The following is a 72089-nucleotide window of genomic DNA, read 5'->3' on the forward strand; positions in this document are numbered from 1 at the left end:
ATTAATCCATATGTTAATAAAGTCTTCCATACAGTGCATTTGGAAAATATTCAGACCCCTTGACTATTTCCACATTTTGTTACGTTACAGCCTTATTCTAAAATAGATTTTTTTCAAACCCTCAGCAATCTACATACAATACCCAATAATGACAAAGTGAAAACAGGATTTAGAATTTTTTGCAAATTTATTACAAATAAAAAAACAGATATCTTCTTTACACAAGTATTCAGACCCTTTGATATGAGACTCGAAATTGGGTTCGTGATTGGACATGATTTGGGCTCCTGAGTGGCACAGTGGTCTAAGGCACTGCATCTCAGTGCAAGAGGCGTCACTACAGTCCTTGGTGCAATTCCAGGCTGTATAACATCCGGCCGTGATTGAGAGTCCCATAGGGCGGTGCACAATTGGCCCAGCGTTGTCGTCGTCCGGGTTTGGTCGGGGTAGGCCGTCATTGTAAATGAGAATTTGTTCTTAACTGACTTGCCTTGATAAATAAAGGTTCAATTTTAAAAAATAAAACATTGGAAAGGCACACACATGTCCCACCTGTCCCATAAGGTCCCATAGTTGACAGTTCATGTCAGAGCAAAAACCAAGCCATGAGGTCGAAGGAATTGTCCGTAGAGCTCAGAGACAAGATTGTGTCGAGGCACATATCTGGGGAAGGGTACCAAAACATTTCTGCAGCGTTGAGGGTCCCCAAGAAAACAGTGGCCTCCGTCATTCTTAAATAGAATAAGTTTGGAACCACCAAGACTCTTCCTAGTGGTGGCCGACCAGCCAAACTGAGAAATCGGGGGATTAGGGCCTTGGTCAGGGAGGTGAACAAGAACCCGATGGCCACTCTGACAGAGCTCTGGAGTTTTTCTGTTCAGATGGGAGAACCTTCCAGAAGGACAACCATCCCTGCAGCACTCCACCAATCAGGCTTTTATGGTAGAGTAGCCTGATGGAAGCCATCCTCAATAAAAGGCATGACAGCCCGCTTGGAGTTTTCCAAAAGGCACCTAAAAGACTCTCAGACCACGAGAAACAAGATTCTCTGGTCTGATGAAACCAAGATTGAACTCTTTGGCCTAAATGGCAAGAGCCACGTCTGGAGGACACCTGGCACCATCCCTACTGAGAAGCATGGTGGCAGCATCATGCTGTTGGGATGTTTTTCAGTGGCAGGGACTAGGGGACTAGTCAGGATCGAGGGAAAGATGAACAAATCAAAGTACAGAGAGATCCTTGATGAAAACCTGCTCAGGACCTCAGACTGAGGCAAAGGTTCACCGTCCAACAAGACAACGACCCTAAACACAAGGTCAAGACAACGCAGGAGTGGCCCAGCCAGAGCCCGGTAGCAACGCTCCCCATCCAACCTGATAGAGTTTTAGAGGATCTGCGGAGGAGAATGGGAGAAACTCCCAAAATACAGGTGTGCCAAGCTTGTAGCTGTCACGTCACACCTGGACTCCATCACTTCACTGATAACCTCCCCTATATCTGTCACTTCCTTAGTTCCATTCCCCAGGCAATATTGACTATGTGTTTCATGTCTATACACTACTCGTGGTTCTTTTATTGGTCTATGTTCCATTTATTATTAAACTCACCACCTGAACTTGTTTTTCGACTCCCAGCGTATACGTTATAGTAACGTCATACCCAAGAAGACTCAAGGCTGTGCTTCAACAAAGTACAGAGTAAAGGGTCTGAATACTTATGGAAATGTGATATTTCAGTTTTTAATTTAAAAAAAATAGTTTTGACATTTCTAAAAGCCTGTTTTTTCTTTGTCATCATGGGGTGTTGTGTGTGTAGATAAAGACATGTTTTAAATCAATTTTAAAATAAGGCTGTAACCTAACAAAATGTGGAAAAAGTCAAGGTGTCTTAATAATTTCCAAAGGTACTGTATATGAAGAAATGCTGTATGCCTCATTAACAGTGTAGACAGGTAGATCTACACTGAGTGTACAAACATTAGGAACACCTCCATGACATAGACCGACCAAGTCAATCCTAGGTGGATCCTTCTTAAAAGGCTGGAAGACAAAAAGCAAAGTCAACCACAGAACATTTGAAATGGTTTTGTTATGTGTATCGAAAATGACATCTGAATCAATCGAAATGACAAGGTCTTTCACAACTCTGCGGCCATGCAGAGTAACTCCCGACAGCTCCGTATGGATTATCTTTCTTAGCCTAAAATCGAAAACTCTAACAAGGGTGTGGCCTGGGGTGATATTTCAAGATACAGAGGATAAATTGCTGTCTCAAAATGTATTCTAAGGTCAATGTCTTAGAAAAACATTTGTGAGGCTCTCCTATCTAATAGGCATTCAGCGAACAGAATCAGGACCCATGGTTAAACATTTCTCAAGGTCCCCTCCTGGATCTGAATCAATGTAAAAACATATATACTGTACATCAGCTGATATCTCAAAATGCTGTACAGAAACCCAGCCTATAATCCCAAACAGCAAGCAATGCAGGTGTTGAAGCACATAATCCAGTGCGTTTATCACAGTCAACACACCCATATTTTTTATTTTAATTAGCTTTAAAAATGAAATATTTTCTCTCAGCTTCATGGCAAAATGTGTAGAATAGAATAAGATTAGCTATAAAACTGCAAATGTTCCTCTTTGCCCCATGGCACAATGTGTAGAATTGCAGGAAGTTAGTTGTTTTCCCCCATCATAAAGAAATATAATTTGAAGGTAACAATGCACATTATTACTGGGTCATGTTGGGCCTTGGATCTTATTGTTTCTGCACCCAAGTCATCATGTAGGTCAAGTGATCATCTTATGATATTAGAGGGGTTCTGGTGTGGGATGGAGTGCTTTACTGTGGAGTGTCTGTAAGAACACTACCCTCCGAGCACACTATGTCATTTCAGCATGGATAATTGGGTAATAATATTTGGTTGTGACTTTGATTTGATTACAACCTATATTCATCCACTCAAAAAGACAGCCAAAAGTTAGTTGAATTTCCAATGTGTTATCACTATGCTTTCAATCATCTAAAAGCCCACCTGAATTCCAATGGAAAAACAAACATCTAAGTTAAAGAATAAGACTAAATAAATAAAACTTTAAATGCACTATCAATAAAGTGTTGATTTGATTTAGTCCTATTCTTTAACTTAGATTTTGGTTGAGATGGTGATGTGAATCCAACATATCAATGATTAATTTGTAGACATGCTAGAATTAAAGCCAGACTAAGTCAGTAGCACAGATGTAACTATCCAAGACATCCATACTGCTGGGTGTCAATCTGGCGTAGAAACATAGGTAAGATCCCAATCAGTGATAAAGCTCTCTTTGCTCAGAAGATTAGTGAGATGTCTTGGATTCAGGTAAGGGGACCTCTATAGCTTCTTTCCATTCGTCAGGAACAATGCCCTCTTGTAGAGATAAGTTAAGAACGCCAGCCAGTAGTCCACGCTCAATTAATTTGCAAACTCCTTTATTAGCAAACCCCGTTAAGCCTTTCAGGTTTTCACCTTCTGTAGTTTTTTGTAGACTTCCCAGGGTTGGACAGTTGGAGCAGGACATGCTGGTAAAAATGGGGGCAGCAGTGCTGGGTTGATGGGTGGTAGGGACTGTTTTACTTTTGATAGTGTTTTGTTTATTTAATTTTCTGTACCATGCCTATCGTCTGGTCTAAGACCCTCTTTTGTGGAAGGTTTCCTCAGTTTGGGAGAGGATGGCTAAGTCTTTGATGTTCTTATGCCACTTGGCATAATGAAACAACATTCACTGTTACTTAACTACTGTATTGTTTAGTCTATATTAGGCTTTATAAATTAATTCTAGAATATAATAATGCTTCTATAATTGCCTCTTTGAGTTGCACGAAATATATAGGCTGTTCTTTAAATGAGTCACATTATACAGTAACACTATGCACTTTAGTAGATCATTTCAATTACCCCCCATTCAACAACAGGCATGATTCACCAGTTGTATTTCTCGGAATGAGAAGGCAACATGGTTTTGATGCCTCCCAGTGGAGGATTAGAGCAAACATTTGTTGCACTTCCCATCTCTCACAAGGTGAAACTGCAATGTCCACTGGCAATGATACCTCATACCCAGATATTAGACTACCAGTAAAGTGTGATGGAGGGGCTTGAAAACACACATGGCTCTTATTTATCTCCAGTGTAGAAAACTCTCATTCCCATTTTATATCCAAATTATTACAAACACCCCCTGCAAATAGAGATAAAAATACAAAGCAATTATGTTAAAGGTGGGAATACTTCATATTTTGCTACAGCTTAACAATTGGCCAACTTGGCTCAGAGAAAGTATTGCATATATCCCATACGCAAACACATGTTTTTGTTTCAGATCCCTGAACAACGACGAGCCAATGCTCAGAATTACCTTCTATCTTTCAGGCTACATCAAGGTGTACCAAGGAGAACCCTAAAAAATAGAACAACCAACAAATTACAGAAAATGTGTGACAGAATTAAAGCCTCTGCAGCTTTAGAAGTAGGCAGCAATAGCCACTCTTTATATTTATTATGGCAATTAAGAATACTTCAATTATGGGATATTTATAATGGCATACTGTATGTTAAATATATTTAAAAAGACCTAAAACAACATATTGTGTAAAAGTGCTGAAGGCTGTGCCCAACAGAGTGATGATGATCTTGCATGGCATCAAAACATGTTCTAACATACACATACCAAGCCCACTTTTTTCAGTACTTGATAAAGAATTTAAGTAACCACTTATGTTACAAGAAACATGTGATATAACACATGACGTGTCATTCGTCCTCATTTACAAAGTCGCAATTTTTTAACCGGGGACAGTGGCTGTCTATGTGGCAAAGATAGTAGGAAACGTACAATAAATGCTTCAATATTACTACCTCCATCTTTGAAAAATCTATGTAGCAACTCAGTTTTCCCCACCCTGCAGCCTGGCCAGCGTGAGTTGACAGTGACAGCAGCACGCTTGCGCAGTATGTCCACTGGCTCAGAGTCGGTGCTGAAGTTGGGCGGATGGAAGAAAAACACCGCCGATGGAGATTATAAGGCAGGATGCATCTTTACTGTGCGATTTAACAAGCATCAACATAAAACACGTATAAATGAACCACTACAGAATACTGACAACCAGAATTAAAAGGGTAAGATTATGGATATTCTTCATTCTTCTGTTAAATGTCCCACGAGCTAGCACTAGCCATGCTAGTTTCATAGCTAGCTCTTCATAGCTCTTCTTCGCAGCACAGAAAAGGAGAGAACGGTCTAATGTTAGCTAGCTATACAGAAATTGGGTGTTATTCTTATTTTTGTTGATGCGACAATAAGGCGCTATCGTAGTTTTCTATTAGTTTTGCATTATCATGCGGTGTCTTGCCAAGCAGAATCAGATTGTCTTTGCAGCTAACGTTACATGCAATGTTTTAGCTAGCTAGTTAGTGCAGAATCACAGCTGCAGATGCTTCGAATCACAGAGAACCACGCACAACACCCCAGGAGCTGCAGGCAAGGACAGCTATGATGCGAATGTTTTAGCAAATTATGGCAAGCATGTGATATTCTTTTTAATGTATTTAGTTAGCTAGTTCTAAAATGTACGATTTTACCACTGCTCACTAGCTAAATATGTCATACATTCCAATTGGCAGCAAGTCAGTTTACTTGGTATGGCTGAACTAGGCTACCGCTCCAGCCTGCCGTTTCCAAATGGAATAAAAGGGGAGAATCTCAATTGGTTGTGAAGAGAGGGAACTTGGAAACATTAGAAGTCATTAGAAATGACTCCTCCACTAGCACATCATCAGGTAAATTACCTTTACAGAGGTGGAATGCCAAACTACATGTGTAAAGTGGTAGCATATACTTTTAAATGTGTATATGCTTTTCTCCTTAGAGGAAACAGCTTGGCTCTGTTTTTGCATGCTAACATTTAAGCATTTGTGGCACAAATCCAATTTAATTCATGGGACCAATATTAGCAGTTTTTTCATGTATTATGTCCAAATCATCCGAAAGTACACTACATGACCAAAAGTATGTAGAAACCTGCTCTTCGAACATCTCATTCCAAAATCATGTGCATTAATATGGAGTTGGTCCCCAAATTGCTGCTATAAAAGCTTCCACTTGTCTGGGAAGGCTTTCCACTAGATGTTGGAACATTGCGGCAGGGACTTGCTTCCATTCAGCCGCAAGAGCATTAGTGAGGTTGGGCACTGATGTTGGGCGATTAGGCCTGGCTTTCCAATTCATCCCAAATGTGTTTGATGGTCTTCCACACCGATCTCAACAAACCAATTATGTATGGACCTCACTTTGTCATGCTGAAACAAGAAAGGGCCTTCCCCAAACTTTTGTCACAATGTTGGAAGCACAGAATCGTCTAGAATGTCATTGTATGCTGTAGTGTTAATATTTCCCTTTCCCTAAGGGGCCTAGCCCGAACCATGAGAAACAGCCCCAGACCATTATTCCTCCTCCACCAAACTGTACAGTTGGCACTATGTTTTGGGTCAGGTAGTGTTCTCCAGGCATCCCCCAAACTGAGATTTGTCAAATGGACTGCCAGATGATTAAGCGTGATTCATCACTCCATAGAACACGTTTTCACTGCTCCAGAGACCAATGACAGCGAGCTTTACACCACACCAGTCGACGCTTGGCATTGTGCATGGTAATCTTAGGCTTGTGTGCGGCTGCTCAGCCATGGAAACCACACAGGCTTACAGAACGGGATGCAACCTCCCTCCGCACAAGAACTGTACTTCAGGAACTTAATGAAATGACATCGCAGCTGAGCTGTTGTTGCTCCTAGACAATTCACAATAACAGCACTTACAGTTGACCGGGGCAGCTCTAGCAGGGTAGAAATCTGACTGACTTGTTGCAAAGGTGGCATCCTATGACGGTGCCATGTTGAATTCACTGAGCTTTTCAGTAAGGCCATTCTACTGCCAAAGAGGTCCATACAGAAATGGTTTGTTGAGATTGTTTTGGTAAACCATCTAACACATTTGGGATGATATAATATGTGTATCTTACGTTGATTGTGAAGCTCCCGAGTGGTGCAGTGGACTAAGGAACTGCATCTCAGTGCTAGAGTAACACACCCTGCATCTCAGTGCTATAGACACCCTTGTTCGATTCCAGGCTGTATCACAACGGCCTTGATTGCGAGTCCCATGGGGCGGCGCACAATTGGCCCAGCGTCGTCAGGGTTTGGCCGGTGTAGGCAGTCATTGTAAATAGTAATTCGATCTTAACTGACTTGCCTAGTATAATTTAGGTGAAGTATCTCTAACAAATTGACAATTGAATTAGATAGAGCACTAGCCTAATCTTTGTATCGGAGCCATTATGGCGACTGTGACCGCATGGGCAGCGACATTGAGGCTACCTCCATTTTTTAAAAGTAGATTTGTGCGTTTGAAAAAAGCATAAAACTAATATTAGTGCTTTACCTCCACCTGCAGTGCTGGAAACCTGAAACAAATCTTCTGTATCAGTCATTTACTGTGGCCACTAGATGTCGGTAATATAGCTCAAAGCCATTTACTATCTAGGCAAACCAATTTAAAGAAGGCAATGCTATGATCATTGACTGATCAAACCAAACCACAAGAATTAGAGGTTGACCGATTTATGATTTTTCAATGCCGATGCCGACCAAAAAAGCTGATACCGATTAATTGGAGATTTTTTAAAATATTTTTTATTTGTAATAATGACAATTACAACAATACTGAATGAACACTTATTTTAACTAAATATAATACATCAATAAAATCTATTTAGCCTCAAGTAAATAATGAAACATATTCAATTTGGTTTAAATAATGCAAAAACAAAGTGTTGGAGAAGAAAGTAAAAGTGCAATATGTGCTATGTAAGAAAGCTAACGTTTCAGTTCCTTGCTCAGAACATGAGAACATATGAAAGCTGGTGGTTCCTTTTAACATGAGTCTTCAATATTCCCAGGTAAGAAGTTTTAGGTTGTAGTTATTATAGGAATTATAGGACTATTTCCCTCTATACCATTTGTATTTCATTAACCTTTGACTATTGACTATTGTTCTTATAGGCACTTTAGTATTGCCAGTGTAACAGTATAGCTTCTGTCCCTCTCCTCGCTCCTCCCTGGGCTCGAACCAGCAACACAACGACAACAGCCACCATCGAAGCAGCGTTAACCATGCAGAGCAAGGGGAACAACTACTAGAAGGCTCAGAGCGAGTGACGTTTGAAACGCTATTAGCGCGCACTAACTAGCTAGCCATTTCACTTCGGTTACACCAGCCTCATCTCGGGAGTTGATAGGCTTGAAGTCATAAACAGCGCAATGCTTGACGCACAGCGAAGAGCTGCTGGCAAAACGCACAAAAGTACTGTTTGAATGAATGTTTAAGCGCCTGCGTCTGCCTACCACCGCTCAGTCAGATACTTAGATACTTGTATGCTTGTATGCTCAGTCAGATGATAGGGACACGCTAGATAATATCTAGTAATATCATCAACCATGTGTAGTTAACTAGTGATTATGATTAATTGTTTTTTATAATATTAGTTTAATGCTAGCTAGCAACTTACCGTGGCTTACTGCATTCGCGTAACTCCGTAACTCCTTGTGGAGTGCAACGAGAGAGAGAGGCAGGCCGTTATTGCATTGGACTAGTTAACTGTAAGGTTGCAAGATTGGTTCCCCCGAACTGACAAGGTGAAAATCTGTCGTTCTGTCCCTGAACAAGGCAGTTAACCCACCGTTCCTAGGCCGTCATTGAAAATAAGAATGTGTTCTTGCCTAGTTAAATAAAGGTAAATAAAGGTTAAATAAAGGTATAAAAAAAATCGGCGCCCAAAAATACCGATTTCCGATTGTTTGAAAACTTGAAATCGGCCATTCCGATTAGTCGGTCGACCTCTAATGAGAATCCCAACACAGTTAACTACTTTAAAATGATGGCAATGTCCATGCTTAAATTAATTATATCCATCTAGAGTCCTATATATATCTCAATGGTATTGACACTCCTACAATATAGCAACTCCGTTTCTGCGCCACAGAGGATAGAAGGATGGAGGAGCCAAGGAGAGGACGGACTTATGCCCAATTGAGAAAAGACCATAGGCTATCACACAAACAGCCATGATGTAAAATGGCCATGCATTCATTCCAGTCTAGCTATTTAATTGACAGGTACTGTAGTGATGATGGACTATACCGTGTCAATTTCCTGGGAAAGTCAACCTGATCATAAAAAATAAAAACATTCTAAATTATCCTTAATGTCTAAATGTTGGAGTACAGACTTTATTTGACCAGTTAAAGTAGTAAAACTGCATGCATTATGGACATTACGAAGTAGGAGGCCAAGTCTCAAATAGGTTTTTTCAGTCAGTCATATTTCATAGCTTGCCTGAAAGGGCTCACAGAGCTTGTTTTTCCACTCACAGCTATCCACCAGTGTTTATGAAGTTGAGATGTTAATGAAGTAGATATCTTGTTTTTCCACTCACAGCTATCCACCAGTGTTTATGAAGTTGACATGTTAATGAAGTAGAGAGCTTGTTTTTCCACTCACAGCTATCCACCAGTGTTTATGAAGTTGAGATGTTAATGAAGTAGATATCTTGTTTTTCCACTCACAGCTATCCACCAGTGTTTATGAAGTTGACATGTTAATGAAGTAGAGATCTTGTTTTTCCACTCACAGCTATCCACCAGTGTTTATGAAGTTGACATGTTAATGAAGTAGAGAGCTTGTTTTTCCACTCACAGCTATCCACCAGTGTTTATGAAGTTGAGATGTTAATGAAGTAGATATCTTGTTTTTCCACTCACAGCTATCCACCAGTGTTTATGAAGTTGACATGTTAATGAAGTAGAGAGCTTGTTTTTCCACTCACAGCTATCCACCAGTGTTTATGAAGTTGACATGTTAATGAAGTAGAGAGCTTGTTTTTCCACTCACAGCTATCCACCAGTGTTTATGAAGTTGACATGTTAATGAAGTAGGGCTGACCCCATCTAGTCGATTGTTTTAGTTGATAGGCTGTTGGTCAACACACTAAAAAATAAATAAATTACATTCAATTGTAGAGTAGACACTTTTTTTTTCATGGCACATGAGACCCCATTATTCGTGCTTGGATGGCACAGTCCATCACTCTTAAGACTGGCATCTGACAAGTAAGACAGTATTTGCCTTGGCACGCCAAGCAATTTGATAAAGTTGATCAAATAAGTGAAATTGCATTTGTTTTCAAAGAATAGCTACTGCTTTGGACATGACACCTTTTGTAAGTGTATTCCTTAGGCCTACAGTATGTGTGAAGATAATGTGTCTTTGAAATGTCAGGTCAAGTAGAAGGGGATGCACAAGTTGTGTCTAATGTGCTCTCTCCCACCAATTCAAGCGCACCAATTCAATTTAATTGTGTGAATTGTATGCTCTTTGATTGTTAGTCTATCAATTCCTCATCACCAGTAGTACATTTACTGTTAATCCCCATTTCCAATCTACAATGTTTGTTTGGTTAGGGTCATTTCTGTTAATGCATTCATTATTTTATTATGCCAGTATTTTGCGGTTCTCATTGTCGGAGTAGACATGTTTTTTTGCAGAGCTCACAACCTATGCTACACTTGTGATGAACAAGTTTTAGTTTATTTCATTCCATTTACTCATTGTCTTTTGTTTGAGGGGGTCTTGTCAGTATTGAGCAAGGACACGCACCGGATTTATGCATAGAAGTAGGCATAGGCTACCTAGACTGCGCGCAAATGTATAATTGTGCCCATTTGTGGATCTACTTTTACATTTAGCAGATGCTCTTATTCAGAGCGGTCCTCTATTGGGACTGAGGAGAGGTCCTGGGGATGTGAGTCCTCTGTTGGGACTGAGGAGATGTCCTGGGGATGTGAGTCCTCTGTTGGGACTGAGGAGATGTCCTGGGGATGTGAGTCCTCTGTTGGGACTGAGGAGAGGTCCTGGGGATGTGAGTCCTCTGTTGGGACTGAGGAGAGGTCCTGGGAATGTGAGTCCTCTGTTGGGACTGAGGAGAGGTCCTGGGGATGTGAGTCCTCTGTTGGGACTGAGGAGAGGTCCTGGGGATGTGAGTCCTCTGTTGGGACTGAGGAGAGGTCCTGGGGATGTGAGTCCTCTGTTGGGACTGAGGAGAGGTCCTGGGGTTGTGCAACAGCATGTTATTGTTAGTGGAACATTTTCTTAGGCTACCGTTTGGGTAGTCCCACTCTTCACATACAGTACCAGTCAAAAGTTTGGACACACCTACTCATTCCAGGGTTTTTCTTTATTTGTACTATTTTCTACATTGTAGAATAATAGTGAAGACATTAAAACTATGAAATAACACTTATGGAATCATGTTGTAACCAAAAAAGTGTTAAACAAATTCAAATATATTTTCTATTTGAGATTCTTCAAAGTAGCCACCATGTGCCTTGATGACAGCTTTGCACACTCTTGGCATTCTCTCAACCAGCTTCATGAGGTAGTCGCCTGGAATGCATTTCAATTAACAGGTGTGCTTTGTGGAATTTCTTTCCTTCTTTATGCATTTGAGCCAATCAGTTGTATTGTGACAATGTAAGGCTGGTATACAGAAGATAGCCCTATTTGGTAAAATACCAATTCCATATTATGGCAAGAACAGCTCAAATAAGCAAAGTGAGATGACAGTCCATTGCTTTAAGACATGAAGGTCTGTCAATCCGGAAAATTTCAAGTGCAGTCGCAAAAACCATCATGTGCTATGATGAAACTGGCTCTCATGAGGACTGCCACTGGAAAGGAAGACCTAGAGCTACCTCTGCTGCAGAGGATAAGTTCAATAGAGTTACCAGCCTCAGAAATTGCAGCCCAAATAAATGCATTGCAGAGTTCAATTAACAGACACACCTCAACATCAACTGTTCAGAGGAGACTGCGTGAATCAGGCCTTCATGGTTGAATTGCTGCAAAGAAGCCACTACTAAAGGACACCGATAAGAAGAAGAGGCTTGCTTGGGCCAAGAAACATGAGTAATGAACATTAGACCAGTAAAAATGTGTCCTTTGGTCTGAGTCTAAATCTGAGATGTTTGGTTCCAACCGCTGTGTCTTTGTGAGATGCAGAGTAGGCGAACGGAGGATCTTCGTATGTGTGGTTCCCACCATGAAGCATGAAGGAAGAGGTGTGGGGTTGCTTTGCTGTTGACACTGTCTGTGATTTACTTAGAATTCAAGGCACACTTAACTAGCATGGCTACCACAGCATCCTGCAGCGATACACCATCCCATCTGGTTTGCACTTAGTCCCAATATCATTTGTTTTTCAACTGGACAATGACCCAAAACACACCTCCAGGCTGTGTAAAGGCTATTTTACCAAGGAGAGTGATGGAGTGCTGCATCAAATGACCTAGCCTCCACAATCACCTGACCTCAACCCAATTGAGATGGTTTGGGATCAGTTGGAGTGAAGGAAAAGCAGCCAAAAAATGCTCAGCATATGTGGGCACTCCTTCAAGAATGTTGGAAAAGCATTCCAGGTGACTACCTCATGAAGCTGGTTGAGAGAATGCCAAGAGTATGCAAAGCTGTCAAGGCAAACAATGGCTACTGTGAAGAATCTCAAATATAAAATATATTTAGATTTGTTTAACAATTTTTTTGGTAACTGTTATTTAATAGTTTTGATGTCTTCATTATTATTCTACAATGTAAAAAATAAAGAACAACCCTTGAATGAGTAGGTGTGTTCAAACTTTTGACTGGTACTGTATGTCTATTTTTTGTTTATTGGATAGGACCTGAAGTATAGAGGAGAGGGTGCTGAAATAGCCATGGGCCAGATTGGAGGAGAGGGTGCTGAAATAGCAGTGTGACAGATTGGAGGGTACTATACAGAGGATCTGAAATAGCAGTGGGACAGATTGGAGGAGAGGGTTCTGAAATAGCAGTTGGCCAGATTGGAGGAGAGGGTGCTGAATTGGCAGTGGGCCAGATTGGAGGGTACTATACAGAGGATCAGAAATAGCAGTGGGACAGATTGAAATTCCTAGGCCAGTAGACACTTTTTCCTGACAGAGTTAACTTTGACTTGTAAGTATATGGAATAAAGTGTTTATTGTGAACCTCCTGATCCTCTGTATAGTACCCTGCCTTGCTGAGGTCTGTCAGTGGCTCTCCCCAGGCCATGTTAGGAACCAGATGAGAAAGGATCTCTGTAGTTGTCATGGATATGACCATCTAGACCTCTGCAGTCATGTGTTTGCAGTAGTTCTGCAGTATAGGCCCAGGCTATAGCTAGCCTAAAACTGTGAAACACAACTCACATGTGAGAACAGTCACTTTTGAAAACTGTTAGACTATTGCCTCCATTATGCACAGTTTCATTTTTGGAGGTGTCGAATAAGAGACCGACCAGGATTTGTGGTGGAGTTCATCAACACAGAGTGAAAAGTAGGCCTAATGCAGGGGTGGCAAACTCAAATCCTGGAGGGCCATGTTTCCACTTATTTTATTTTTTATTTTTAACCAATTAAGACCTAGACTACTAGGTGAAGGGAGTTCCTAACTAATCAATTACCTTGACACAAGGTCCTCCAGGAATTGAGTTTGACACTCCTGGCCTAATGGTCAAAGGTTAATATAAACTTACTCTCTGTCTGTACAATATTACTATGCACTGTATTTCTGTTATTTTTCTCAGATGGTATATTTTTGCTCCCCTTGCACGCAACACTGCAAATGGTCCACCCACTGAGTCCCTGAGCTCTGCTGAGACCCAGGGCGGAGACTGCTGTCCTCCTCCTCCCTCCTCACCACCTGGCCCTCCATCAGTGATGGTGAGAACAACGATACTGCTCTGTAGACACACCCTAGTGCTTTACTTCTGAACCCACCCAAGTTCAACCAACCACTTACCTCAGCGCCATGACTCTCCTGCCGTGTCTGTCTGTGGAAACAACTGACTAATTATCATGGTAGGTTACTTAGGGCAGAGTTCCATGACCTTATAGTAGTGAATGTGAATGCTAAGTTTCATCCTACATATACTGGCCACCATTTAAGGAAATTCAGTATGCTCCTATTTGAATTCTCAAAATTCTATTCAGCTGTATGCATCTGACAGACTCCTATAAATTGCTCTGGAATAATGTTTGCAGTATGGGTAGAGACTGGAGAGTGGCAGGAGGGCCGGGACCCTTGGAGGCTGCTTTAAATCGGCCCTATTAATTAAGCCTACAGTACCCTATTAACCCTATTAAGCCTACATGACCCTGCTAAGCCTATTAACCCTATTAAGCCTACATTACCCTGCTAAGCCTATTAACCATATTAAGCCTACATTACCCTGCTAAGCCTATTAACCCTATTAAACCTACATTACCCTGCTAAGCCTATTGAGTCTACATTACCCTGCTAAGCCTATTGAGGCTACATTACCCTACTAAGCCTATTGAGACTACATTACCCTGCGAAGCCTATTGAGGCTACATTACCCTACTAAGCCTATTGAGTCTACATTACCCTGCTAAGCCTATTGAGGCTACATTACCCTACTAAGCCTATTGGGTCTACATTACCCTACTAAGCCTACTAAGCCTATTGAGTCTACATTAGCCTACTAAGCCTATTGAGTCTACATTACCCTACTAAGCCTATTGGGTCTACATTACCCTGCTAGCCCAATTACGCCTATAGTGCCCTACTAACCATATTAAGCCAACATTAACCTACTAGCCCCATTTTTAAGCCTTCACCTCAAATGTAAGATGCAGGCCTGGCTAGGATCACCAGCTGTTAATAATGAGTAAATTAGCTTTTAGATTTAAAAAGATAATCATATTTGCCATTGAACAAAATATTTTTTTCTGCTATGAGTGACCAGTACTGAGAGCACACTATTAAGGAATGGCAACTACAAAATACTTTCTGGATCTTCCCACTGAAACAACCAACCAAGGCCCATTGAGGAAAGTAAGTCCAATATCCCTCCTCTGCTGTATTTTGTACTTAGAGCTGGGCGATATGGACAACAAATGTACCCTTTTTTTGTTGTTGTGATAACTATAATTCAGCAATAATTTACAATACCATTTTTTGGGGGGGGTAAAGGTTACTATTTGGCTCGATAACAATGCAACGATAAAACAATCAGTATTTTAATGGACCGTTACCTTACATTAGCGGCAGGGCTCAAGACAAACGTTTTCAGTGCCAAGTAAGATAACAGATGGTAGCCTCAAAGTTAGCTATTTCATTTAACATATCCAGGGAAATCAGGATTTATGTTTCGATGTGCAACCTGTCAAAAATAGGATCCAGAATTAGAATATTTAATTTCTAGTTCTATAGAGAATTTGCCAACCTCTTTGTCGTTATTGGCCTAAAGGCTGTTTTATTCACCACCTGAAGAAGGGGGAACTCAACACTTCTCTAGACTGTTAACTCTGAATATGATATTGTTGCTGTATAGACATGTAGGCTAATTGATTAATCAATCAGTAAATGTAGGCTAATGTCCTACAAAAACGTTGTAGGACTGCATCTCTCCCTCCACTGTGTGCACAAGGGGAGGGGGAGTGAGAGTAGCTCTCACACAGCAGCCAACAGCGAAACAGGCACAAGCATATACTCTCATAGCAGGAATCAACATAATGCATAAGTTATTACTTTTGACCAAATAATGGTTTTCGAAAAATCTATAAGAATGTTGTGTACGAAAATCACTCAAACTTTTGCGACGTACGCAAAACGAGGAAGGCAATGTTAGTGTCGGTAATTTTCTCTTTATCGTCCTATAGCAAGATCAAAGACAGTACATTTCCCAAATGGCTAATGAAATATAAATTCTCCTCACTGTAGTTTGACAGTAGAAATACAGTAAAAAATTCATCCTGGCCAAAACGTGATGGAGTTGCAGAATGAAAAGGAGGTTCTTTGGCTAAGCCTATATTTGTGTTTCCACATGGAGAGTTTATTTGCATTTCTTTTCAGTGGCGTGGACGTGTCCCCAGCTAGAACAAAGGTGTTTGTCACTGTATTTTGCATCAATGTGCATGTTTTCCACCGGTAGAAGGTGAATAACCGATGGCTGCTCAAGTGGTCAACTCAGGATTTGCATATTTGGCCTATTGGTCCATGTATCATCATGGATGTTAAAGTTTAGGCTACTCAGAGAGACAGGAAACCTCCTCACTGGTCATTGATAGTGTCCATAAATAAGGGGCAAAAGTTGAATGATGACTTTGCAGGTAAGATGATCCTTTATTTAATAGTTTTTGGATTCAAATGAAAAGTATGTATTTTTAAAGGTTAGCCTAAATATATAATCTCTATTACTACTTGGGGCTCGTGCTCCACACCCAGATTATGATAATTATAATTATAATCTGTTCTTTGGGATTGATTTGAAACAAGCATTATTGTACCATTCAGCACCAGGATGTTAATAATTGTGGTGATTGTACCAGAATGTTTTCATTGTTGGCTCACATCTTTTTACGTTTGCTCGTCTTATTTACTAGGGATGTTCCCAATAGGCTCCTAATTTTTTGGGTTGATTGACCGAATGTGCTTGATAGGAAGTAAAACATTTGACTTTGTATCCTACTTTTGTTGGCTCTCACAATGGAGATATTCAAATCAAATTGTATTTGTCACATGCGCCGAATACAACAGGTGTAGGTAGACCTTATCGTGAAATGCTTACTTAAAATCCCTTAACCAACAATGCATTTCAAGAAATAGAGTATAAAAAAATATTTCCTAGATAAACTAATGTAAAATTTAAAAAATAAAAAATCAATCAAGAAGTAACACAATCAATGTACATAACAATTACAAGGCTATATACAGGGGGTACCGGTACCAAGTCAATGTGCGGGGGTACAGGGTTAGTGAAGGTAATTTGTAAAGTGACTATGCATAGATGATAAACAGCGAGTCGCAGCAATGTAAAAACAAATGGGGGGGGGGGGGGGGGGGGGGGTCAGTCAATGTAAATAGTCTGGGTGGATTCATATTTCAGCAGTCTTATGGCTTGGGGGTAGAAGCTGTTAAGAAGCCTTTTGGTCCTAGACTTAGTGCTCCGGTACCACTTGCCATGAGGTAGCCCATAGAACAGTCTATGACTTTGGGGACTGGAGTTGTTAACTTTTTGGGCTTCCTCTGACACCGCCTAGTATATATGTCCCTGATGTCAAGAAGCTTGCCCCCAGTGATGTACAGGGCCATACGCACTACCCTCTGTAGTGCCTTAGTCAGATGCCGAGCAGTTGCAATACTAGGCGGTGATGCAACCAGTCAGGATGCTCTCGATGGTGCAGCTGTAGACCTTTGGGACTCATGCCAAGTCTTTTTAGTTTCCTGAGGGGGAATAGGTTTTGTTGTGCCCTCTTCACAGCTGTCTTGGTTTGTTGGTGATGTGGACACCAAGGAACTTGAAACTCTTGACCTGCTCCACTACAACCCCGACAATGTTAATGTTTGGCCCTCCTTTTCCTGTAGTCCATGATCAGCTCCTTCGTCTTGCTCACATTGAGAGCGAGGTTGTTGTCCTGGCACCACACTGCCAGGTCTCATTGTTGTCGGTGATCAGGCCTACCACTGTTGTGTCGTCAGCAAATTGAATGATGGTGTTGGAGTCGTGCTTGGCCATGCAGTCGTGGGTGAACAGGGAGTACAGGAGGGGACTAAGCCCAAGTGTTAAGGACCAGCGTGGCAGATGTGTTGTTACCTACCCTTACCACCTGGGGGCGGCCCGTCAGGAAGTCCAGGATCAAGTTGCAGATGGAGGTGTTTAGTCCCAGGGTCCTTAGCTTAGTGATGAGCTTTGTGGGCACTGTGGTGTTGAACGCTGAGCTGTAGTCAATTTCACACAGCTATTGCGCTGCAACCTTTTAGGCAAGCTTGTTTTCTTCCCCATTACTCACATATAGGCCTAGTGAGCTATACACCCTTTACTCACATATAGACCTAGTAGGCTATACACCCTTTACTCACATATAGACCTAGTAGGCTATACACCCTTTACTCACATATAGACCTAGTAGGCTATACACCCTTTACTCACATATAGACCTAGTAGGCTATACACCCTTTACTCACATATAGACCTAGTAGGCTATACACCCTTTACTCACATATAGACCTAGTAGGCTATACACCCTTTACTCACATATAGACCTAGTAGGCTATACACCCTTTACTCACATATAGACCTAGTAGGCTATACACCCTTTACTCACATATAGACCTAGTAGGCTATACACCCTTTACTCACATATAGACCTAGTAGGCTATATAACCTTTACTCACACACAGACCTAGTAGGCTATATAACCTTTACTCACATATAGACCTAGTAGGCTATATAACCTTTACTCACACATAGACCTAGTAGGCTATATAACCTTTACTCACATATAGACCTAGTAGGCTATATAACCTTTACTCACACATAGACCTAGTAGGCTATATAACCTTTACTCACATACAGGCTTAGTAAACTCTAGACAGTACCTCCTTGTCATTGTGGAAGTACAGAACATTATTCTTTGCTCATGGTCACGTCTTTGCATGTGGAGGTAGTGACAATGATATACTTACATTCTTATACTTACTTGCCTAGTGTAATTTAGGTGAACAGCCTGGAAAGCCTGGATTTGAACCAGGGACTGTAGTGATGCCTCTTGCACTGAGATGCAGTGCCTTAGACCGTTGTGTCTGTGTGTGTGTCTATTTAACTGTACTGGAATGCTTAAAAGGCCGCTAAAATGTTCAACATCGGTTATCGGTATCGGGTTTTTTTTTGGGGCAAGGAAAATATCGGATATCGGTATCGGGCAAAAATGTGATATCAGTGCATCACTATCCCTAACCAATGTTGTGATATTCATCCATCTATGAGGAAGATAGGATTGTCCCTAACCAACTTGTTTGGGTTTCCTCCATAGCCCCGAAGTTTAAGCGGAGTTGACATGAGAAAACGGCAGCAGCCACACATTGAAGGACGTCCCCAGGCGCCTGGCCACCCACGACCCAACAACTGCTGCATGTGCTGGTGTGGTTGTTGTAAATGCCTCTGGTACGTCAAACCTCCCTTTCTGGTTTCTGTCCCCATGTCTCCTCCATTTTCAATATGTCATGGTTCTCCAAATAACCTGAAGTCCCTGCTATAGACTGAATGAGAATCATTACTTTCATGACCACATCCCTTTCAACCTCACTACTCTACCCCTGCTTATATCAAAAATGTTTTGATATAAGTGGGGGAAAAGTAGTGTAAACTAGAGGGAGTTGTCCCCCCTTTAAGTCAAAATGACCCATATTAATACATTATTGCCTTTATCCACCCAGTATTTAGGCCAATCACATTGTGTAGAGATCAAGGTAATGAATGCTGAAATACTGTAGGTATTTCTTCCCTCAGTGTTTTCAGTACTATGGGTGCATCAACAATGTTTCAGACCAATTATTTGCTGCATGGGGAAAGAATTTAATAAAAGACACTCCCATATACTACTGCTTACTAGGGCCGGGAATTGCCAGAGCCCTCACGATACGATATTATCGCTCTACTTAGGTGCCGATACGATACTGTATTTATTGCGACTCACGGTACTGTATGTATTGTTATTCATATGATTCTATATGTTGCGACTTTTACGATTCTAGTCAAAAGTTTAACTATTTTCTACATTGTAGTAAGAGTATGAAATAACACATAGTAACCAAAAAAGTGTTAAACAAATCAAAACATATATTTTAGATTCTTCTTCCACCCTTTGCCTTGATGACAGATTTGCACACACATTCTCTCAACCAGCTTCACCTGGAATGCTTTTCCAACCGCCTTGTTCCCACATATGCTGAGCTATTCCTTCATTCTGCGGTCCAACTCATCCCAAACCATCTTTTTGTTTTTTTGTTGTTGAATTTTACCCCTTTTTTCCCCAATTTCGTGGTATCCAATTGTTTTAGTAGCTACTATCTTGTCTCATCGCTACAACTCCCGTACGGGCTCGGGAGAGACGAAGGTTGAAAGTCATGCGTCCTCCGATACACAACCCAACCAAGCCGCACTGCTTCTTAACACAGCGCGCCTCCAACCCGGAAGCCAGCCAATGTGTCGGAGGATAGGACAATGACCTGGCAACCTTGGTTAGTGCGCTACTGCGCCCGGACTGCCACAGGAGTCGCTGGTGCGCGATGAGACAAGGACATCCCTACCGGCCAAGCCCTCCCTAACCCGGACGACGCTAGGCCAACCCGGACGCCGCACGGACCTCAGTCACGGCCGGTTACGACAGAGCCTGGGCGCGAACACAGAGTCTCTGATGGCACAGCTGGCGCTGCAGTACAGCACCCTTAACCACTGCGCCACCCGGGAGGCCATCCCAAACCATCTTAATTGGGTTCAGGTCTGTTGATTGTGGAAGCCAGGTCATCTGATGCAGCACTCCATCACTCTCCTTTGTCAAAAAGCCCTTACACAGCCTGGAGGTGTGTTGGGTCATTGTCCTGTTGAAAAACAAATGACAGTTCCCCTAAGCGCAAACCAGATGGGATGGCGTATTGCTGCAGAATGCTGTGGTAGTCATGCTCGTTAAGTGTGCCTTGAAGGCAAAGGGTGGCTACTTTGAAGAATCTCAAATATATATTTTGATTTGTTTAACACATGATTCGTTATGTGTTATTTCATAGTTTTCATGGGGTCACTATTATTCTACAATATAGTAAAAATAAATAAAAACCCTTGAATAAGTAGGTGTGTCAACTTTTGACTGGTACTCTATATTGTGATTCGATATTGGGATTTCTGTTCCAAACATATTGCTCACTGTGTGTCTGCTGCAGGGAGACGAGAGATATGTTGTCCACAAATAATATTGCAATATGTAACTCGTTTTTTTTTCACCATCACTAATGCTTAATACTCTTCCTCTTTCTGTGGAGCTAATGTGAATTGAACATTGTACATTTTACTGGACATCATTGGTTGTAGCACATCATCCCATTATTGTATTCATAAGCCGTCCTTTTCATTTACATAAAGTGGGTGAAGTTTACGATGACAAAATCAGCAAACAGTAATTTAATATATTTACAAACTGATCAAAGGTTATAAACAAAGCTCTTAGACTACAAATGATATAATATTTGAAATCATATTTTAGGGCTTAGAATAAGTCTGTTCTCATATTAGCCTGGAGTAATACATCCATCAACATCCATGATCTATTGTGAAGACTCTGGGGTTTTGAGAAACTCTTTGATGTCCTGGATGTAGAGGGAACATGTCATGTGTTTGGAGGCAACTGATGTTTGGAACACAACTTCTGAGAGTTCTGCCAGTCAGTTGCATTGCACATTATCCCTAGTGTGCATTACTGACCTGAGAAAGGCAAAGGCAGAACGACTTGAGAAACACTATCGTTTTGAAACTGTCATTCTACACATCAGGACAAGTTCCTCCTGTCCATATAATTATGATCCAAAAGGATCCTAGGTTTGCACACCTGCACTGAGACGCTTCAATGGGAAGCGGTACTCAATGCGGAGATGGGCTACAATATGGATGTGTTATTACTATAAGGATGTGTTATGCTATAAGGCTACTATAAGGATGTGTTATGCTATAAGGATGTGTTATGCTATAAGGATGTGTTATGCTATAAGGATGTGTTATGCTATAAGGATGTGTTATGCTATAAGGATGTGTTATCCTGTAAAAACAGTACTTCTATTGTGTAATAATGTTATTCTAAATTCTATATTCTAAAACTACCATGATGTAAGTAAAATATTTTAGCAGCACGTAATATCACGTAGGGCTGGCCGGTATACCGTATTTTACGATATACCAGTATTAATGCATGGACCAGTTTGGGTTTTTACTTTACCTTCTACAGAGGTATTTGAATGTTTGGTTTGTAAAATGTGATACGCTGTGTGGATGTGTTATGCTATAAGGATGTGTTATGCTATAAGGATGTGTTATGCTATAAGGATGTGTTATGCTATAAGGCTACTATATGGATGTGTTATGCTATATGGATGTGTTATGCTATATGGATGTGTTATGCTATAAGGATGTGTTATGCTATAAGGATGTGTTATGCTATAAGGATGTGTTATGCTATAAGGATGTGTTATGCTATAAGGATGTGTTATGCTATAAGGATGTGTTATGCTATAAGGATGTGTTATGCTATAAGGCTACCATAAGGATGTGTTATGCTACAAGGATGTGTTATGCTACAAGGATGTGTTATGCTATAAGGATGTGTTATGCTATAAGGATGTGTTATGCTATAAGGATGTGCTATGCTATAAGGCTACTATATGGATGTGTTATGCTATAAGGCTACTATAAGAATGTGTTATACTATAAGAATGTGTTATGCTATAAGGATGTGTTATGCTATAAGGATGTGTTATGCTATAAGGATGTGTTATGCTATAAGGCTACTATATGGATGTGTTATGCTATATGGATGTGTAATGCTATAAGGATGTGTTATGCTATAAGGCTACTATATGGATGTGTTATGCTATAAGGATGTGTTATGCTATAAGGATGTGTTATGCTATAAGGATGTGCTATGCTATAAGCCTACTATATGGATGTGTTATGCTATATGCTATATGGATGTGTTATGCTATATGCTATATGGATGTGTTATGCTATATGCTATATGGATGTGTTATGCTATATGCTATATGGATGTGTTATGCTATAAGGCTACTATATGGATGTTATGCTATAAGGATGTGTTATGCTATAAGGATGTGTTATGCTATAAGGCTACCATAAGGATGTGTTATGCTATAAGGATGTGTTATGCTATAAGGATGTGTTATGCTATAAGGATGTGTTATGCTATAAGGATGTGTTATGCTATAAGGCTACTATAAGAATGTGTTATACTATAAGAATGTGTTATGCTATAAGGATGTGTTATGCTATAAGGATGTGTTATGCTATAAGGATGTGTTATGCTATATGGATGTGTTATGCTATAAGGCTACTATAAGAATGTGTTATACTATAAGAATGTGTTATGCTATAAGGATGTGTTATGCTATAAGGATGTGTTATGCTATAAGGATGTGTTATCCTGTAAAAACAGTACTTCTATTGTGTAATAATGTTATTCTAAATTCTATATTCTAAAACTACCATGATGTAAGTAAAATATTTTAGCAGCACGTAATATCACGTAGGGCTGGCCGGTATACCGTATTTTACGATATACCAGTATTAATGCATGGACCAGTTTGGGTTTTTACTTTACCTTCTACAGAGGTATTTGAATGTTTGGTTTGTAAAATGTGATACGCTGTGTGTAACGTCCATTTTTATAGTTCTCTACTTGAGTCATCTCTCTCCGCTCTCTGTCTCCATGATGCTTTACACACAGACCGAGCCTGGCCCCCTGTCACTCAAGGAGTGCATTTGTTGTTCCTCGAGACACTTGCATTCAGTCTGCATTAGAGGTCGACCGATTAATCGGAATGGCCGATTAATTAAGGCCGATTTCAAGTTTTCATAACAATCGGAAATCGGTATTTTTGGGCGCCGATTTCTGATTTTTAAATATATATATTTTTTTAAAATACCTTTTTATTTAACTAGGTAAGTCAGTTAAGAACACGTTCTTATTTTTAATGACGGCCTAGGAATGGTGGGTTAACTGCCTTGTTCAGGGGCAGAACAACAGATTTTCACCTTGTCAGCTCAGGGGATCCAATCTTGCAACCTTACAGTTAACTAGTCCAATGCTCTAACAATTGCACTCCACGAGGAGCCTGCCTGTTGCGCGAATGCAGTAGAAGCCCAGGTAAATTGCTAGCTAGCATTAAACTTATCTTATAAAAACAATCAATCATAATCATTAGTCATAACTACTAATCCAGTTTAGCAGGCAATATTAACCAGGTGAAATTGTGTCATTTCTCTTGCGTTCATTGCACGTAGAGTCTGGGTATATGCAACAGGTTGGGCTGCCTGGCTCATTTTTGAACTAATTTACCAGAATTTGACGTAATTATGACATAACATTGAAGGTTGTGCAATGTAATAAGAATATTTAGACCTAGGGATGCCACCCGTTAGATAAAATACAGAACGGTTCCGTATTTCACTGAAATAATTAACGTTTTGTTTTCGAAATGATAGTTTCCAGATTCTACCATATTAATGACCAAAGGCTCGTATTTCTGTGTGTTATGTTATAATTAAGTCTGATTTGGTAGAGCAGTCTGACTGAGCAGCAGCAGGCCGTAATCATTCATTCAAACAGCACGTTCGTGCGTTTTGCCAGCAGCTCTTCACAAGCACAGCGCTGTTTATGACTTCAAGCCTATCAGCCTGATGGCTGGTGTAACCCATGTGAAATGGCTAGCTAGTTAGCTGGGTGTGCGCTAATACCGTTTCAAATGTCACTCGCTTTTAGATTTGGAGTAGTTATTCCCCTAGGGCTGCAAGGGCCGCGGCTTTTGTGGAGCACGATGCTTCGAGTGTGGCTGTTGTTGATGTGTTCCTGGTTCGAGCCCAGGTAGGGGCGAGGAGAGGGACAGAAGCTATACTGTTACACTGGCAATACTATAGTGCCTATCAGAACATCCAATAGTCAAAGGTATATGAAATACAAATGGTATAGAGAGAAATAGTCCTATAAATACTATAATAACTACAACCTAAAACATCTTACCTTGGAATATTGAAGTCTCATGTTAAAAGGAACCACCAACTTTCATATGTTCTCATGTTCTGAGCAAGGAACTTAAACGTTAGCTTTCTTGCATGGCACATATTTTACATGGCACATATTTTACATGGCACATATTTTTACATGGCACATATTGCATATTGGCAAATATTACTTTATTCTCCAACACTTTGTTTTTGCATTATTTAAACCAAATTGAACCTGTTTCATTATTTATTTGAGGCAAAATGGTTTTTATTGATGTATTATATTAAGTTAAAAAAAGTGTTCATTCAGTATTGTTGTAATTGTTATTATTACAAATAAAGAAAATCGGCCGATTTAATCGGTATCTGCTTTTTTGGTCCTCCAATAATCGGTACCGACGTTGAAAAATCATAATCGATCGACCTCTAGTCTGCATGGTCAGTGCAGCACATGCAACAATGTTCATGACAACGATGCTGTTTTCACTTCGCTTCTTAATTAATGAATTACACTATTAGTCTTTTTCTTACATCTGCAAATAGCTAGTTTGTCTTTTCTTAGCAAGTTGGGCCAAAATTGTGTTAGCCGCTAATGTACTGAGTCAGAGCAAACGTAATTAGCTAAACAGCCTGATTATACCAGTGATGGTATAGACCTAAATCAGCATTTCTGTGCAACAGTATCTTCAATATCATATAGGAATACAAAAAGCATGAATATGTTAATTACATGAAGTAGCATGAGAAAACATTACATTTAGCCAAAGATTATAGGGTCACCAAGGAAACACTTATGAACACTTTGGTTCCTACCATGTCACAGTAACTCCCTGGCATTTTCATTCGTTGTCATGTCAAACAACACTATTCAAAGTGCCCACTATTATATTCTAACTATAGAATTATTCCAACAGTTCACCCAAGTATTTTGATCTAAATCGCAAGTGGTTAAAAACAAGGCCTAGATTGTTTGCCCATATCGTGCCACCTCCAGATTATCTGAAATTAGTGCTGGAAATAAAGAAATTTATGAAAATGCAGAAAATTATTTTTGGTTGAAAATCACTCACTACTCATAAAGCAAGTTTACAACTTATTATTCAAAAGCATAAAATACCATCATGCTGTCAAATTTTGTTTTTAATACCTTGATATGATATTTTGGCCATATCGCCCAGCCCTAATATGAAGTGGGCCCAACTTATGAAGTAAACTTGTAGTGACTAGTTTGAATCTTTTGAACCTACTGTAAGCGGAAGATGGGGGCTGAACAAAGCAAGCTTGAGGACTCCACCGCAGCCAAGTCAGTCTTAGACAGTGAACCCACAATATAGGTCTACAGAACTATGGCCCTGTTTCTAACATGCAGCCCCCACAAATCTCCCCAATAATATGGAGGCCTCATCTAGTCTAGGAACAGCCAGCCTATCTTCACATCACATGCAAAACAGCTGTGACGAACATGTATATTTAGAGTCAGCTCAGCATGTGTAAGAGCCTGTGGCTGGTGAGCTCAATTATATCAGCACAAAGGATACTTTGATGAAGATGCTAATATTGACCACTGTGCGACTTGCAGTTAAAGGGGAGATAACAAATGTAGGAAGAGACATGCCATATATGGGTACAGATGAAGATTAAGAGGGGTTTTCTGAATGCTTAGTGCTCAACCTGGAACCTAGCTGCATGAAGGGCTCAATTCAATTGATTGGTGGGGGGGTTCCTGTAGTAATTTCCTGTCACTGGTAGATGCTTTCAGAATAACATACACTACCGTTCAAAAGTTTTGGGTCACTTAGAAATGTCCTTGGCAGCTTCATTAAATAGTTACCCGCAAAACACCAGTCTCAACGTCAACAGTGAAGAGGCGACTCCGGGATGCTGGTCTTCTAAGGCAGAGTTCCTCGGTCCATGGCTGTGCTCTTTTGCCCATCTTAATATTTTCTTTTTATTGGGCAATCTGAGATATGGGATTTGGTCCAAACTCTTAAAAGACACCCTGTCCCCTCAGCCCTCAAATGAAGTGGACACTTCTGATGACGTCTAACGAGTATACACTTGCAGGGCAAGGGGTGAGGGAGGAATGAATGATTTTTAAATGGACCGCCATTGGCTGGAAATTCGTCACTCGTTCATCCCGTGATGATTGTGTTTTCAGCCACCTGTAGCTTGTGGTTGCTTTAGATGCGCTACAGTCAATTGAGTGCATGTCTACTTGTATATTAATAAATATATATTTAATATGTCTTCTGTATGATAGCTAGCAAATTAATTGGCTAAAGTTAGCCTGCCTAGCAGAAACTTGACTTCTTACGAGACGTGTTTGTGCCGTCATGTGCATTAATAGCACAATTTCTAACTTATTTGCATAAATTTTTACTTACACTTGTAGGTTGACTTCTACATTCATGTTGTTTTAAGTTTTCGTGGACTTTTCTTAGCGGATGTACATTCTTCGCAAATTGAATTATGGGGAGTTTCAGGTCCCGGCGTGAACATAATTGTACACTTGCAAGCCGACTAAAAAGGAGTGCTGAGGGGCTTACGTTGCAAACGTCCCTTGTTTGACTAATAATTTGGACCACCCTCCAAGATGGAGACGGGGATTCCCCCAAGGGACGAGGGTGTGTCTTTTTAAGTGTTTGGACTGCATCCATAGCTTTTTCTTTGCAACTCTGCCTAGAAGGACCAGCATCCCGGAGTCACCTCTTCACTGTTGACGTTGAGACTGGTGTTTTGTGGGTACTATTTAATGAAGCTGCCAGTTGAGGACTTGTGAGGTGTCTGTTTCTCAAACTAGACACCAATGTACTTATCTCTATTATATTCTGGTTAGAGCCAGTTTGCAGTGTTCTGTGAAGGGAGTCGTACACAGAGTTGTACGAGATTTTCAGTTTCTTGGCAATGTCTCGAATGGAATATCCTTCATTTCTCAGAATAAGAATAGATAGAGTTTCAAAATAAAGTTGTTTTTTTCTGGCCATTTGGAGTCTTTACTCTAACTCACAAATAGTTTTATAATGATAAATTAGCCTTTTTTTATATGATAAACTTGGATTAACTAACACAATGTGCCATTGGAACACGGGAGTGATGGTTGCTCATAATGGGCCTCTGTACGCCTGTGTAGGTATTCCATAGAAAATCAGCCGTTTCCAGCTACAATCGTCATTTACAACGTTAACCATGTCTACACTGTATTTCTGATAAATTTGATGTTATTTGAATGGACCAAAAATGTGCTTTTCTTTAAAAAACAAGGACATTTCTAATTGACCACAAACTTTTGAACGGTAGTGTAGGTCCACAAAGTGCACAGGCTGTAGTTTGTAAACAAATATGATATAGTCTAGGTTTATTAGGTTTGACTGGACCATGGCTAGTTTAATTTATACAATTTTGATATAAAGAAGAGGAACTACTCATCACTTAGAGAAACGCTGCTGTTACAAGAGGCTGTCCATGAGTCGGAAGCACATAAGAAGAACTCGTCATCTGAAGCTCTTGGAAAGACGCTGCTGTGTCAAGAGACTATACCTGAAGCAGAAGCCCATGAGGATTATAGGAGCAGTTAGCTGCATGGCACTAGGAATCTGCTATTAGAGATGGAGAAGTCAATCCAATCTGACTATGGCTATGCCCTGTGTCTGTGTCAACCACTGTACTTCCCTGCAGCTATGCGATTTGGCACCTCCCTTAAGCCAGTGTCTGTTGGAATTCCCATATATTAGATGGGGATCCAAGATCATATTCTGCAGGCCCAGCTTCCTGTGATTGGAAGAGCCAGGCTAATAAGAGGAGACACTTTTTTTATTGGTTTAGGCCGTGGTCTCCCCAGCTAGTCAGTCAGTCAGTTCATTTGATGACATCATTTCCCCCCATTTGAAATAAAGATACAGTACAGCTTTGTTTGGGGAGGAGAGCTGAAAGCTCAGTTGGTATGAAACATGTATTGATCCACGCACCGGTGTGGATTTTTGCTGTAGCTTCTCTAAGGCTATTTTAATGTTTGATTTGTTACAGTAAATAATGCAGTAATGGCAGTCATCCGTTGTTATTGCCAGTAAGAAACTGCTAACAGCTGAGAACTGCTAGCTAACTTTCTAACACAATAACTTCTAGAAAGCAAGCTTTCCAAATGGAGACCCTCGGAAATTGCTGAGAAAAATACTGATTAAGGGACAAGTATCATTTTTGCAAGCAAAAACATTAAATATATATAGGCCTATTTTAACACTGAAAGGCTTCTTCTAAATGAAATAAAACGTTCCTTGTGAAATTGTTACATACAGTGCATTCGGAAAGTAATCTGGCTTCTTGACTTTTTCCACATTTTGTTACATTACAACCTTGTTCTAAAATTGATTAAATAAATGTTTTTCCTCACCAATCTACACACCCATCATGATGAAGTGAAAACAGGTTTTTAGACATTTGAAAATGTATAAAAAAATGTAACTGAAATATCATATTTACATATATGTATTCAGACGCTTTGCTATGAGACTCAAAGTAGAGCTCAGGTGCATCCTGTTTCCATTAATCATCCTTGAGATGTTTCTACAACTTGATTGGAGTCCACCTGTGGTAAATTCAATTGATTGGACATCATTTGGAAAGGTGCACACGCCTGTCTATATAAGGTCCCACAGTTGACAGTGCATGTCAGAGAAAAAACCAGGCCATGAGGTCGAAGGAATTATCCATAGAGCGCAGAGACAGGATTGTGTCGAGGCACATATCTAGGGAAGGGTACCAAAACATTTCTGCAGTAATGAAGGGCCCCAAGAATACAGTAGCCTCCATCGTTCTTAAATGGAAGAGGTTTGGAACCACCAAGACTCTTCCTAGAGCTCCGGAGTTCCTCTGTGGAGTTGGGAGAATCTTCCAGAAGGACAACCATCTCTGCAGCACTCCGCCAATCAGGCCTTTATGGTAGAGTGGGCAGTCGGGAAACCACTCCTCAGTAAATGCACGTGACAGCCCGCTTGGAGTTTGCCAAAATGCACTTAGACTCTCAGACCGAGCAAAGTACAGAGGTCCTTGATGAAAACCTGCTTCAGAGCGCTCAGGACCTCAGGCTGGGGCAAAGGTTCATCTTCCAACAGGACAACAATCCTAAGCACACAGCCAAGACAATGCAGGAGTGGGTGTTTTAATTGTCATACCCAAGAAGACTTGAGGCTGTAATTGCTGCCAAAGGTGCTTCAACAAAGTACTATGTAAAGGGTCTGAATAATTATGTAAATGTGATATGAGTCTTGTATTTAAAAAAACATTTGTTTAAAAAGCTCAAATTTCTAAACCTGTTTTTGCTTTGTCATTAAGGTGTGTTGTGTGTCGATTGAGAGGGGAAAACGATTTGCTCCATTTTAGAATAAGGCTGTAATGTAACAATGTGGTAAAAGTCAAGGGGTCTGAATGCTTTCTGAATGCACTGTACAAGGATATACCATGCCATTTTACATTTTATTTAATAAAACACCTTTCATTGTAGTTTTTATGACGTGCACTGTACGGTAACCCTTGTGTGTAGCTTGTTTATGTTAGCCAATCAAAGCGACAAATATGCTCTGTGGAGTGTTCACTAATGCAATGCAAGATGGAATGAAATTAGGAAATTAAAAGTTAGCGAAATTAGTGTAGGCTACACCGAGCAACCAACTGGTAGGCAGTTGTTTTATTGGAATGGGGTTGGGGAGAAAGCGCAGCATGTGGCCTCAATTAGCCTAGATAGCTATAGCTTCTCCAGTCAAGACAAGCACTGTTATTTGGGATGATAAATAACATTGTAGCTGCTACAAGTTAGCTAGTCTTGGCTGTAGCCAAGTTGCCTCGGCATCCCTCTCGTCTGTTTGCTCCCATCTCATCCCCTCCACAGTGGCAGCATTAGAGCGCCAGACTCCCTCATGCAGCAATATAAGTAAAACTAAAAACAACACAGCCAACAAAAATTCATGATACTATTAAGTGTTTTTTAAAATTTTATTATTTTTTTTTTTACATCCCTAACGTTGATATATTTTCGCGTTATTGCCCAGATCTCAATACTGTGAAGGCTAAACACCGGGAAATGTGTAGATTTATAGGCTACACATCCCATTTGGGTTTCACTTCTTTACTTGTTATTCATTTGTTAAATACTTGTAGTTAAATCAACTTGCTGACTTCATCGGGGATACTGAAGGTTTTTTGGGGGGAGGGAAATGGATGTCTGTCTATTTGTGTATCACAATTTTTGGGGTGTTTAGTGTTAAAGTAATGATCGTATGACACATGCTGAAACAATAGGCCTATACTAGGCTACATCCAAGCTCAAGTCAGTCAAATCTGCATAGCAGTATTTACACAGTGGCATATAAACAAGCTGTTTCTCCAATACATCCCTATCTGAAATTTGCTGTGCATACATACCGTTTGCATGGCATGTGAAATGACTTGATTACCTCTTTCCAATACATTTGTAAACTATTTAGGAACAGAAAGAATGCACCTCCAAACTAGCTTTTCAGGTTTTTGTGAAAGGAAAGACCGGCGGAATGCATTGTTAATGTGTTGCAATTAAATTTGTGTTACAATAGTTTGTTATTGTGTATCCAACATGTGTTTAACATGTACATTTCCTGCATAGGGATTTTGTAAAGGTTTTGTGCACTGTAAATAGCAGGGAGCCTCACTCCCCACACAGGTTGTTTTCATGTCAAACTTTCACTGGTTTTTAGAAGAATGCATACCTGCTCTTAGGCAGTAGTTTCAACAAAGATACAACATTTAGACTGCCATATGAATAAGTATGTTTGAATATGGAAACTGTTTGAAAGCAATAGTAATCTCTTTCTACTTCTCCTGTTCCAGGAATGAGGACCGCATGGAGGGTTCCGAACGGACATGCACTAAAATGGATAGTATTGAAGCCACGGAAGAGCAGTACGTTGCCAGCTATGCCTTTTTCCTTAGGATGTCTCTGAGAAAATACCAAATTGTTTTGATATCGTTTCACATTTTTGGTCATTTAGCAGACACTCTTATCCAGAGCAATTTACAGTCATTCAACCGAAAGTAGCTGGGTGAGACAACCATGTGACAGTCAAAACAGTCAGGAACATACAAGTTAAAGTGTTAGTGCCAGACAGGGAAAAGAGTTTTTGTTTTCGTGTTGTCACATAAGTTAATGGCTATTGGTCACTTCTGTTCTTCCTTGTTTTTGCAGGCATTGTACATAGACATTAGGACAGGTTACCTCAAGAAAGGATGGCAGAAATTATTTTATTATTGCATGCAAAAAAATTGCCAGAATCCATGCCAGTAATGTTGTAGTCTAATTATTTTGCCCAATTTACTGCTTTGGCCCATTTAATTTTCTCTCCTTACGTTGCTGCTGTGTCAATATCTATTCCTGTGTGTTGCTCACTCGTTTGCTGTGTTAGCCAATTAGAGCATGAGTTTTATTTTCTCTCCACCTCTCCCACGATTTCAGTTATTTGACTGAAACAGCTGTTAACTGAGGACATCATTTCCATCCACCCCAAAGGAGCAGGTCCATTATATAGAGTATAGGGTTCAGCTCTGCAGTGTTTTGTGTGCTTATTATTTGTGTGATATGTAGTATTGTTGGATTTCAGCATTCAACCGGATTTACACGATGTAGTCTGTCTGGTTCTTCAGACAACTGTGAGCCAAATACTGTTCTCACACGACTGGGGCCATGGCACGGGATTCAACCTTAGGCTCTACCTTGGAATGCTCATTCTTCATGTTGTTCTTCTAGCTAGATGGATTTCTGGCCCGATCACCTGGTCCTACTGTAATAATAGAAATAATGTTTTGTTGATTAAGACATGAACATAACAGAAAGGCCTGCACATAATTGCCATGACTCTCAGGTCAAACAAGTCCTGACAAAAATGCTCCCGTTCAAACTGGTAATTAGTAAGGCTAGGAACTGCCAGGGACCTCACGATATGAAATGATCACCATGCTCAGGTGCCGATACGATATGTATTGCAATTCAATACTGTGAGTTTTGATCAGTCATGGAAATGAAAGCGCTGAAAACTTGTTGACTCACTATTTAAAAAGAAGATGGAGAACAAGCTATAAGATAAAAATACATATGGGTACTTGGAGTCAAATATCGTCCAAAAATAATATTGCGAGATGTAACTATCAAATGTTTTACCCAATCACTAGTAATTAGGAGCATACTAAGGTGTTCTGTTAGTACATGGACAAGTCAGCCAAATGGAATGGTTAGTTGGTTGGTTACAGTGGCTAACCAAAGTATGTATTGCAGTCTCTTCATGTCTGCTTAGACCGATCTATATTTGCCAAGTGCTAGTCATTTCAAAATGTTCACGCTATAACAATGGATTTTTCCAAATCACTCCACCTGGCTATCAATCTTCAGGTGGAGACGACTTGCAGATGTGTCTTACAGTACAATATGTAACCCTGGAGTATAAACTGTCATGGTCAACTTATTGATGCAATGGTAGCTAAGCTGGGGAGAGGACTGTCCGTAATAAGCGCTGCTCTGCTTTCTTGATATTGCTATCTATAAAGCAAGTTTTGTCACAACTGGACTACTGCCCAGTTGTAAAATTAAGTGCCCCATAGAGGGACATACAATTGGCCCAGAAGAGGGCAGCACGGCTGGTCCTTAAATGTACACAGAGAGACAACATCAATGACATGCATGTCAATCTCTCCCGGCTCAAAGTGGAGGAGAGATCGACTTCATCTTTGTGGAAGGTATTGACATGTTGAATTCACTGTAATTGGGAAGAAGTTAGGTAATAAAATAAGTATGGGGAAACAGTTCTGACATTGTTGCTGACAAGCACACTAATCTGTTTGTTTTGCTGTGTATCGTGAGAGTCCAGACTGCTGACACTGGGTTCCTGGTATCGTTTGTTTAGGCAACCCACTCTAGACGAGGTGGTGGCCTGGGCCCGTAGCTTCGAGCTGGTGATGCGCTCCTCAGAAGGCAGGGAGATTTTCAGAGAATTTCTGCGCTCTGAGTACAGCGAAGAGAACCTGTTGTTCTGGCTGGCCTGTGAGGAGCTGAAGAAGGAGACGGACCCGACAGCGATCGATGAGAAAGCCAGAATCATCTATGAGGACTACGTCTCCATTCTATCACCGAAAGAGGTAGGAGGCATCAGGTTGGAAGCAGTTTGACTGGTACCTAGTATTACTCAGTATCACATTGTTTCTGGATTGAGCTTTAGGGTTACTTTAGAGTTGCACTTACGGGACTTCCTTTGGTTCCGTTGTGGAAAATGAAAGCAAGTACACCCAAGTATTTTGACTATATTTGACATGCATGTATTTGACCCAGGTCTGATTCCAAGACATATTGAAACCCCCATCTCAAAGTGGGTGAGGAGGAGGTGGGAGGTGAGCTTATCTCCATTGATAACATGACCGTGTAGCTCTTTGAGTGATTGCATTGTCACTGTTCTCTCCCCCTCCTCTGCCCCCAGGTGAGCCTAGATTCACGGGTGAGGGAAGGCATCAACCTGAGCCTGGCGGAGCCTAACAACGTGATGTACGAGGAAGCCCAGCTGCAGATCTACACCCTGATGCACAGAGACTCCTACCCCCGTTTCCTCAACTCCTCTGTTTACAGAGACCTTCTGGACAGCAAGAGAAGCTCCTGCCTAGACACCTAAAGTAACCCACCCCCCAACAAACAAAACAGAAAGACAATCAGGTGCCAGAACGGGGTTAGATATTTTCCTTTTTTGAAAACCAGAAAATAATGAATAGTTTAAGCAATTTCAATTGTCTGCTCGCAGGTGGCCCTGAGGGTTAGTTCCTGGTTTAACTGCAGATAAGAGCTCCTCAGGCTACTGTTACAAAGACAAACAAAAGGAAGGGTAGACCCATTGTTCCTGTACTGTACTTTTGAGAGTTCTCCTTTTGCTCGGTCTCTTTCATTCTCTCTCTTGGTCTCTATTTTTCTCTCTCAAATTCTGTCCCATGCCTCAGACTTTTTACAGTACAAAAACAATGCCCTTTTTAAGATAGCTGTAGAGTTGACTGTGGTGAGCAGGAAAATCACTGACTTTGCATGTGACACGGTAATGGAATTAACTCTACACTGGCTTGGTATGTTAGCAGTGGACAGCAAAGGTTCTTGAATATGAGATGTATTTTCTTCTGTCCTAGGGATTTCCCTGTCAAGCTCTTGATGTTTTATGTGAAGGGAATATCGATATTTGCCAATTAGCTTGCAGTTGTTGATTTTGAGAAGGTTGAAAGTTTTACAGCAGTGTTAGTTTCCAAGCACCTTCCTTCTTTACAACTCTAAAAGAGAAGGAGGCCTGGAATTGTGGTCGGGCAGCTAAATATCTAATGAACATGACTTTCCACGGGAAATCACAATGCCTTGACAAGAAAAAGGCGGCACAAGCGCTGCTTGTTATGGTAACAACCACAGTTTAGTAAACACAGTACAGTTCTACCTGTCTTTCCCTCACCATCTCAACCTAAGAGAAGCACAGGTTATGTCAGAGGTTGGAATCATTGCTGGAGAAAAAAAAAAAATCAAACATTCAATTAGTTTCAGACAATAAATCATGAATACTTTCAAGCTCTCAAATGAAAGAGAACTGTAAACTTTTTCATTTTTCTACTGCATATAATATAAATGGTAGTAATCAAGCCTTGGTTTGGAAGGTCAAGTATGAGATGGCGGTATGTCTGATGCATCCATGAGGTCTAAGAGGGGTCTGCATTGCAGAGACATGGAATTAGGAAGTATGCCTATGTGGCTTCTGGTTTTAAAGCTGTAGCTAGTTCTAGACTGAAGGGGGTCAGTGCCAGCTAAGGAACAGCCCAGCTGAGAGCAGAAGAGGCCTGGTGGAATCGTGTTTTCTATGGAGGTGGTTTGGAGGTTTACAGTCCTGTTCACCAGATGTGTGTGTGTCTGTCTTTAAAGGGGCAATCAGCAATTGCTACATTCATTTTTGGACTTAAATTAATAATAAATTAATGATCATTGATTCTTGAAGAATATAATTTATAAATGCCTCATAGCTTAGTTCAACTGTTGTCCACCATCAATACCCAAAATAGAAGCTTGTTTTACTCCAATGTTTGTAAACAATGTAAACAAACACTGTATAGCCTCCAAACATGGTTCATAGAGCCTCAAACATGGTTCAAACTGTCATGTTGGTATCATGCATGGTCAGTCCTTGCATCTATTGTTCTTGTTTATAAATTTGAGTGGTTAAATTTATCCAGCCCAATCCCTCAGCTTTTTACGAAACGGGTGAGGAGAACACTTTGCTATTTTGTTTCTACTGCTGATTGTCCATTTCAGCCTGGCTAGCGAGGTGCCAGTAAGATGCTTGGAACATCACTGAGCCCCATGCCTTTAACAGTCTCTCTGCTTCCCAGGGATGGCCAAGGGAGGTGAATAGAGACTTGAGACAATTTGTTATTTTTCCTAAAATTGCCGGCATGCATTAATGTGTGTACCTGCCGTCCAGATACACACGTATCAAACATTTTAAATATGGTAAAGGTAGACTCAGCGAAATGACATCGCCACCGTAGATATTGCAATGAGCGAGATGCAAGATGTTCTCCTACACAGTCACACACAGTATCTGTGCATGTGCATGGGTTCAGTTCCCGCTCTTATAGCGTGGTAGCCAGGGGACCAAAACAGTGGGGAAGTTGAGCCTCGCGCTTCAATGCTCTTAGTTGTTGTGGAAATTGACCCACTATGCTGTTTACTTTCTGTGTCGACATCATATCGCTGAGTCTACCTTTTAATGTCCCATGAACATATACTGTAGGTCTAAAATATATAGTACCAGTCAAAAGTTTGGCCACACCTACTCATTCAAGGGTTTTTATTTTTTAAATAATAGTGAAACATCAATACTATGAAATAACACATATGCAATCATGTAATGAAATCAAAATATATTTTATATTTGAGAATATTCAAAGTAGCCACCCTTTGCCTTGATGACAGCTTTGCACACTCTTGGCATTCTCTCAACCAGCTTCAAGAGGTAGTCAACTGGTTTGCATTTCAATTAACAGGTGTGCCTTGTTAAAAGTTAATTTGTGGAATTTCTTTCCTTAATGCGTTTGAGCCAATCAGTTGTGTTGTGACAAGGTAGGGGGGGTATAGAGAAGATATCCCTATTTGGTAAAAGACCAAGTCCATATTATGGCAAGAACAGCTCAAATAAGCAAAGTGAACTGACAGTCCATCATTACTTTAAGATATGAAGGTCAGTCAATCTGGAAAATTTCAATAACTGATTTCTTTCTTCAAGTGCTAAAACCATCAAGCGCTATGATGAAACTGGCTCTCATGAGGACCGCCACAGGGAAGGAAGACCCAGAGTTACCTCTGCTACAGAGGATAAGTTCATTAGAGTTAACTGCACCTCAGATTGCAGCCCAAATAAATGCGTCACAGAGTTCAAGTCAAACACATCTCAGCATCAACTGTTCAGTGGAGACTGCATGAGTCATTGTCGAATTGCTGCAAAGAAACCACTACTAAAGGACACCAATAATAAGAAGAGACTTGCTTGTGCCAAGAAACACAAGCAATGGACTTTAGACCGGTTGAAATCTGTCCTTTGGTCTGATGAGTCCAAATGTGAGATTTTTGGTTCCAACTGCTGTGTCTTTGTGAGACACAGAATAGGGAAACGGATGATCTTCTTATGTGTGGTTCCCACCGTGAAGCATGAAGGAAGAGGTGTGGGGGTGCTTTGCTGTTGACACTGTCTGTGATTTACTTAGAATTCAAGGCACACTTAACTAGCATGGCTACCACAGCATCCTGCAGCGATACACCATCCCATCTGGTTTGCGCTTAGTGTGACTGTCATTTGTTTTTCAACAGGACAATGACCCCAAACACACCTCCAGGCTGTGTAAGGGTATTTGACCAAGGAGAGTGATGGAGTGCTGCATCCAATGACCTGGTCTCCACAATCACCCAACATCAACCCAATTGAGATGGTTTGGGATGAGTTGACCGCAGAGTGAAGGAATAGCAGCCAACAAGTGCTCAGCATATGTGGAACTCCTTCAAGACTGTTGGAAAGCATTCCAGGTGAAGCTGGTTGAGAGAATGCCAAGAGTGTGCAAATCTGTCATCAAGGCAAAGGGTGGCTACTTTGAAGAATCTCATATTATATATATATATATATATATATATATATATATATATATATATTTCATTTGTTTAACTTTAAATTTAAAAAAAAATGTTTTTACCCTACATGATTCCATATGTGTTATTTCATAGTATTGATGTCTTCACTATTGTTATAAAAATAAAAACCCTTGAAGGTGTATCCAAACTTTTGACTGGTACCGTATTTTCAATTCAAATTTTGTGCATTCTTTTTTTTCTTTTTTAAAGATAGACAAATTATTGTAGGCCTTTGTCACCTGTTGATGTGCAGAGGTCTGTGAGTAAAGTATATTGTGAGAGTTGTGTGTATTATCACCACTGGTGGGTAATGATATTCAGGTGTCATGGAAACCACTGTTTTGTAAGAACATCATTCTGCCATCAGGTCTTACTACCTGAAGTTCATGTGCCAAGGCCAGTTTTAATAAAGCCCATATACTGTAGGTTATTGAAGTGCAATTGGATCAGATGTAGAGTATTTCCATTTTTGTAGTCATAAAAATGAACATATAGCATAGCCTAATGATATCAGCCATTTTGAACATCCAACTATATTCTAACATTCCCTATATTTAGTTCACATTCAGCTACCTTTATAGAAATATTTGAACAGTGTTTGCATACAGTGCAGAGAACATTGATGTTATATTTTGAGTGAATGACACAGTAAAAGTGATCCAGTATGCATGCACCACAGTGGTTAGAAGATACCTTTTTATGTCGCTCTATTAATGGCAACTCACATTTTACAAAATAATTACTTGCTCAGTTTAGATGTTATTTCAGCTGTAACTTCACAATGTTTGACCAACCAGACACTGAAATTATGGTGCAATCAAACCAAGTTTACATTTGTACGGTGAGCAATTGTTCCACAAGAGAAGCCAATAGCAGATTTTTTGGGGGTAGGAAAATGGTTCTGAATGATTTGAAAATGAACATTTTACGATGGGTGAAGAGTAGTATTGTGTTGTCTGGGTGTATTGTCTTGTCTTGACTCTTGAGTAGCTAATTATTTTCACTCCATGGAAGGAAATGGTTGTTAATTCTACTGGCATTTCAACAAGGATTTAACTAGTCATGACGAGGCGGTATCATAGCCATAGTGTCATATCTGTTCAAATGTTGACTTCAATGCAGAATGAATGGCTTTGAAAGGTGGCAGAGGTTTGTTGACAGGGAATGAATTTGATCTAAAGTGTCATATTTGATGTGATTTAGAGAAGCATTGGCCTTATTTGCTTTGTTTCTCCTTTAAGAGTGTCATTAGTGTTTTCACTACCTCTCATATTGGTTCCTTTATTTCACATCTAGTTGTCAATGTACACTTTGTTTTTAGATCTACTTGAAGCCTAAAACACTGTAAACAAAATGTGCACAGAAAATATGTATTGAGCGTTAGGATGAATAGCCTAGTTTACTTTTTTGTTTGTTTGATTGTTTAATTGTGTTCAACTGGAAAAAGATTTTTAGATATATAAAGAATTCAGGAAATACACTGTTAAAAGGGCTAATCTCATTTTGCCTATGCAAATATGTTACTGTTGAAATGTGGGAAAGGGTAGGTTAAGTTACCTTTTTAGCTAAGTTTGATGGAACATGGTTTACATTGCCCTTTGCTGGTATTCTTCAATCTTATTCAGCAAAAATGTACCGTTATTTTTGTTTCTATATAAATATATAACAAGTAATATACAGAGAAAATAGTATATGCCTTCGTGATGAAAAAAAACAACACTTGATAAATACAAATAAATATGTGTGTTGTCAGAACTGTGGCTGTGTTATGAGATGACAGTTCACTCTGTAAGATCGACTAGTCAGAGACTCCATCCATGGAGGCTTTATTATCCATTCAGTGTTTTCTTTCAGGCCCATGAGCATCTCTTTATCCAAGGAGCCCTTCAACGTCCTCATTGCTGTACGTATTATTTGCAGTACAACTGTTTCTACAATCAAGAGGCAGTTTCTGTCTGTTGTTTCCAAGGGTTCTTCATAGTCAAGTTCAAAGGTTGAAGGGCTATTTTAGGAACTTTAACAAATATGTAAAAATCACAAGAACAGAAACATCTACCTCTTGGTTGCTTTCCCAATGAACCCAATGTACAAGAGCCAGGTTGTCGTGGTCAAACATTAGATATAACGTAATGTGACTGCACACAACATTAACACCTTAATAACACATGAATAATGATATTTTGAGCTTAACTGATATTACAATTGACTGGCTGACTATAACATTCTCAATAATTATGTTCAGTAATAACAAGATGCCTGAAATATGATGTCAGTGTTCCCTTTTAAGATGAAATGTGGTACTACATCACTATGTCCAAGCAGGGCATGATGGTGACGTGTGCCATGACTGAGGGATAACCAGAAAACAGGTTGTCCACTGGGTATGCTTTATATTGAGATACTGAGAGAGCTTGGGTACTTGCTTTCAGAGGGCCATGCCTATAAACACTGTCTTTTTCATTTGCTCATTGCTCCATTTTCTTTCCCTCTAAGAGCTAAAACTGTTTAATAATTCTCTTTCCTCAAACTCCATCATAACCATTTGTTATGTTCACGGGGGGACATTAGTGGTGACTCACGGTCACCCTGCCACACAAACATTGATTGAAATAAATTATATTACTGAACATGCTTTGCTGGGTTTGTGCAGTAGTATAGAGTACTACTTCTACTGTCAAAATAAATTGTAGAATGATTTGGGGTATTGGCAATGACAGAGTTTTCTGTCACAGGTATATTATATGCGTCCAGATTTGACAATCAGGCAGTGTAGTTGTCCAAACGGATACAAACTCAATACTGTCTTTTCATTAAATTACATACAATTGACTTACTTCACCTTTGAGTTTATAAAGACTGTTTTAGAGCGTATGAAGCAAAGTGTCATCTACCATGTCTTCATAAAAAACTATTTAGAATTATTCTGTAAGATTGTCTCCAGACCAACACTCACAATAAGGCAAATGTTGATCACTTTCCCACATTAGTGTAATCATGTTGACAAAATGATATTGAAATAATGTGGTAACAGCATTAGATTCCACCAGTTTGTCTATTGACCACACAGATGTTGTATTCTATTGTGTCATCCATACCTCACTTCCATCTCATCTTTCAATTGATTTTCAATATCCATTCATCTACAAAGATACAGTACATTGATGAGGCTTTTCAGGGATTACCAAAGAAACAAAGGCTATTTTCAACCCAAAATATTATTTGTCAATATTACCACCACAGGTGTCTGTCAGTGATTCAGGCCCTGATCTCGACTGAGAGTCTTTGTTTTTTACCCACCAGAGCACTAACTGCTAGACTAGTTAATCAGGTATTGTACTATTTTGATGATTTAATGTCTGCTTAACTCAACACCATTAGTTTAACATGATCCTGTAGGCCTAAATCTTGTTCCCGGCCACAAAGGTCTATTATATAGTCTTTTTGGCTCCCATCAAAACTATTATTTTGCCCACGGGATGTGTAACCAGTCCTGATGCTCTGTCTAAATGGGGAAAGTAACCAGTCCTGATGCTTTGTCTAAATGGGGAAAGTAACCAGTCCTGATGCTCTGTCTAAATGGGGAATGTCACCAGTCCTGATGCTCTGTCTAAATGGGGAAAGTAACCAGTCCTGATGCTCTGTCTAAATGGGGAAAGTAACCAGTTCTGATGCTCTGTCTAAATGGGGAATGTCACCAGTCCTGATGCTCTGTCTAAATGGGGAAAGTAACCAGTCCTGATGCTCTGTCTAAATGGGGAAAGTAACCAGTCCTGATGCTCTGTCTAAATGGGGAAAGTAACCAGTCCTGATGCTCTGTCTAAATGGGGAAAGTAACCAGTCCTGATGCTCTGTCTAAATGGGGAAAGTAACCAGTCCTGATGCTCTGTCTAAATGGGGAAAGTAACCAGTCCTGATGCTCTGTCTAAATGGGGAATGTCACCAGTCCTGATGCTCTGTCTAAACATTAATTATCCCTGCTTGTGATGTGGTTTTGGAAACGTTTGGAACTTTACTTTCATATCATTGAGAAATTATTTTACAAATACCAAACATTACACTTACTGTACAGCATTTTAACACAGTTGCAGCCAACAGTATTTTTCAGGAAACTTTTCTTGCTTCCTCCTCCTGTTATAAACAGATGTTTGCAATGCTGGATAGTTAATTAAAACATATACAAGCCAGACAATTGCTGTAAGATGGATCCCACACTGCCATGTTAAAAATGGGTCTAGTAATTTTGCCTTATTTTTGTATGTTTATACAGAGTGTTGGGACTGGTTACCTATTCTCCGCAAGCAAAATAATAGTTTGGACAGGTTTTCTCCATCATTTAATGTTCTCCATAATGTTTTCTAAGTTTTTTTCCCTTTTTGTCCTTGCTCTTCTACATCTTCCATACATCCCTTACCTCACTTTATGGAACTGGCTGTGACCAGACAGAGAAACCGTCATTGATATAGAACGGCATAGATATAAACCGGTCTCTCACTACAGATAGTTAGCAAAAGAGTAGGAAGGAGGACCCTCACACACACATTTTACCTCAGAGGCATTCATGACAATTGTGTCTTGCTTTGGGGTGATAGGGATGACTTTGTACAGATATTTGTAGAATTTATTTTCAATGTATTGATTTAGAATGCGAGAGCCTTCTTTTGACTGCTTTTGTAGATACCATCAATGATCTAGAGTTAAAACAACTATTTTAAAGGTCACTCGAGGAATTAAAAGTAATATTTTATATTCAGCATAATTGTTATTTACCATTAACAATAATGTTTGAGTATATATTAAAGTATTACAATATGCAGACAATTAGTAATGCCAGAGGGATAAATTATTTTACTTCGAGTATATTTCACTAATATTGACAATCTAAATCTGTCTTTTCTTAGTGTATTCTCATTAATTGCCTGAATGACTGACTTAAAGTAACTGCCCAGTGTAAATCTATCTTTTATAAATTCATATACTATTAACTCATACCCAAATAATGTTGTTGACTTATCCACCCACGTTGTTGACTTATCCACCCACGTTGTTGACTTGTCCATCTACGTTGTTGACTCGTATTTGTGGCCAAAGCATACATTGGAACATTTTTATTGTATTTTTTTAAAAACACCTCAAACTTGTGTCTCAGACAGTTAAAAAAAAAAGCGTGTTATTTCCTCAGAGGATGAGCTGGTAAATCAGCGGTCTACTCATTCATATTTTTTTATGACCGGTATATGCCCACACCATTCTAACACAGAAAAGCTGTTTTTTTTACATACTTAATTACCAATCTTTTGGAAGGAAAATTATTTAAATCATATTGTAGTTAATTATAGGTCATATTTAATAGAAATCTGGAAACACTGGACAGTTACTTTAAATCCTCTCCATACAGTATTCATGAAATTAGGTTATGGTAGAGTTACGAAGCCAGCTAGCTAGCCAGTCTAGGGGTCCTAGGCCTAACTATATGGTCTGTAACCTGATTTAATGTGTTCATTTAAGACTTAGCGAGTGTAGCAATATCATTAGGCTAGCTAGCTGGTTTCGTAACACTAGTCAGAGTATGTGGACCATGTTGTATATGACATCAACCTTACCTGGGGTCCAGGGCCAGCTCCATCTTGACTTCTTGGTTGTTCAGCCCAGGCAGATTGTTGTTCAGTTTATGGTGCTAAAAATAAATATTTACGAAAAGGCCTGTCCAAAACTAAGGACACTAAACACTGGCCGGCCAAGAAGCTCCTGTCCCTGATTGCTCGCACTTGTGTGCTTATCAAGGCTTGGCACAGCACCTGGCCGAGTTGCTGCTGCCACATGGGGATAGGGAGTGGAAATGGTAGTGTGCTGTAACAATAAACTAGCTCCCATATCATAACATTAGGTCACTAACTAGCTCCCATATCATAACATTAGGTCACTAACTAGCCCCCATATCATAACATTAGGTCACTAACTAGCTCCCATATCATAACATTAGATCACTAACTAGCCCCCATATCATAACAGTAGATCACTAACTAGCCCCCATATCATAACAGTAGATCACTAACTAGCCCCCATATCATAACATTAGATCACTAACTAGCTCCCATATCATAACATTAGATCACTAACTAGCTCCCATATCATAACATTAGATCACTAACTAGCCCCCATATCATAACATTAGATCACTAACTAGCCCCCATATCATAACATTAGGTCACTAACTAGCTCCCATATCATAACATTAGATCACTAACTAGCCCCCATATCATAACATTAGGTCACTAACTAGCTCCCATATCATAACATTAGGTCACTAACTAGCTCCCATATCATAACATTAGATCACTAACTAGCTCCCATATCATAACATTAGATCACTAACTAGCTCCCATATCATAACATTAGATCACTAACTAGCTCCCATATCATAACATTAGGTCACTAACTAGCTCCCATATCATAACATTAGATCACTAACTAGCCCCCATATCATAACATTAGGTCACTAACTAGCTCCCATATCATAACATTAGGTCACTAACTAGCTCCCATATCATAACATTAGATCACTAACTAGCCCCCATATCATAACATTAGATCACTAACTAGCCCCCATATCATAACATTAGGTCACTAACTAGCTCCCATATCATAACATTAGGTCACTAACTAGCTCCCATTTCATAACATTAGATCACTAACTAGCCCCCATATCATAACATTAGATCACTTACTAGCCCCCATATCATAACATTAGATCACTAACTAGCTCCCATATCATAACATTAGATCACTAACTAGCTCCCATATCATAACATTAGATCACTAACTAGCTCCCATATCATAACATTAGATCACTAACTAGCTCCCATATCATAACATTAGGTCACTAACTAGCTCCCATATCATAACATTAGATCACTAACTAACTCCCATATCATAACATTAGATCACTAACTAGCTCCCATATCATAACATTAGGTCACTAACTAGCTCCCATATCATAACATTAGGTCACTAACTAGCTCCCATATCATAACATTAGGTCACTAACTAGCTCCCATATCATAACATTAGGTCACTAACTAGCTCCCATATCATAACATTAGGTCACTAACTAGCTCCCATATCATAACATTAGGTCACTAACTAGCCCCCATATCATAACATTAGGTCACTAACTAGCTCCCATATCATAACATTAGGTCACTAACTAGCTCCCATATCATAACATTAGATCACTAACTAGCCCCCATATCATAACATTAGATCACTAACTAGCCCCCATATCATAACATTAGGTCACTAACTAGCTCCCATATCATAACATTAGGTCACTAACTAGCTCCCATTTCATAACATTAGATCACTAACTAGCCCCCATATCATAACATTAGATCACTTACTAGCCCCCATATCATAACATTAGATCACTAACTAGCTCCCATATCATAACATTAGATCACTAACTAGCTCCCATATCATAACATTAGATCACTAACTAGCTCCCATATCATAACATTAGATCACTAACTAGCTCCCATATCATAACATTAGGTCACTAACTAGCTCCCATATCATAACATTAGATCACTAACTAACTCCCATATCATAACATTAGATCACTAACTAGCTCCCATATCATAACATTAGGTCACTAACTAGCTCCCATATCATAACATTAGGTCACTAACTAGCTCCCATATCATAACATTAGGTCACTAACTAGCTCCCATATCATAACATTAGGTCACTAACTAGCTCCCATATCATAACATTAGGTCACTAACTAGCTCCCATATCATAACATTAGGTCACTAACTAGCCCCCATATCATAACATTAGGTCACTAACTAGCTCCCATATCATAACATTAGGTCACTAACTAGCTCCCATATCATAACATTAGGTCACTAACTAGCTCCCATATCATAACATTAGGTCACTAACTAGCTCCCATATCATAACATTAGATCACTAACTAGCCCCCATATCATAACATTAGGTCACTAACTAGCTCCCATATCATAACATTAGGTCACTAACTAGCTCCCATATCATAACATTAGGTCACTAACTAGCTCCCATATCATAACATTAGGTCACTAACTAGCTCCCATATCATAACATTAGATCACTAACTAGCCCCCATATCATAACATTAGGTCACTAACTAGCTCCCATATCATAACATTAGGTCACTAACTAGCTCCCATATCATAACATTAGGTCACTAACTAGCTCCCATATCATAACATTAGATCACTAACTAGCCCCCATATCATAACATTAGGTCACTAACTAGCTCCCATATCATAACATTAGGTCACTAACTAGCTCCCATATCATAACATTAGGTCACTAACTAGCTCCCATATCATAACATTAGGTCACTAACTAGCTCCCATATCATAACATTAGATCACTAACTAGCCCCCATATCATAACATTAGGTCACTAACTAGCTCCCATATCATAACATTAGGTCACTAACTAGCTCCCATATCATAACATTAGGTCACTAACTAGCTCCCATATCATAACATTAGATCACTAACTAGCTCCCATATCATAACATTAGATCACTTCAGATGATTTGACACTTCAGTTGTATGACTCCTATCTAAAAGCCATTTACCATGTGTTCGGGAACGTTCAAATGAACTTTCGAGTGCATCAAGAGGGATTGTTGTGCGATATCGTTGATGATTGTGAACGCTATCACTTTTTAGATTGTTGCCAGGGCAAGTCAATAATGATTTCTACAAGTCACATTTGCTGTATTTCCATGTAACAACTTATCAAGCTGTTGTGTGACTTTCTTTTGTCTGAGCTAATTGAAAGATCTCGCTATGGATTAGTAATGAAAGCAAATATATGACCTGAGTAATGTAAACATTTAGATGCGTCATATATTCAAGAAAGAGCTTGACCAACATTCAAACTACTAATTGGATCCAGTAAGTAGTATACACCCTTTAGTGAGCCTGAAGTTTGATATGATCTGTGCTATTGTAGCTGCTCCCTTTCAGTGACAGATATCTTCTTCAAAAGGTGCATAGCCTACTATAATTAGAGTGGTTGTGTTTAGGAAGCCATGAATGGACTCAAGCATTTTGTCAGTCACTATTTTCCTCTTTCAACATGACAATTTGAAAAAATCACACCAGGCTATTGGTTTAAATTAACACTGGGCTGCTTGATTCTATGTGGTTGTTTTATAGGCTAAGATTTTGACCTGATATAATTTGGTAATGAAAATCTCATCTTATTCTATGGAGTGCATGTGAAGTTGCCAAACGTCTCCTGTTGCCTGTAGTTGCTTTCTCTGCTAGAATGTGCCACAACATTTACAGGAGGCTGAAATGTCCCTCTCCATCCATTTCTAGACATGCAGGGAAAGAGTAACGTTGTTTGTTAGTTGGATGGTGTTGGTCCTTGCACTAATGTTGTTAACAAACACAGAATAGCCTGTTAGAAACCCTCCCTATTCACTTAACTGGGGCTGCAGGGTAGCCTAGTGGTTAGAGTGTTGGCAACCAGAAGGTTGCAAGTTCAAACCCCTGTGCTGACAAGGTACAAATCTGTCGTTCTGCCCCTGAACAGGCAGTTAACCCACCGTTCCTAGGCCGTCATTGAAAATAAGAATTTGTTCTTAACTGACTTGCCTAGTTAAATAAAGGTGTACAAAAAAATATGTTGTAGGGCCATGTGAAAAATGCAGAAAATGTATGTCACTTTTCCTCCTCAAAATTCATTTTCAAGCTAAGCCTTGACATTTCCATTTGTCATTTGAGATAAAACATTAAAGTTATATATATTAGAAGAACATAAGGGGGCTATGTTTGAATTGTTGTCAACAAAGGTCAACATTTTGTAATATTTCAGAGAACCTGTGCTCCCACCCTAAACATAATTGAAAAATATAATTTTGAAAGAGTATGTCAGGTAATGTTGAAATTGTAAAGTTCGTGTAATCCAATTTACATTTTCTGTTTAATTTATTTTAACTAGTATATATTTCATAAATTTTATTTCTATATTTCAATTAATTGTTTTACACAATAAAGTGTTTATTAATGCTGAACTTATTTTTTAAAATATGGAACACCTTTGTTAGAAATTGTGAAACTGTGGTAAGCATATTGATGTAATGTTCTGTCTTTTTCTTGGTTTACAAAACGTCTTGCATAAGAAACAAAGTCCAATCTATTGCAACTGCCCTTGAATAGCTGTGTCATTTCAATAGTGCTGCTAGAGAGACATTCTAAATGTAACATCTTACAATAAACACTTTTTAGACTTTTTCCCATATTTAGTACCACGTTTTCCCTCCATATTGTATCACTTAGTAGGACTGAGTAGTACACTAGCATTAATATAATGTATATTGTATCACTTAGTAGGACTGAGTAGTACACTAGCATTAATATAATGTATATTGTATCACTTAGTAGGACTGAGTAGTACACTAGCATTAATATAATGTATATTGTATCACTTAGGACTGAGTAGTACACTAGCATTAATATAATGTATATTGTATCACTTAGTAGGACTGAGTAGTACACTAGCATTAATATAATGTATATTGTATCACTTAGTAGGACTGAGTAGTACACTAGCATTAATATAATGTATATTGTATCACTTAGTAGGACTGAGTAGTACACTAGCATTAATATAATGTATATTGTATCACTTAGTAGGACCGAGTAGTACACTAGCATTAATATAATGTATATTGTATCACTTAGTAGGACCGAGTAGTACACTAGCATTAATATAATGTATATTGTATCACTTAGTAGGACCGAGTAGTACACTAGCATTAATATAATGTATATTGTATCACTTAGTAGGACTGAGTAGTACACTAGCATTAATATAATGTATATTGTATCACTTAGTAGGACTGAGTAGTACACTAGCATTAATATAATGTATATTGTATCACTTAGTAGGACTGAGTAGTACACTAGCATTAATATAATGTTTATTGTATCACTTAGGACTGAGTAGTACACTAGCATTAATATAATGTTTATTGTATCACTTAGTAGGACTGAGTAGTACACTAGCATTAATATAATGTATATTGTATCACTTAGTAGGACTGAGTAGTACACTAGCATTAATATAATGTATATTGTATCACTTAGTAGGACTGAGTAGTACACTAGCATTAATATAATGTATATTGTATCACTTAGTAGGACCGAGTAGTACACTAGCATTAATATAATGTATATTGTATCACTTAGTAGGACTGAGTAGTACTCTAGCATTAATATAATGTATATTGTATCACTTAGTAGGACCGAGTAGTACACTAGCATTAATATGATGTATATTGTATCACTTAGTAGGACCGAGTAGTACACTAGCATTAATATAATGTATTTTGTATCACTTAGTAGGACCGAGTAGTACACTAGCATTAATATAATGTATATTGTATCACTTAGGACTGAGTAGTACACTAGCATTAATATAATGTATATTGTATCACTTAGGACTGAGTAGTACACTAGCATTAATATAATGTGTATTGTATCACTTAGGACTGAGTAGTACACTAGCATTAATATAATGTATATTGTATCACTTAGGACTGAGTAGTACACTAGCATTAATATAATGTATATTGTATCACTTAGGACTGAGTAGTACACTAGCATTAATATAATGTGTATTGTATCACTTAGGACTGAGTAGTACACTAGCATTAATATAATGTGTATTGTATCACTTAGGACTGAGTAGTACACTAGCATTAATATAATGTATATTGTATCACTTAGGACTGAGTAGTACACTAGCATTAATATAATGTATATTGTATCACTTAGGACTGAGTAGTACACTAGCATTAATATAATGTGTATTGTATCACTTAGGACTGAGTAGTACACTAGCATTAATATAATGTGTATTGTATCACTTAGGACTGAGTAGTACCCTACTGTATGTGTGACATGCTAATGGACTAATCAGTACCAGAAGTACTGTAAAGTAGGCATATTCTACACTTACTAAATCTATCTGTCTCACTGTCTATGTATCTGTTTTGTGTGTTTATTTTTTTGTCTATTTTAATTTCATGGATTTGAGCTGTGATCATTTGGGCCGTGACATGTGCTACAAGCATGAGTTTGAATCTGACCCACTGCTCTAGCACTATTTCTCCTCCTATCTACTTTTCTCTCTTCAATCCAATTAACACAAACTGTGAAAGGAGTCTGCCCGAGCCACTAAGCGACCACTTAGGGCCCCAGGCCTGCTAGGGAGCCCCTGACCAATTTTCAATTTTTATGTATATATTTGTTTAGGAGCTCCGTCATGGTCTCAACTTACTGTTGATAGTTAGAAATAGTAGAATACACAAGGTGCAATTTAGAAATTTGGTTGTGCATCAGCAGTTTCTCATTATGTAACCTACCCTTCTCCACTTTATCAGCGAACTGTTGTCTAAAGAGCATGCGCCTGTGTCAAAAGAGGATGAGCACATCGGCGTTGTTTATGATGGGAGCCAAAGATGCTCAGTGTGCAGCAGTGGAGGCTGCTGAGGGGAGGACGGCTCATAATAATGGCTGGAACGCAGCAAATGGAATGGCATCAAACGCATAGAAACCATGTGTTTGATACCATTCCACCTATTCAGCTCAAGCCATTACCAAGATCCCGTCCTCCCCAATTAAGATGTCACCAACCTCCTGTGGTGTGCAGAACAAACAAGGAGGTGGGCAGAGCCAAGCACAAGCTAGAGAGTTCCTATTCACAGGTTTTTGCATATGTATGTTTGGGAACCACAACTGCAGCATTTCCCAAAAATGAGGTCGCGAGTGAAACTCTGGAAAAAAATGAAAATGGTTCATAGAACCGTGGTTATGTAAGTAACCTCCGATATCCGCTAAATGCGGTTGTGACAAACAGCTGTTTTCTTCCAACAAATGTGTCTAACTTTTGAAAGGTTGGAGTTATAAGCTATTATGACCCTGTTCCTGAAAGTCAAGACTCTCGGGACTCGTTAGAACACAGTGTATAGGACTAGGCATCAAATCAGACTGGGGGGAAATGAATATCATAATTGAAAGCAATAATGGTGTTCTTTCCTACACAGAAGATAATGCAGTTATTGGATGCTATTCTTCTGAAATTCCTAATACCTTTCTGATGCATTTCAGTCACTTCAAACCATACTGTCTTCAGATTGACAAACTGTCAAAAGTACTGTCAGACTGATTTGTAATAGACTGTCATAGCCCAACATTGGCTGTTGATTACATCAATTATTTTTTTCAAAATGTGGTCATGGGTGGAAAAACGTTGGCCTTATGTCTTGCACTCCTAAACAACACAATGTTTAGAACATTTGGCAAAGGGTCAGGTAGACACAACTTTGTAGAAGTAACAGATTTTAGTTTAGGGAACCGAAAAATGTATTGAGATTGGATGTTTCGTAAATGAGCGTCTATTTCATCTTGCTCCATCTATGCCTGCAACTAGACATCCTCTCATCACCATAAATGGTGGTGAGTGGAAGTACCAACCGGAAGCTTCTGGTTTTCACCCCATGTGACCCATCTGGGTTTCCCCATTCATCGGTGTTGTAGCCTGATACATTCTACTAGATGGCACTAATGAGCAGGAATTAACCCTGGAGTATATTTGAGCCCTGTTGGTATCTTGTGAGTGTGTGAACTAGATATCAAATCCTTGCCTCCTCCGTCCTTGTTTCTTCTATTCCTTGCCTCTCTTTTTTTTATGTTTCATTCCATTCAGGAGCCTGGGCTTTTGCTGTAGATGGTGGAGTTCTCATCTCTGGACCGCAGGATCGTAAGATTGCATTCCACTACATTGGTGAACGGGGTGGGATCCTTGGGATACCTCTATGGGGCATGTGAATGCTCCTAGAGAGGCATCAGCTGGTAAAACTATGTAATTCTGCCATTGAACAAGGCAGTTCACCCACTGTTCCTAGGCCGTCATTGAAAATAAGAATTTGTTCTTAACCAACTTGCCTAGTTAAATAAAGATATATATATATATATATATATATATATATATATATATAAGAGATGGAGCCTGTATGTTACACTCCTGCAACTGATAACTCTGCAGAGGCAGACAGGAAGGACGGTGGGTCTCAGTGTTCTTCACTGTATGAACAATTCACTTCAGGACATGTGAGAAAGAAGGTACAGACAGTGGGGTTGGAGGCCACCTAAGAATAATTTCTAATCTGATTTAGAGTTCCACTTACTGCACTACATCTGGAAATATTGAAAACAATATCATCTCTGAGACTGCTTCTACTGAACATTGCCCTATGGTATATTGCATGACCCTGGGTCTGACTGTGGAAGCTAGGTTGAGTGTTAATACACACAGCTTGTCTTTTCTGTCCCCTGTACAAAGCAGGTGTTGTTTTAATGCGATGCTCCCAGACTTGTTAGTTTGGTGAGGGCAGGGTAGGCCTGCTATTGACTGCCCAGGGGGTACCTGACTGTGCCCATACACACACTCGAGTAAGGCGTTGTGAGACTGACAGCTGAACCCAATGAAGGCCGCTCACAGTGGTAGCCGTGAAGACACAACACCAGAAACCCAACTACGCCATCGACAGACCGTGGGCAATTTGGGAAGAATGAGGGGTGGGTTTTTTAGGCTTATGCCTCCCTGTCCTCAACTCCGCATCATCACTTGGACAAAAAGCATCAACACTGCCAGAACTAGAGTAAATAAACATAATCTAAATTAATAGATTATCTGTATATTCTAACTAGATCATGTGACATATACAGTTAACCTGAAGTAGAAGCTGGTGTCTACCATTTACACTGATGTGCTAGATACAAAAAAAAGTTGGTATTTTTTTACACCTTTTCCTCAAATTGGTAGTTACAGTCTTGTCCCATCGCTGCAACTACTGTACGGACTCGGGAGAGGTGAAGGTCGAGAGTTATGTGTCTTCCAAAACACGATCCTGCCAAGATGCATTACTTCTTGACACACTGCTCGCCTGTCAACTCAATTGGAAATGTCTACTCAATTGGAAATTACATTTAAATGTCAATTGCGCTATAATACGACTCTTCTGCGGTCCTGATTGAATCTAAGCCAATGGCTTGAGGCCGAAAAGGTTTATGTTTTGTTCTTTCATTATGATGTCCCAATAAATCAGCTCTATTTTTTGATTTAAGCTTCAGTTTAGGATTCTTATTATTAGTATTCTTATTTTGTAACCTACACACCTATAACAGACACTATTTGATATAAAGGGCCTTTAAAGAGCGCACACGGCCATCCAGTTCAATAATGCGGCAAAAAGAAATGAAGCTAGTTGTGTTAGACATTCTATATATAACAGAGGAGGCTGGTGGGAGGAGCTGTAGGAGGACAGGCTCATTGTAATGGCTGGAATGGAATAAATTGAACGGTGTCAAACACCACGTTTCATTTAGTCAAGCACCACGTTTCATTTAGTCAAGCACCACGTTTCATTTAGTCAAGCACCACGTTTCATTTAGTCAAACACCACGTTTCATTTAGTCAAGCACCACGTTTCATTTAGTCAAGCACCACGTTTCATTTAGTCAAGCACCACGTTTGACTCCGTTCCATTTATTCTATTCCAGCCATTACAATGAGCCCGTCCTTCTATAGCTCCTCCCACCAGATTTTAAAATGTGTTCATGCTTTTCTCCTTTGAGAAAACAACAGCTGTTTCTAAGGGTGTGTGGCTGATTTCAAAACTTTCCCACGATAGGATACATCTGAGCATCCTCTGCTGGAGTAGGCAATCAAGGAGAGGAGGAAACTCCTTTTCACCTATTACTGAAATTGACACTCCTACATATGGTGACCAAATATTTGTTTCCGTGTCATGGAGGAGAGGACAGAGGAATCGAGGAGAGGAGGTACTTTTCCCAATTGAGAAAAGGCCTACGTGTTTTACTTTCCCAAAGTCTGCATTCTTCCATCTCTACTCCAGAGGTGCAACCGTTAGAAAATTACCAAACATTCTCCAATTTATTAACCCTACAAACGTTGCACCTATTTGTTGGATTTTTTTTATTGGTACGCTGGGTGTGTTGTGAAATGAACATCAGTCCATAAAAGGCGTCCATATCTCATGCAAATAGCATAAGTGATTCTTGTCCACACTCCACAGTGTGGAATGAATCCAGTGATCCAATGACACCGTGAATATTACTGAATCTTTGAATGTGTTTAACAGTGGTGTAAGGTACTTAAGTAAAAAATATTTAGAATACTTCTTAAGTAGTTTTTGGGGTATCTGTACTTCACTATTTATATTTTTGACAACTTTTACTTCACTATATTCCTAAATAAAATAATGTACTTTTTACTCCATACATTTTCCCTGACACCCTAAAGTACTCGTTACATATTGAATGCTTAACAGGGCAGGAAAATGGTACAATTCACACACTTGTCAAGAGAACATCCCTGGTCATCCGTATTGTCTCTGATCTGGCGGATTCACTAAACCCAAATGCTTCATTTGTAAATTATGTCAAGTGTTGGAGTGCGCCCGACTATCCGTAAAAAAAATATTTAAAAAATTGTGCTCTCTGCTTTGCCTGATTAATATAAGGAATTTGACATTATTTTTTACTTTCAATACTTAATTATATTTTTGAAATTACATTTACTTTTGATACTTAAGTATATTTAAAATCAAATACTTTTAGACTTTTACTCAAATAGTATTTTACTGGGTGACCTTCACTTTTTCTTGAGTAATTTTCTATTAAGGTATCTTTACTTTTACTCAAGTATGGCAGTCGGGTACTTTTTCCACCACTGGTAATTAATCTGTTGTGTTTGAGATTTTAGAACACTATTAACACATTCATAACCGTTTGGACAACCCTCCCTGGCGTAGGATAATGAACAATGTGTTTTCATAAAAATGATTTATTTTGTCACTGGAGCAAAGGACATTGTTGTTTACATTCAGAACACTGGGGCTGAACATGCTGCGGAGTGAGGCATGTGTTGGTGCTCTCAGATAGTCATTTGCTCTGGAGGTTTATGGGTTGCAGAGGCTGTTGTGTCCTCCTGGCTCTTATCCGCGCCCTGTGTGCAGCCTTTATCGTTTGACGGTGTGTTGTCTTTCACGCCGTTGGGAGTGTTGGAGTAGGTTGCATCTACACTCTCGTAGGGCTCTGATGTCCACTGGAAAAACATTGAAAATAATGTATTAATACAATCTGAAATCTGATACATTATACCAGCTAAAAAGCACATTTTTGTAGAGGTTGTCCTCAACAACTGTTGACATTAAATGCCTACATAGATAACCATAACATTATTAAATGGTAATAGAATTTCAAGAATTAAGCTTAATAAATGCTACTAAATATATTCTGGGGCAGGAGCTCTAGCTTCTACCTGTGTGGCTCTGCTGGTGGACCGGCAGGAGGGTCCACCCATGGAGGGTCCACCCATGGTGATGTTGACGCTGCTGGACGACTGCGTGTCCGTGGTGTTACCACCCTCGGCTGCCGACAGGCCAGAGATGACAAGGCCGCTGGAGAAGCTCCTCTTGCCGAACAGCAGACTAAGGGTGGAGCTGGAGGAGGACACCTGGCTTGAGCGGTGGTGGGCTGCAGCCTGGAGCTGGGAGCTCAGCTGGCCCCCGGCCGTGGAGAGTCGTGGAACCTGGGAGAAGACAGAGGCGATGGAGGTGTTGAAGGACAGCTGGCTGTTGGAGAGGCGCTGCACCAGGCCATTGGCCGAAGCTGACACCTGCTGGCTGTCCAGGATGGGCCCTGACTGGCTGGTGACTGGAGGCCGCTGGCTCTGGGGCTGCACTGAGCGGCTCCGGTACTCTCTCCTCCCTGGATGGATGCACATACAGATAAAATGACCCAGTCTGTCAGAACCTAACATGACAGAACCGTGAACATAGCTGTCAGAACCAACATGGCAGAACCATGAACATAGCTGCGCAAGGCTCTACTTAGACGTGTAATGCTTTCCTGGTAAGGAAACCAATTTAATGTTGTAACTTGGGTGAACTATTCCTTTAGATGTATCATGTGTGCCTTTCCTGTAGAGGACCAAACCTGCAGTGTGCTGCCTATTGGCCTGAGAGGTCCTGTTGGGCCTGGCCTGGTACACACTCAGGCTCTGGGAGGTGATGGAGTTTGGGTTGTGGCTCAGAGAAGAGGAGCCCCCTGCACAGTCCACATCCTCCATGTTCACACCACTGTTACAGCTGGTCAGGTTATCCTTCCGCACCCTACAACGCAAACACCCAGTAGGCCTATGTTACCTTTCTAAACACCTTGACAGCTTTATTAAAATGGAGTTAAAACATTTAACTATAACTGAATGGCAATGAATCTGGATAAAAAAATCTAAATCTGATCTCACATGTGATAAGTGGTTTACAGTGCAGGCCACGCCTCACACTAAACATACAAAGGCCCATAAGCCTAACAGTAGATGGCAGTTATTCAAATGCGCTGGATGCAGCTGAACATGTCGCAGCACTTTAGCCCTATATGGTTTGGGAAGAGTGGTCCTGTCACAGCAGGAAAGGCCCTGATTGGATTCCATCCATAGGGGAGCAGAACACAGGCAGACTGACTGATAAAGAAGACCCTCTGTTCCCCCTTGGTCTGCCTCCAGCAGCCAGAACTCACCGCAGCCACTTGGACAAGAGCCAGGTCTTGATGCCGTCCAGGCTGAGAGGGCCGCCCCAGATGCTCCTCAGCTGCTGGTGGGTGCCCATGTAGGAGGTGGTGAGGGGGGACACGTACATGGGGTAGCCCAGCGGCTGGTCGCACGACGAGTTGATCATGTTTCGGAGGGCCTGCTTGGAGTTCTGGATGCTGCCGCGCTCTGGGTTGCGGTTGCGTAAGAACACCAGCTCCTGCTGCTGGCCGGCCCACAGGCCCCTTACACACTCCTTATTGATCTAGAAGACAGGAGAGAATGAAGAGGGTAGTATTACTGACATCTGAATACACATTACACACCGTCCAACTCCACATTTCTTTACTCTGATTAAATCACCATTTTAATCAACTGGATATGGCAGAACCATTTGGATCAAGTTTCTTTATGTATTAATCAAACCAACAACTCATCCACCCCACACGCTAAACTCGTATCAATATGTAGAGTTGATCAGAGTAACTTCATCTCATGTTCCAGACAGCTTGAACAGACAACAATGCTGAATAATTCCTGTTTGACCTATAGTAACATAGCCCCTTCTGTAGATCTGAGATGACTGGATAGATGCAAGAAATATGGTAATAACTTCTGGATAGATGTAAGAAATATGGTAATAACTTCCGGATAGATGTAAGAAATATGGTAATAACTTCCGGATAGATGTAATAACGCCATATTTATCCAATCCTCTCAGATCTACAGAAGTGGCTATGGAGTAGGGGCTTTGAGTTCAGCATGTGTTCAGCACAACTGTACAGGTCTAGGATCAGGTTCCCCTTCCCCAAACCTAACCTTAAACATTGGTGGGGGGAAATAAAAAAACTGACCCAAGATCAGTGTCTAGGGGCAACATCACCCTACACCAGTCATCTCACACACACCTTGATGACCTTGAAGCTGAGGTGGCGTTTGTAGAGCATGATGATCTTGTACTCGTCCGTGCCGTCGTCCACCATGTGTCTCAGTGTGAGAAGAGTGTCCCGGCTGGACAAAACTGCCTTCCTCCAGGCTGGGTCACTCTCATGGCAGATCACCAGACTGATCTTGTAGTTACTAATGGCCTTGTACAAGATGGCTGGCTCCTCTGTCTCCTCCAGACATGTAAAGTGGTCCTGAGAGCAACCAAGGAACAAGAGCAGTAAATATATCACCCTGAGTAAAAGCTTTACAACAGGAATTAACTGAACCACTTTAAGGACGGGATTCAATTAACGGAGCACTGTCGACAAATTATTGACCTTTAAAATGTAATTTATGCTTGAGCCTATATCCGCAGCGTTTACAGCACAGGTGGCGCCTTAATAATGAGAGGACCGGAATAGAATAATGGCTGGAATGGCATAAATGGAACAGTATCAAACACAGTTTCCATGTGCTCCATTCATTCCATTACAGCCATAAATATAATCAGTCCACCCCTCACTAGCCTCCTGTGGTTTATAGTGAATTGCACCTTCTAAAGGCAATTTTTCCAGATATTTGCGGGAATCGTATTCATAATAAAAGCAGCTCAAGGGTAAATTACCTTTTAAAAGTCAAGTGCAGTGCACTTATCCACAATGTGCCTTTGATTGCCACCTGGCTTATATTTGCAGCTCCACTGTACATCAAGGTACACATGCAGTCCACTGAGAAAGCACAGGAAGAGCGCAAGGTTAAATGTACACTTACCTACATATTCTACTTCAATAAGGGAGAAAGTGAGCAAATGCTATTGTCTTCAAGGTGGAATATTGTGAATACCTGATGGAGCTTGAGACTCATCCTCACGCCTGGGACCACCACTTTCTGCAGCAGATCCATGTCTGTGAACACCCACTCATCTTTAGTAGCGATACGGAAGTCTCCTTTGAACAGAGTGTTGAACCCATACAAGAACGACTCCAAACTGAATTAGAGACACAGAGAAAGGGAGCATTGTCAAGGTTTTTAACACATTACAGCAACAGAGGGGTAGAATTTGGAGACTCACATCACGTATCACTGTGATACAACAGAGAGCCATAGCTGCCCCCTTATGGAATATCAATGAAACTACAGCTCTGTGGATTGACGTGTTATTTCGTTCCTGGAGGGTAATAAAACCCCATATATAACACAACACAACCTGTCTGGAGGGTAATAAAACCCCATATATAACACAACACAACATGTCTGGAGGGTAATAAAACCCCATATACAACACAACATGTCTGGAGGGTAGTAAACCCCCATATATAACACAACACAACCTGTCTGGAGGGTAATAAAACCCCATATATAACACAACATCCATGGAGGGTAATAAAACCCCATATATAACACAACATCCCTGGAGGGTAATAAAACCCCATATATAACACAACATCCCTGGAGGGTAATAAAACCACATATATAACACAACACAACCTGTCTGGAGGGTAATAAAACCCCATATATAACACAACAAAACATCCCTGGAGGGCAATAAAACCCCATATATAACACAACACAACATCCCTGGAGGGTAATAAAACCCCATATATAACACAACACAACATCCCTGGAGGGTAATAAAACCCCATATATAACACAACATCCCTGGAGGGCAATAAAACCCCATATATAACACAACATTCCTGGAGGGTAATAAAACCCCATATATAACACAACATCCCTGGAGGGTAATAAAACCCCATATATAACACAACATTCCTGGAGGGTAATAAAACCCCATATATAACACAACATCCCTGGAGGGTAATAAAACCCCATATATAACACAACATCCCTGGAGGGTAATAAAACCCCATATATAACACAACACAACATCCCTGGAGGGTAATAAAACCCCATATATAACACAACACAACATCCCTGGAGGGCAATAAAACCACATATATAACACAACATCCCTGGAGGGTAATAAAACCCCATATATAACACAACACAACATCCCTGGAGGGTAATAAAACCCATATATAACACAACATCCCTGGAGGGTAATACAACCCCACATATAACACAACACAACATCCCTGGAGGGTAGTAAACCCCCATATATAACACAACATCCCTGGAGGGTAATACAACCCCACATATAACACAACACAACATCCCTGGAGGGTAGTAAACCCCCATATATAACACAACATCCCTGGAGGGTAATACAACCCCATATATAACACAACATCCCTGGAGGGTAATACAACCCCACATATAACACAACACAACATCCCTGGAGGGTAGTAAACCCCCATATATAACACAACATCCCTGGAGGGTAATACAATCCCATATATAACACAACATCCCTGGAGGGTAATACAATCCCATATATAACACAACATCCCTGGAGGGTAATAAAACCCCATATATAACACAACATCCCTGGAGGGTAATAAAACCCCATATATAACACAACATCCCTGGAGGGTAATACAACCCCATATATAACACAACATCCCTGGAGGGTAATAAAACCCCATATATAACACAACATCCCTGGAGGGTAATACAACCCCATATATAACACAACACAACATCCCTGGAGGGTAGTAAACCCCCATATATAACACAACATCCCTGGAGGGTAATAAAACCCCATATATAACACAACATCCCTGGAGGGTAATACAACCCCATATATAACACAACATCCCTGGAGGGTAATAAAACCCCATATATAACACAACATCCCTGGAGGGTAATACAACCCCATATATAACACAACATCCCTGGAGGGTAATACAACCCCACATATAACACAACACAACATCCCTGGAGGGTAGTAAACCCCCATATATAACACAACATCCCTGGAGGGTAATACAACCCCATATATAACACAACATCCCTGGAGGGTAATACAACCCCATATATAACACAACATCCCTGGAGGGTAATAAAAACCCATATATAACACAACATCCCTGGAGGGCAATAAAACCCCATATATAACACAACATCCCTGGAGGGTAATACAACCCCACATATAACACAACACAACATCCCTGGAGGGTAGTAAACCTCCATATATAACACAACATCCCTGGAGGGTAATACAACCCCATATATAACACAACATCCCTGGAGGGTAATACAACCCCATATATAACACAACATCCCTGGAGGGTAATACAACCCCATATATAACACAACACAACATCCCTGGAGGGTAGTAAAACCCCATGTATAACACAACATCCCTGGAGGGTAATACAACACCATATATAACACAACATCCCTGGAGGGTAATACAACCCCATATATAACACAACATCCCTGGCGGGTAATAAAACCCCATATATAACACAACATCCCTGGAGGGTAATAAAACCCCATATATAACACAACATGTCTGGGGGGTAATAAAACCCCATATATAACACAACATCCCTGGAGGGTAATAACACCCCATATATAACACAACATCCCTGCAGGGTAATACAACCCCATATATAACACAACATCCCTGGAGGGTAATAAAACCCCATATATAACACAACATGTCTGGGGGGTAATAACACCCCATATATAACACAACATCCCTGGAGGGTAATAACACCCCATATATAACACAACATCCCTGGAGGGTAATACAACCCCATATAACACAACATCCCTGGAGGGTAATAACACCCCATATATAACACAACATCCCTGGAGGGTAATACAACCCCATATAACACAACATCCCTGGAGGGTAATAACACCCCATATATAACACAACATCCCTGGAGGGTAATACAACCCCATATAACACAACATCCCTGGAGGGTAATAAAACCCCATATATAACACAACATCCCTGGAGGGTAATAAAACCCCATATATAACACAACATCCCTGGAGGGTAATAAAACCCCATATATAACACAACACAACATCCCTGGAGGGTAGTAAAACCCCATGTATAACACAACATCCCTGGAGGGCAATAAAACCCCATATATAACACAACACAACATCCCTGGAGGTTAGTAAACGCCCACATTTAACACAACATCCCTGGAGGGTAATAAAACCCATATATAACACAACATCCATGGAGGGTAATAAAACCCCATATATAACACAACACAACATCCCTGGAGGGTAATACAACCCCATATATAACACAACACAACATCCATGGAGGGTAGTAAAACTCCATATATAACACAACACAACATCCCTGGAGGGTAGTAAACCCCCATATATAACACAACATCCCTGGAGGGTAATAAAAACCCATATATAACACAACATTCCTGGAGGGTAATAAAACCCCATATATAACACAACATCCCTGGAGGGTAATACAACCCCATATAGAACACAACATCCCTGGAGGGTAATACAACCCCATATATAACACAACATCCCTGGAGGGTAATAAAACCCCATATATAACACAACATCCCTGGAGGGTAGTAAACCCCCATATATAACACAACATCCATGGAGGGTAACAAAACCCCATATAGAACACAACATCCCTGGAGGGTAATAAAACCCCATTTAGAACACAACATCCCTGGAGGGTAATACAACCCCATATATAACACAACATCCCTGGAGGGTAATAAAACCCCATATGGAACACAACATCCCTGGAGGGTAATACAACCCCATATAGAACACAACATCCCTGGAGGGTAATACAACCCCATATATAACACAACACAACATCCCTGGAGGGTAGTAAAACCCCATATATAACACAACATCCCTGGAGGGTAATAAAACCCCATATATAACACAACATCCCTGGAGGGTAGTAAAAACCCAAATATAACACAACATCCCTGGAGGGTAATACAACCCCATATATAACACAACACAACATCCCTGGAGGGTAATAAAACCCCATATATAACACAACACAACATCCCTGGAGGGTAATAAAACCCCATATATAACACAACACAACATCCCTGGAGGGCAATAAAACCCCATGTATAACACAACATCCCTGGAGGGTAATAAAAACCCATATATAACACAACATCCCTGGAGGGTAATACAACCCCATATATAACACAACATCCCTGGAGGGTAGTAAAACCCCATGTATAACACAACATCCCTGGAGGGTAATAAAACCCCATATATAACACAACATCCCTGGAGGGTAGTAAAAACCCATATATAACACAACATCCCTGGAGGGTAGTAAAAACCCATATATAACACAACATCCCTGGAGGGTAGTAAAACCCCATATATAACACAACATCCATGGAGGGTAATAAAACCCCATATATAACACAACATCCCTGGAGGGTAGTAAAAACCCATATATAACACAACATCCCTGGAGGGTAGTAAAAACCCATATATAACACAACATCCCTGGAGGGTAGTAAAACCCCATGTATAACACAACATCCCTGGAGGGTAATACAACACCATATATAACACAACATCCCTGGAGGGTAATACAACCCCATATATAACACAACATCCCTGGAGGGTAATAAAACCCCATATATAACACAACATGTCTGGGGGGGTAATAAAACCCAATATATAACACAACATCCCTGGAGGGTAATACAACCCCATATAACACAACATCCCTGGAGGGTAATAAAACCCAATATATAACACAACATCCCTGGAGGGTAATAAAACCCCATATATAACACAACACAACATCCCTGGAGGGCAATAAAACCCCATATATAACACAACACAACCTGTCTGGAGGGTAATAAAACCACATATATAACACAACACAACATCCCTGTAGGGTAGTAAACGCCCATATATAACACAACAACATCCCTGGAGGGTAATACAACCCCATATATAACACAACACAACATCCCTGGAGGGCAATAAAACCCCATATATAACACAACATCCCTGTAGGGTAGTAAACGCCCATATATAACACAACATCCCTGGAGGGCAATAAAACCAAATATATAACACAACATCCCTGGAGGGTAATAAAACCCCATATATAACACAACACAACATCCCTGGAGGGTAATAAAACCCCATATATAACACAACACAACATCCATGGAGGGTAATAAAACCCCATATATAACACAACATCCCTGGAGGGTAATAAAACCCCATATATAACACAACATCCCTGGAGGGTAATAAAACCCCATATATAACACAACATCCCTGGAGGGTAATAAAACCCCATATATAACACAACATGTCTGGGGGGTAATAAAACCCCATATATAACACAACATCCCTGGAGGGTAATAAAACCCCATATATAACACAACATGTCTGGGGGGGTAATAAAACCCCATATATAACACAACATCCCTGGAGGGTAATAAAACCCCATATATAACACAACATCCCTGGAGGGTAATAAAACCCCATATATAACACAACATCCCTGGAGGGTAATACAACCCCATATATAACACAACATCCCTGGAGGGTAATAAAACCCCATATATAACACAACACAACATCCATGGAGGGTAATAAAACCCCATATATAACACAACATCCCTGGAGGGTAATAAAACCCCATATATAACACAACATCCCTGGAGGGTAATAAAACCCCATATATAACACAACACAACATCCATGGAGGGTAATAAAACCCCATATATAACACAACACAACATCCCTGGAGGGTAATAAAACCCCATATATAACACAACACAACATCCATGGAGGGTAATAAAACCCCATATATAACACAACACAGCACTCACTTCCGTCATCATGAAGTGCTTTGAGAGACTAGTCAAGGACCATATCACCTCCACCCTACCCGACACCCTAGACCCACTCCAATTTGCTTACCGCCCAAATAGGTCCACAGCCGATGCAATCTCAACCACACTGCACACTGCCCTAACCCATCTGGACAAGAGGAATACCTATGTGAGAATGCTGTTCATCGACTACAGCTCGGCATTCAACACCATAGTACCCTCCAAGCTCATCATCAAGCTCGAGACCCTGGGTCTCGACCCCGCCCTGTGCAACTGGGTACTGGACTTCCTGACGGGCCGCCCCCAGGTGGTGAGGGTAGGCAACAACATCTCCACCCCGCTGATCCTCAACACTGGGGCCCCACAAGGGTGCGTTCTGAGCCCTCTCCTGTACTCCCTGTTCACCCACGACTGCGTGGCCACGCACACCTCCAACTCAATCATCAAGTTTGCGGACGACACAACAGTGGTAGGCTTGATTACCAACAACGACGAGACGGCCTACAGGGAGGAGGTGAGGGCCCTCGGAGTGTGGTGTCAGGAAAATAACCTCACACTCAACGTCAACAAAACTAAGGAGATGATTGTGGACTTCAGGAAACAGCAGAGGGAACACCCCCCTATCCACATCGATGGAACAGTAGTGGAGAGGGTAGCAAGTTTTAAGTTCCTCGGCATACACATCACAGACAAACTGAATTGGTCCACTCACACAGACAGCATCGTGAAGAAGGCGCAGCAGCGCCTCTTCAACCCCAGGAGGCTGAAGAAATTTGGTTTGTCACCAAAAGCACTCACAAACTTCTACAGATGCACAATCGAGAGCATCCTGGCAGGCTGTATCACCGCCTGGTACGGCAACTGCTCCGCCCACAACCGTAAGGCTCTCCAGAGGGTAGTGAGGTCTGCACAACGCATCACCGGGGGCAAACTACCTGCCCTCCAGGACACCTACACCACCCGATGTTACAGGAAGGCCATAAAGATCATCAAGGACATCAACCACCCGAGCCACTGCCTGTTCACCCCGCTATCATCCAGAAGGCGAGGTCAGTACAGGTGCATCAAAGCTGGGACCGAGAGACTGAAAAACAGCTTCTATCTCAAGGCCATCAGACTGTTAAACAGCCACCCCTAACATTGAGTGGCTGCTGCCAACACACTGACACTGACTCAACTCCAGCCACTTTAATAATGGGAATTGATGGGAAATGATGTAAATATATCACTAGCCACTTTAAACAATGCCACCTTATATAATGTTACTTACCCTACATTATTCATCTCATATGCATACGTATATACTGTACTCTATATCATTGACTGCATCCTTATGTAATACATGTATCACTAGCCACTTTAACTATGCCACTTTGTTTACCTCATGTATATACTGTAGTCGATACCATCTACTGTATCCTGCCTATGCTGCTCTGTACCATCAGTCATTCATATATCCTTATGTACATATTCTTTATCCCCTTGCACTGTGTATAAGACAGTAGTTTTGGAATTGTTAGTTAGATTACTTGTTGGTTATTACTGCATTGTCGGAACTAGAAGCACAAGCATTTCGCTACACTCTCATTAACATCTGCTAACCATGTGTATGTGACAAATAACATTTGATTTGATTTGAACACAACATGTCTGGAGGGTAATAAAACCCACTATATATAACACAACATCCCTGGAGGGTAATAAAACCCACTATATATAACACAACATCCCTGGAGGGCAATAAAACCCCATATATAACACAACATCCCTGGAGGGTAATAAAACCCCATATATAACACAACATCCCTGGAGGGTAATAAAACCCAATATATAACACAACATCCCTGGAGGGTAATAAAACCCAATATATAACACAACATCCCTGGAGGGTAACAAAACCCCATATATAACAACATCCCTGCAGGGTAGTAAAACCCCATATATGACACAACATCCCTGGAGGGTAGTAAAACCCCCATATATAACACAACATCCCTGGAGGGTAACAAAACCCCATATATAACAACATCCCTGGAGGGTAATAACACCCCATATATAACACAACATCCCTGGAGGGTAACAAAACCCCATATATAACACAACATCCCTGGAGGGTAATAACACCCCATATATAACACAACATCCCTGGAGGGTAACAAAACCCCATATATAACACAACATCCCTGGAGGGTAATAAAACCCCATATATAACACAACATCCCTGGAGGGTAATAAAACCCCATATATAACACAACATCCCTGGAGGGTAATAAAACCCCATATATAACACAACATCCCTGGAGGGTAGTAAAACCCCATATATAACACAACATCCCTGGAGGGTAATAAAACCCCATATATAACACAACATCCCTGGAGGGTAATAAAACTCCATATATAACACAACATCCATGGAGGGTAGTAAACCCCCATATATAACACAACATCCCTGGAGGGTAGTAAACCCCCATTTATAACACAACATCCCTGGAGGGTAGTAAACCCCCATATATAACACAACATCCCTGGAGGGTAGTAAACCCCCATATATAACACAACATCCCTGGATGGTAGTAAACCCCCATATATAACACAACATCCCTGGAGGGTAGTAAACCCCCATATATAACACAACATCCCTGGAGGGTAGTAAACCCCCATATATAACACAACATCCCTGGAGGGTAGTAAACCCCCATATATAACACAACATCCCTGGAGGGTAATAAAACCCCATATATAACACAAAATCCCTGGAGGGTAATAAAACCCCATATATAACACAACACAACATCCCTGGAGGGCAATAAAACCCCATATATAACACAACATCCCTGGAGGGCAATAAAACCCCATATATAACACAACATCCCTGCAGGGTAGTAAAACCCCATATATAACACAACATCCCTGGAGGGTAGTAAAACCCCCATATATAACACAACATCCCTGGAGGGTAATAACACCCCATATATAACACAACATCCCTGGAGGGTAACAAAACCCCATATATAACACAACATCCCTGGAGGGTAATAAAACCCCATATAACACAACATCCCTGGAGGGTAGTAAAAACCCATATATAACACAACATCCCTGGAGGGTAATAAAACCCCATATATAACACAACATCCCTGGAGGGTAGTAAAACCCCATATATAACACAACATCCCTGGAGGGTAATAAAACCCCATATATAACACAAAATCCCTGGAGGGTAATAAAACCCCATATAGAACACAACATCCCTGGAGGGTAGTAAAACCCCATATAGAACACAACATCCCTGGAGGGTAGTAAACCCCCATATATAACACAACATCCCTGGAGGGTAGTAAACCCCCATATATAACACAACATGTCTGGAGGGTAATAAAACCCCATATATAACACAACATCCCTGGAGGGTAACAAAACCCCATATATAACACAACATGTCTGGAGGGTAATAAAACCCCATATATAACACAACATCCCTGGAGGGTAACAAAACCCCATATATAACACAATACAATATGTCTGGAGGGTAATAAAACCCCATATATAACACAACACAACATCCCTGGAGGGTAGTAAACCCCCATATATAACACAACATCCCTGGAGGGTAATAAAAACCCATATATAACACAACATTCCTGGAGGGTAATAAAACCCCATATATAACACAACATCCCTGGAGGGTAATAAAACCCCATATATAACACAACATCCCTGGAGGGTAACAAAACCCCATATATAACACAACATCCATGGAGGGTAACAAAACCCCATATATAACACAACATCCCTGGAGGGTAATAAAACCCCATATATAACACAACATCCCTGGAGGGTAACAAAACCCCATATATAACACAACACAACATCCATGGAGTGTAGTAAAACTCCATATATAACACAACACAACATCCCTGGAGGGTAGTAAACCCCCATATATAACACAACATCCCTGGAGGGTAATAAAAACCCATATATAACACAACATTCCTGGAGGGTAATAAAACCCATATATAACACAACATTCCTGGAGGGTAATAAAACCCCATATATAACACAACACAACATCCCTGGAGGGTAGTAAACCCCCATATATAACACAACATTCCTGGAGGGTAATAAAACCCCATATATAACACAACACAACATCCCTGGAGGGTAGTAAACCCCCATATATAACACAACATTCCTGGAGGGTAATAAAACCCCTTATATAACACAACACAACATCCCTGGAGGGTAGTAAACTCCCATATATAACACAACATCCCTGGAGGGTAGTAAACCCCCATATATAACACAACATTCCTGGAGGGTAATAAAAACCCATATATAACACAACATCCCTGGAGGGTAATACAACCCCATATATAACACAACATCCCTGGAGGGTAATAAAACCCCATATATAACACAACACAACATCCATGGAGGGTAATAAAACCCCATATATAACACAACATCCCTGGAGGGTAATAAAACCCCATATATAACACAACATCCCTGGAGGGTAATAAAACCCCATATATAACACAACACAACATCCATGGAGGGTAATAAAACCCCATATATAACACAACACAACATCCCTGGAGGGTAATAAAACCCCATATATAACACAACACAACATCCATGGAGGGTAATAAAACCCCATATATAACACAACACAGCACTCACTTCCGTCATCATGAAGTGCTTTGAGAGACTAGTCAAGGACCATATCACCTCCACCCTACCCGACACCCTAGACCCACTCCAATTTGCTTACCGCCCAAATAGGTCCACAGCCGATGCAATCTCAACCACACTGCACACTGCCCTAACCCATCTGGACAAGAGGAATACCTATGTGAGAATGCTGTTCATCGACTACAGCTCGGCATTCAACACCATAGTACCCTCCAAGCTCATCATCAAGCTCGAGACCCTGGGTCTCGACCCCGCCCTGTGCAACTGGGTACTGGACTTCCTGACGGGCCGCCCCCAGGTGGTGAGGGTAGGCAACAACATCTCCACCCCGCTGATCCTCAACACTGGGGCCCCACAAGGGTGCGTTCTGAGCCCTCTCCTGTACTCCCTGTTCACCCACGACTGCGTGGCCACGCACACCTCCAACTCAATCATCAAGTTTGCGGACGACACAACAGTGGTAGGCTTGATTACCAACAACGACGAGACGGCCTACAGGGAGGAGGTGAGGGCCCTCGGAGTGTGGTGTCAGGAAAATAACCTCACACTCAACGTCAACAAAACTAAGGAGATGATTGTGGACTTCAGGAAACAGCAGAGGGAACACCCCCCTATCCACATCGATGGAACAGTAGTGGAGAGGGTAGCAAGTTTTAAGTTCCTCGGCATACACATCACAGACAAACTGAATTGGTCCACTCACACAGACAGCATCGTGAAGAAGGCGCAGCAGCGCCTCTTCAACCCCAGGAGGCTGAAGAAATTTGGTTTGTCACCAAAAGCACTCACAAACTTCTCCAGATGCACAATCGAGAGCATCCTGGCGGGCTGTATCACCGCCTGGTACGGCAACTGCTCCGCCCACAACCGTAAGGCTCTCCAGAGGGTAGTGAGGTCTGCACAACGCATCACCGGGGGCAAACTACCTGCCCTCCAGGACACCTACACCACCCGATGTTACAGGAAGGCCATAAAGATCATCAAGGACATCAACCACCCGAGCCACTGCCTGTTCACCCCGCTATCATCCAGAAGGCGAGGTCAGTACAGGTGCATCAAAGCTGGGACCGAGAGACTGAAAAACAGCTTCTATCTCAAGGCCATCAGACTGTTAAACAGCCACCCCTAACATTGAGTGGCTGCTGCCAACACACTGACACTGACTCAACTCCAGCCACTTTAATAATGGGAATTGATGGGAAATGATGTAAATATATCACTAGCCACTTTAAACAATGCCACCTTATATAATGTTACTTACCCTACATTATTCATCTCATATGCATACGTATATACTGTACTCTATATCATTGACTGCATCCTTATGTAATACATGTATCACTAGCCACTTTAACTATGCCACTTTGTTTACCTCATGTATATACTGTAGTCGATACCATCTACTGTATCCTGCCTATGCTGCTCTGTACCATCAGTCATTCATATATCCTTATGTACATATTCTTTATCCCCTTGCACTGTGTATAAGACAGTAGTTTTGGAATTGTTAGTTAGATTACTTGTTGGTTATTACTGCATTGTCGGAACTAGAAGCACAAGCATTTCGCTACACTCTCATTAACATCTGCTAACCATGTGTATGTGACAAATAACATTTGATTTGATTTGAACACAACATGTCTGGAGGGTAATAAAACCCACTATATATAACACAACATCCCTGGAGGGTAATAAAACCCACTATATATAACACAACATCCCTGGAGGGCAATAAAACCCCATATATAACACAACATCCCTGGAGGGTAATAAAACCCACTATATATAACACAACATCCCTGGAGGGCAATAAAACCCCATATATAACACAACATCCCTGGAGGGTAATAAAACCCCATATATAACACAACATCCCTGGAGGGTAATAAAACCCAATATATAACACAACATCCCTGGAGGGCAATAAAACCCCATATATAACACAACATCCCTGGAGGGTAATAAAACCCCATATATAACACAACATCCCTGGAGGGTAATAAAACCCAATATATAACACAACATCCCTGGAGGGTAACAAAACCCCATATATAACAACATCCCTGCAGGGTAGTAAAACCCCATATATAACACAACATCCCTGGAGGGTAGTAAAACCCCCATATATAACACAACATCCCTGGAGGGTAACAAAACCCCATATATAACAACATCCCTGGAGAGTAATAACACCCCATATATAACACAACATCCCTGGAGGGTAACAAAACCCCATATATAACACAACATCCCTGGAGGGTAATAACACCCCATATATAACACAACATCCCTGGAGGGTAACAAAACCCCATATATAACACAACATCCCTTTAGGGTAATAAAACCCCATATATAACACAACATCCCTGGAGGGTAATAAAACCCCATATATAACACAACATCCCTGGAGGGTAACAAAACCCCATATATAACACAACATCCCTGGAGGGTAGTAAAACCCCATATATAACACAACATCCCTGGAGGGTAATAAAACCCCCATATATAACACAACATCCCTGGAGGGTAATAAAACCCCATATAACACAACATCCCTGGAGGGCAATAAAACCCCATATATAACACAACATCCCTGGAGGGTAACAAAACCCCATATATAACACAACATCCCTGGAGGGTAATAAAACCCCATATATAACACAACATCCCTGGAGGGTAATAAAACCCCATATATAACACAACATCCCTGGAGGGTAACAAAACCCCATATATAACACAACATCCCTGGAGGGTAATAAAACCCCATATATAACACAACATCCCTGGAGGGTAATAAAACTCCATATATAACACAACATCCATGGAGGGTAGTAAACCCCCATATATAACACAACATCCCTGGAGGGTAGTAAACCCCCATTTATAACACAACATCCCTGGAGGGTAGTAAACCCCCATATATAACACAACATCCCTGGAGGGTAGTAAACCCCCATATATAACACAACATCCCTGGATGGTAGTAAACCCCCATATATAACACAACATCCCTGGAGGGTAATAAAACCCCATATATAACACAAAATCCCTGGAGGGTAATAAAACCCCATATATAACACAACACAACATCCCTGGAGGGCAATAAAA

The 72089-nt window shown here is 40.5% G+C and overlaps 2 protein-coding genes across 7 annotated transcripts in view; one reads left to right on the forward strand and one right to left on the reverse strand.

Annotated features, from left to right (window-relative positions):
- Nucleotides 1–4962: 4962 nt before the first annotated feature.
- LOC110502979 (regulator of G-protein signaling 17) lies at nt 4963–37674 on the forward strand. Of its 5 annotated transcripts, none has more exons than XM_036960803.1 (7): nt 4963–5161; nt 13810–13866; nt 18982–19112; nt 31584–31655; nt 33647–33878; nt 34214–34443; nt 37615–37674. In XM_036960803.1, exons 1-6 carry the CDS (start codon nt 5123–5125, stop codon nt 34400–34402), a joined length of 720 nt encoding a protein of 239 aa, XP_036816698.1. In that variant the 5' UTR covers nt 4963–5122; the 3' UTR covers nt 34403–34443; nt 37615–37674. The 5 variants fall into 5 exon arrangements, with proteins under 5 accessions (XP_036816698.1, XP_021437009.1, XP_036816699.1 ...); XM_021581334.2 differs by lacking the exon at nt 37615–37674 and adding an exon at nt 13731–13771 and having other exon boundaries at nt 13804–13866; nt 34214–36573; XM_036960804.1 differs by lacking the exon at nt 37615–37674 and having other exon boundaries at nt 13731–14004; nt 34214–36573.
- A 16995-nt stretch (nt 37675–54669) lies between these two features.
- LOC110502980 (pecanex-like protein 2) overlaps nt 54670–72089 on the reverse strand; it is a 44530-nt gene continuing 27110 nt past the window's right edge. For both annotated transcript variants that reach the window (XM_036960805.1, XM_021581339.2), the window contains exons 29-34: nt 58384–58528; nt 57522–57752; nt 56604–56878; nt 56022–56197; nt 55345–55793; nt 54670–55128 (exon numbers count right to left, since the gene is read on the reverse strand). In XM_036960805.1, coding sequence (XP_036816700.1) covers nt 54958–55128; nt 55345–55793; nt 56022–56197; nt 56604–56878; nt 57522–57752; nt 58384–58528 — 1447 coding nt within the window. In that variant the 3' untranslated portion in view covers nt 54670–54957. The remainder of the gene's footprint in view (nt 55129–55344; nt 55794–56021; nt 56198–56603; nt 56879–57521; nt 57753–58383; nt 58529–72089) is intronic.

The sequence above is a fragment of the Oncorhynchus mykiss genome, chromosome 23, assembly GCF_013265735.2.
Source record: "Oncorhynchus mykiss isolate Arlee chromosome 23, USDA_OmykA_1.1, whole genome shotgun sequence".
Classification (NCBI taxonomy): domain Eukaryota; kingdom Metazoa; phylum Chordata; class Actinopteri; order Salmoniformes; family Salmonidae; genus Oncorhynchus; species Oncorhynchus mykiss.

Bases quoted from the DNA above. Each gene is read 5' to 3' on its own strand.
- LOC110502979 (XM_036960803.1), top strand. From the start codon at position 5,123: ATGAACCACTACAGAATACTGACAACCAGAATTAAAAGG. The intron at 5,162-13,809 runs GTAAGATTATGG...GCTGAGACCCAG, and splicing joins TGACAACCAGAATTAAAAGG to GGCGGAGACTGCTGTCCTCC. The intron at 31,656-33,646 runs GTACGTTGCCAG...TCGTTTGTTTAG, and splicing joins ATTGAAGCCACGGAAGAGCA to GCAACCCACTCTAGACGAGG.